This window comes from Carassius carassius, chromosome 34 (genome assembly GCF_963082965.1).
Source record: "Carassius carassius chromosome 34, fCarCar2.1, whole genome shotgun sequence".
NCBI lineage: Eukaryota > Metazoa > Chordata > Actinopteri > Cypriniformes > Cyprinidae > Carassius > Carassius carassius.
This window is the reverse complement of record NC_081788.1, coordinates 17,205,592-17,267,521: the sequence shown is the minus strand read 5'-3', so window position 1 is coordinate 17,267,521 and position 61,930 is coordinate 17,205,592. Positions and strand designations below refer to the sequence as shown.

Here is a 61,930-nt window from a genome sequence, read left to right as displayed (position 1 = left end):
ACATTCTCACAATTCAAAGTTTTTGTTAGTAGTGTGTGGCGAGTGGGGCAGTGCCGAGAGCCGTGGGAACGGGGTGAGGCCGGTGGAGTATTTGGAGATGAGCGACACCTGTTCGACCCACTGGTCTCGAGTCCCACGGCGGAGATGGAGGGATATAAAACTGGAGCGACGACAGTGACGGACGAGAGAGGACCAGGCCTGGGTTTTAGTTGTGTTTGGTTTTTATTTGTGCGCTGTTTTGTCTTTATTTTGTAATTAAAGTTTGATTTGATTGTCTGCCGGTTCCCGCCTCCTTCTTCCCGATGATTATGAAGTTTGTACGTTGTTACAGTGGTGATTTCACTCAATGTATTTAAAAAAAAACAGCAACCCTGCAGAGACTTCATAATTAAAAGAGTGTCTGCTTCAACCTTCGAACTTGTTGTTTTTCAAGTGTGCAAATGTTTGAAACGAGACTTTACGGTAAGAGTTATTAGTTTTTGCATTAGGTAACCAACAATGAACTTTCTATTATTATTATTATTTTTTAATTAATTAATGTAGTTTGTTTATTTATTCAGAATTGTTCATAGTACATCAACTAATGTTAATTTATACAATGATTTTGTGTATGATAGATTTGTGTTAGATATAAACATTAACCTAGATTAAGTATTCGCTAGTATTCGTAATAAAGAATTAGCAAATTGCATTAACTGTTATTAATGCATAGAATATTGTAAAATGTTGACACTTCAGTCATTAAAAAAATTGAACAGATTTGCCCCATGGATATGATTTTAAGGCACTTATTATTATTTTTTTACTACAAAATCCTGAAAAAAACTGAATCACACTTTGCACAAAACAATAGGCAACACAGCTGTTTTCAACATTGATAATAATAATATTTAATTTATCTTGACTAACGATAAACCAGCATAATAGAATGAGGAATCATATGACACTTCATTCAGCTTTGTAATCACCAGAATAAATTACATTTTAAAATATAATAATAATTGTAAAAATATATCACAATATTAATATTTTTACTGTATTCTTGATTAACTAAGACTTATCCTAAAAACAACCACAAACATGTACTTTCCCAAAACCTTTTGAATGGTAGTGTGTAAAAAAATACAGCGGCATTTATTACTCCATAATTAAATGTCTTGGGCTTTTTGTCATTACTAGTTAATATTTGGTTGATTTCTGAGACTGCATCCAAACTCAGAATTATGACCCAGACAGGCATGACTAAACATCTCATAATAGTTATGAGTGGGCTGACAGCAGATCCTCTTTTTTAATAAAGTGTATGTTAATATGCAGCTCAAGTTTGTAATGTAGAGCCCATCTGCAGAGCTGAACATGAAAATTAAAAAGGTTGCAGTTTTCAGCAGTGATGTGACTGTGACTATTGTTGGTTTAAACTCTAGAATACTGTCAGCCAATCTGTCCAGTAGTAACCACAGATGTCTACATACTAAGAATGCACATGAAGATAAGGACATGAGAAGTTTGAGAAAGTGTAATAGCATCGTTCAGCCACTGGAGAGCAATCATGACTCTTTCTCTGGTTAGGCTGTCAGTCTTCACTGCCGGGCATCTCTACCTTGAAGACAAAAGAGGGAGGAGAGATGAAAGGAGGTACAGAGAGAGAAAGAATAGAAGACTAGTGGGTGAAAGGAGTTCAAAGGATGAAGAAGTACTCTGTGTAAACGCTACAAGCAATACTGCTGTCTTTTAAAGAGGTGTGTGTATGACAGCCAGATGAATGAATGAGGTCAGGGGCGCCCATGGGAATTGAATGATTTTTTTGTAGTTGCCAGGGATAGGAGGAGAGAGAGGGAGAAAAGGTGGGTGGAGATGATAGAGGAGAGTGATACTGATGTATGTTGTTCTTGTTGACTGGTGTGGAACCCTACAGGAAATGGATTGGACAGGAAATAACAGTGTGAGGTGCGTGTGGTTTGTGATGTGTTGGGCAATGACACATGGAGAAGGATTGTTACTATCTGTAAGTGTCCCTCTAACAGCAATAATTTTTCGAAATCTCGAAAGGTCTGATATCAAGCGTATTCAGGGTGCAAAATTAACACTCACCAAGCACCATTCATTAGTATAAATTGGCTTTGCCCAGTAAATAAAAGGGGGCATCTTGCCAGCTGGTCGATAATTGTATAAGGAGGTGTTTAATCCAATTTAATCCCTGTTCATTATCAGTCTGAGCACAACTAACAGGCTTCCAGGAAATCTGAATTCAGTTCAGACATTCTGTTCACACTCGAACAGGATTAGTTGTGATACATATCATGGTCGAGTCGACTCGTGCCCTTGAGCTGTTGACTAAAGTGTGTTTAAAACATGGTTTATGTTGAATTCTAAGTGCTCTGAACCTCACTGATAGGAATGAGTCAAATCAAAGACTCCCATCTAAGAATGACTTTTCCCTCCGTGGAAAACGTTAAAGGCAGAATTTATTTGATCATTAATATTATTCAAATTTAAAATAATAAATATAATTTATTCCTGTAATGGTAAAGCAGAATTTTCAGCAGCCATTACTTCAGGCTTTAGTGTCACATGATGATTTGGTGCTCAAGAAACAAACTTTTAATATATAATTATATTGGCAAGTATTGCATATTTTTTGTTCTTACTCATATTATTGCCTTAGCACACAATACAGACTAAAGGTGATAAATTAGATCACCAATTTCACACACTTGTTTTTATATCCCTTCTTTAATCCCATCAAATATCAGCCGAGACTGCAGTGTTGCCAGAACAGTCTGTCTCACCTCAGAATCAAATTAAAACAAAACTGGAGTCTGTCAAGCTTCTAGTGGTTCCAAGTGAAGTCATCTCTCTGTGTGTGTGTGTGTGTGTGTGTGTGTGTGTGTGTGTGTGTGTGTGTGTGTGTGTGTGTTTGTGTTAGTGTGTTTCCCAACAACATGCTGGAAAAAAAAATCGTTCTCAAAGCCTTTGGGTTCCCTCTATCAAACTGAAGCTTAGAGATTGCGGCACCGTATTTGATGTAGATCTCTCAGTTGAAACTTTTGATAGTTTGACAAATTTAGACTAGAGATGAAATCATTTTTGATGGGTTGAGATCGGAGACTGCATAAATCTGTCATTTAAAACTGTGTCAGAACAACCTCATGTGATCTATCTTTAACCATCAAAAAAAAAAAGAAAACAAAATAAAAAAATGTGGAGGGTGGGGTTTGAAATAGCAGTAGGCTGTTTATGGAAATATTGTCTGCTTTATCAATCTGTGTCATACTTTGGCATAGTATTACGAACAGAGTTGCTTAAAATTAGTTTTAGATTGAGAGCAAGTTCTGCTGAGGAAACAGGAGTACGGATGATAGCACAGTCAGTAGTGTATTTCACACTCATCCAGGCTTGTGTATGTGTGCGTTAACAGATAAGAACCTAGTGCATCAGCTTCCTCTTTTCTTTCTGTTTCTCTCTAGCTTTTTCTGTACCTCTGCAGATAAAAAGTGGTTTGAATTACCTACTAACCATTTCCTTATTTTTAGACATGTCATGTTAACAGACCTTCCTCCAGAGAGGGCAATCTCCCTGGTCTTCTGTAGATAATGAGTCTCAAAATGTGAATGTTGTCCCCACAAGACCCCATAAAAAATGTAAAAGAAATTGCCGTTATGTGAAAAATATTAAGCAACAGGTGTGCTTCGGACCACCATGATATGCTTGTTGATGGTAATTTGTTTTTTTTGAGACCTGGGGAATTCATGATTCATTGTCACAGAGATATTGACAAAAATATGTTGTTGTTGTTTTTTATGCTACGTTGAAAAGTTTGGGGTCTTTAAAATGTATTTTTGAAAGAAGTCGCTTATGCATACGAAGGTGCCATTTATTTGATGAAAATTACAGTTATAACCATGATATTGTGTTATTTTAATTTGGCGCCATTGTAATATCAAGCAATAATTCTCTCTCTCTCTCTTTCTCTCTCTCTCTCTCTTCCCCTCCCTCCTTTCCTTCCTCCCTCCCTGTGTGTGTGTGTGTGTGTGTGTGTGTGTGTGTGTCTTAACTAGGCATGGGTCTGTCAGGTTCAGATCCAGCAGCTGGGTGAGAAACTAGCTGGATTGGAGTTTAAGCAGATCTAAATCCTGAGTAAAACGGCTAGATACCTCTCTCATCTGATGCTAATCCAATTTAATCCCAGTTCACTTTCACTCCAAGCACAATTAAAGTGGCTTCCAGTCGATCTGAATTCAGTCCAAACATTAAATTCACACTCGAACAGGATTAGTTCTGATTCATATCGAGAAAGACTCGGATGAGCTAAGCTGCCTGTGACTGAAGCGTGTTTAAAACATGGCTGCTCTATAAAGGCATTTATATCCTATGCTGGAACAAATGAACATGTTGCTCCTCTTTAGATGCAATTGGATCCAGTAAGATTTGTTCTCATTAATATAATAGGACATAATCTTTAGGGTCCTATTAAAGGCACATAGGCGGTTCTTTTTCATTAATTTACACCCTTTTTAAGAGCTGGCATAAGAAGCTTTTTTTTCAGTTTTCAGATGTTTTAATATATGCATGCTCTTATTGATGGTTTTATGTGTTGTTGATATTAATATCTTAATATTGAATTATATATTTATGTATAAATATGAATGTGTTTTTGACATTTTATTTTTTTTTAGGCAAAATGCTCATATGTGCTTCTCTTTTTTATGAGTAAATATTTCATGTTTATCATAATTTAATCATCTGTAATTTTTCATTTTAGTTCTCTATGATAGTTTAGCATGGGAAGTGCAGTTTCATATATGTATATAGTGTATATATCTACATGTAGAATCTGCTGTGTCTGTACTTTTTCTTTGAATGTATGGGGAAGGTGATAAAAGAGCAAGAAAATATTTATAGCTGCTTTAAAATAACAATTTTTCTTAAATGTCACCCCTCTCTGCCTATCTCTCTCTTGATTTCCCTCTTTTTTCACACTATTAATTTGTTCATTCCCCTGCCCTTTTCTCTTTTCCGTCCTCATTCCCTCTTTTTTATTCTCTCTATTTTTTTATTTGCTGATTTGGGTCACTGGCTGACTAAGAGACAACTCACAGCTGGCCTATAAACAGCCTTCCCCCTTTCAGCAGCATTAGCTCACTCTCTCTCTCTATCACACACACACACACACACACAGACACACAGTCTCCTCTCACTCCAGCATTCAGCGGCACAAATCTCTCAAATCGTTTGCCATCATTTGTTTACTAGGTCTTTTAAAACAAGCTTTATGAACTACGCTCTTATCCTCTGTGTGTTTATATCAAGAAATATTTGCTTTTTCCATGCTGTTTTGCCTTAGGCTTGAGTATATATGCACATCTGTACATAACTCAACACTGTTCATCTTTAAATAGTAAATTTGCACAATCATAATTCTATATTTTATTTCCACAGTTATTATTAATATTTAAATGTATTGTCTATTCCTAGGCTGTAGGCTGTGCATTTAAATGTGCCTCAATGTTTTCAATCTTATGTTTTAGGTTTGCAATACTGTTAAAATATTTTATTACTTTAATATTTTATCAAATGCAATTTTAGAAAATGTTGCATAATTTAATAATTACATAATTACAATATTTAAGAAATAATTCAAATATTTTAGCCTGAAATATAACATTTTAGACAATTTTATAAATATAAAATACATTTTAATCTATATTTTCATTTTAATCCATTATGACCTTTTCTTTTTGTATTTCCAAAAATATAGAAACATGTATTACTTTATAATTTTACAATAATTCAGTTCATCAACTAGTCTTAATCATCCAGCGGTGTTTGTGTGGTCATTTTTCAGCCCATTGCATTTATATTTCTTTGCTATGATTCACCATTCTGTCGGAATAGACAGCGAAGAGCAGACTGCTGTGTTTGTTTATGAAATGGGAGTGATGCATCAGTAATGCGATGATAACACGTTTTGAAGGGTGCGTGTGGGCACGGATGGACTAATTCCAACTTTTTGCATAGGCCTATTCCATGTTAACGAATGAGCAACAGAGAGTGTGGTCTGCTCTAAGAGTCATTCAGAAGTTAAATTACAAGAGCTCCATGTCGGAATCCAATAACCATGCGGCAGATAACGAACATACAGTGTTCATAATCCCATAATCCTCTAAAATTGCTAATGACATCACTATGCTCCCGTGCAACAGTGCGACGAGTTTTTGCACGATGTGGCTGGGCTTGCTAAACTTGCTTTGCCTTTATGGCCTGAAACTGGGTGTGGAAGCCACATTGAATATTCAGTTTCAGCTCACGTGCACATCATTTTAATTAATTCGTGCTCACCAGGCACAGATTTGAAGGGGTCTCATAACGCTCAGCACACTCCGCCCATTTGAAACCATATGACTTCAGTCGTATCTCAGGGGCTCTGTTTGTGTCTTGAGGAGGCGGTAGTATTTTGAGAGACAGATTAAAGTGTGTGTAGGTGTCAGAGAAATAGAATGCTTGAAATTTGTCTTTGTTGGTATACAAAGTGAGTGTGCATTATTAAAACTTAACTTCCTGCATTGTCGGTACATGCACCCATGCTTAGGTGTTTTAGGTAATGGCAAATAAAAAATGGCCTTCACAGTATGTGCTCGATTATCTGCCAGTCCCTCTCTCGCTTGTGAATATGTATTATTGCCTCCTGCCCGTTCAGGCCCAGCCGTGACAGATGCTCACTGGGCCGAGGCCACCTGCTGCTGAGGCCACAGGGGAGGGGTTAGCGGGGTGAGCTGAGAGGACAGCAGGGTTGTGCATATGGGGGGAGGGAGGGGTCCGCCGGATGCAAGCAATTACAGATTAACAGTGGTGGTGAGGCACAAACACAAACCCCTTTTCCTGATGGAAAGTACCCCCTACTTTTGCCGTTCCCATGGTAACTCTTAGAATAGCTATGGCTAGCTGACAGCTTACCTGAATGTGTATGTGGGTGCATGTGTGTTAGGGGCCCCCAGGTGTGCTCTGTGAAGTGTGCGCCCCGTTAATCCGCAGGCTGGATTTTTGGGGATTACAAATCAGACCATTAGAGCTCTCACACTCGCTTCTCTCTTGTCATCTCAAAACCTGCTCCCATAAAGACTGCATGGAATAGAGTATCTTTTTAGTCCTGTGAAGACAGGCATCTTATAATATATTATTATTATTATATAATAATTTTGTCCAACGCTATATTTAGTATGTCAATGTTGATGCAGGCGTGAATTAAACAAGATTTCACTTGAAGTCCATCAAAACTGAACATGGTTGTCATGGTTTTGGACCACAGAAATACATGTGACTGTTTTTTTTTTCACTCGCTTTGAATTCCATCTTCAAAATCCTCAGGTACCAGCACATGTGAGCCTGAAGCGATGGATCTCAGCTTTCAGCAGCACACCAACTGAGCCCAGGACATGAGTACTGTCTGTGGGTCTGAACAGATCAGGTGTTGTATGCTCATTTTAAAATGGTTCAGGGATTTTTTTGAAAAACATGTTAAATTAGGTCATGTTTTGGAGATCTACACATTGTTGCATTCACTTTAAGTAACTTGACTTCATTGTATTCACATTTGATCCAGTATTACTGGTATGGAGATCATTGTTTGTAAATTGTTTAATTTTAATTATTTTGACTTGTTGCATTCACATTTGATCCATTTATGCATTTGGCAGATGGTTAAAAGTGACTTATGCATACATTTCCTGGTAATGAGACACATGACCTTGGTGTTGCTAGAGACATGATCTGCTGTTTGAGCTACATGAATGCTCTAACATATAATTCCTAATAAAAATAGTCAATAAAAAGTCTTATCATCACCCGCCAGTGTACGTTTTGAGAAATGAGCGGAAATATAAGCCATATGAGCTTTCATAACTTGCAAGAATTTGAATTATGGATTCCACTTTATTTGGGGAATGATGTGTAACACTAAATATGATTGCTCTTCCCATGAGGCTGTTTGGCAAGCCGGTAAATCGCAGGAGGGCTGATCAGAGTTACCCGTCAGTCTATCAGTCAGGTTTCACAGAGGAAGCTCTCAGTTATGGGAATTCCCCTCCTCCTCACTTAATGTGATTTAGGGCTGCCATGACTGTGTGATATAATACCATCAAGCATCTAGACACACAGGCACACCCGCAGCACTAAAGACTAGACACGAATCTCATCCTCCACAGTCAATGAGGAAAATTTGCAAATCATCTTTTTCTGCTTAGACATCACTGGTAACTGCACACAGAAAGCAAAAGCCCTTTACCACAGTCAGCTCTGCTCAGCTCAGACTACAGCACGTGAACAGTAGGGCGCGAGGGCAGCTTCTCTTGAGAGAGAGCGCGCGCGCGCACGGTATAATTGATCCGTATGAAATTTTCAGCATCCGTGGATTCGTTGCAACCGTGTCAGTGGCAGGCAGACTATGCGAGACACAGATTGGAATGTTTTTTTTTTTTTTTACGCGCAAGTCTATTTCTGACTAAGCGTGGATTTCACATCCGCCATTCGGGGCTGTGACACGCTCCTCTGAAATTTACCCACATGCAGTGTGTAAAACAGGAGAAAAATCATAGTTTAAAAATGTCTCCATGTAAAAAAATGCATTGAAAATGAGACTGTGACTATACAGAGTAAGATAGCTGGCATGGGAAATAAATGTGATATGAATTAAATAAACTGAATAATAATAATAACAATAATAATAAATGAATGGCACCGACTTGTTACAGCTACTCACAGAACTACCATCCGCCCACAAACCCCCCACTGACCTTAATATACAGGGTTTTTTTTCGCACACCAAAGGTAAAAATGAGATTATGCTTGATATTTGTTGATTATATTTTTTGTAGTTAATGTAGAACAGAATAAAATAAACGGTAAAAACAAAAATAATAAAATAGTAAGGCTAAATAAAATAAATAAGTCTTAAAAGTTACCTTGCATATGCCGGGGAAATTATAATAGATTTAACTGCACATTGCATGCCATATTTCTGTAAAACAGGCCTACTAAAAAGGAAATAAAAAATATGAATGACTGTATGGTTTTATTCATGTTAGCCTACATTTTATGTTGTTTTGTTAATGTTTATTGCATTATGTTAGTTACATTTTTGTTATACGGATGCTGTTTTATTATAAGTTATTGCTCATGTAAAAGTCACTAATGATAGAATTTGATACTTCATAACACCTTTTGTTACAGGTGTTATTGAGGAAATCAGTGTAGACCTATATAGGCTATTGCTAAGATACAAAGCAATGCAGTACGGTATTAACATATCATTTGAATGAAATGTATGGATTTATGGAATATTTATTAAATATAAATTATCTTACATTTCCACGTTCTATATCTAATTAATGCTATTGCTTTCACTTTGATATTGATAGGTTGTCACATAGTAGCTAGGCTACCTGCGGTAGTCCAGCGGTGGACATGGCGTCATCTGAGTGAAGAAACGGCCATGCGCACGCTGGAACGAACCATTCCCGTCTCAGAGAGAGAGAGAGAGAGAGAGAGAGACTGAGTGAGAGAGGAGAGAAAGAAAAAGCGAGAGGGGGAGGAGTGAGGGTAGCACCGGGTTCGCTGTGAGCCATGTTGGATGTGAATGAGAGATGCTGCGCTCGTGCCGCTGCTAGCTGGAGCTCTACCAAACACCGAGAATAGATGCGAGCTTCCCGGGATCACCGAGCGACCGGGGAGCACGGCGGAAGGAGTCGGGCGGTGGTGGATGAGCTGGTCACTTAGCCTGCGTTTGGAGAGGGAAAGAGAGACACTTCGGTTCAGAGAGAGGGGAGAAAGGGGGGAGAGAGAGAAAGGATTTCACCAGACTAATGGCTGCACTGCTACTGGACTTGGGCTCGCTTTCGCCACTGTTGTTTCTCCTTCTCAGCTCTTTGTTCACTGTTATCCCGGGGAGGGCACCGGGGCTGTTCTGCCGCACCCTGTGCACCCACCGAGCCCCAGGAGACGCTCAAATCGCCAGCCTGCCCGACGGGACGGTAACGGGGGCTTTGACTGGGGGCGATTGGAAGATCCACCCTGCAGGAACGGTACAGTCTCGAGGACGGGAATCGCAATGCTTACGCTCCTGTGCAGTGGAACCCCCGTCAGATCCGTTGAGACCGGATTACCGGAATTCTAGTGCATGGAAATCAGAACCGGCGGCGCACACCGGACGCTGTCATCACCCGCCTCTTTGGAGTAACGGTGGCAGTGGAGAGAAGGGCGTTGTTTCTCGTGTTCTCGTCTCTTCGGTTCAGTACGGCAAAAAGAGTACTATACAAAGAACTAGAAGGCGCTCGCGGCCACAGTCGCGCCTCGACACTGACAGGATCATTGCACAAAGCGTGCTGGATAACTGTAGAACCGTGGACAGCAAATCCAGGCCTAACCACTGCCCCTGTCACCCAAAACGTGAGTTTGCCGCTGCCAAGACACCAACTTGGCCGTTATTTAAAGCCTATTCTTATTCTAATGTGGTATCGGACGCCAATGGATTGTATAAAGCGACAGCGGACCGTCCCCTTTCAGGCCCCCTGAATGTTATCGATCTCACCAGAGAGGGCTGGAATGGGTCAGACGTTAGGAATACCCGCGGGTGCTCAAAACCGAGTGCGTGGCAGCTCTCTCTAGGGCTTGGAAGCAAAGCAAGCAGCTGTCTCGAGTCACACCGGAACACAGGTTGTTCTGAAAGGCATCCAGACTGGCACAGCAGTAACTGGCACCGGTTTAACATCTCTCTGAGGCGTTACGCCGTTCGTGGAAGGCAAGCTTTGAGTTGTTATTCTTCAAATAACAACTCAAAAGTAGAGTTTGTGCATGCAAAGTCTGAACGGAATAGTCCACAAAAGTCTCCTTGTGCACTCAAACGGACTGATGCTCGGGATTTAACTGAGACTCGTTTTGATGACAGAAAGGCTTACTCTAATGAATCAACTGGAATCAGCACTGCTCAGTTGTACATCGGCGTTGTACAAAACACTGAGTCATCTGCTACTGGCTCTCCCAGGGGTCATAATGCATCACATATCTACCTCTTAGTCGAGCTAAACTTTCTTAAAAGTTTTCGTGGCTCACACATTCACACGCGTGCAGAGCGCGCGAGAGAAGTTTCAGCACCCACACAATGGACAGCGCCGGACTCAGCGCATGAGCTCGCTTACTCCAGTCAATATACTGAAAGTTTGTTGCTTATGAATTGGAATAGTAACAATAACAACTGCGACAAAAATCGTAATAATAACCATCACAACAACACCAGTCCTGGCGATCAAAATGCAAATGAAACCCAACATGATCCTGACAGCGAAGAGAGCGACTTAATAAGAGGGGAAAGCGCACGTTATCCTTGCTCCAGTGCACGTGCAGAGTGTGGCGACTATGACAGCTCAACCGCCGATGGGGGAGCCACGCGGCCGCAATTAAAATCCGGTAAACGGGTGTCATTACAAGATGAGGGTGTCAGTCAGCAAGAGGAGCAGCTGGAAGTCGCGACTGAGTGCGGTAGGAGGGAGGGACAGATAGAGGGCGGGATAAAAGGAGAGGGTAAGGAGGAGGGTGTAGAGGGAGAAAGAGAGAAAAGCATGGAGTGGGTGATTGCAGAAGACACAAAGGAAGAGGCAGTGTTAGAAGAGAAAAAAACACTAAGAGAAAAAGGTCAAGGCAATGGCACCTCTCAGTCAGACAGAGAGAGTGTTGAAAACAAAGAGGGAACCTGGACTGAAAAAAATGAGCTTAAACATGAAAGTGTAGATGGGGTGGAAAACACACAAAAAGATCAGTACACTGCAAAACAAAAAGCAAGAGAGAGTGATGAAGTTCAGAGAGAAGAGGAGCAAGAGTACAACGAAGAACAAACAGGTGTCCCTCCTGTTGGGCGCTCCCGTAGAGCTGCTAATAGGCACCCCCATTTCCCACAGTATAACTACCAGGTTCAGGTTGCTGAAAACCAGCCTCCTGGTACCTCAGTCATAACTATGACAGCTGTGGACCCTGATGCTGGTGAGGCAGGCAGACTCAGTTACAGCATGGCTGCTTTAATGAACAGCAGGTCCATGGATTACTTCCAAATCGACCCAATTACAGGCCTTCTCACCACCACCCACGTTCTGGATCGAGAACACATGGACCTGCACTACTTCAGAGTTACTGCCACTGACCATGGCTCACCACACCTTTCTGGAACAACTATGGTGACCATCACTGTGGCTGATCGTAATGATCACTCTCCCGTGTTTGAGCAAACAGAGTATCGCGAGACCATTCGAGAGAACGTGGAAGAGGGATATCCTATCCTGCAGCTGCGAGCAACAGATCTTGACTCACAAGCGAATGCTTACATACGCTACAGATTTATTGGAGAAAGTGCAGCAGTTGCACGTTCTGCGTTTGAGATTGAACCCCGATCAGGCTTGATCACAACACGAGGTATTGTTGACAGAGAAGCAAATGAACGTTATACATTGTTGGTGGAAGCAAGCGACCAAGGGAGAGAGCCAGGCCCACGGTCTGCTACTGTTAGTGTCCATATCACTGTGTTGGATGAGAACGACAATGTTCCACAGTTCAGTCAAAAGCGGTATGTGGTTGCAGTTAGAGAAGATGTCCGGCCACATTCTGAAATACTCAGAGTCAGTGCTTCGGACCAGGATAAAGATGGGAATGCTGCTGTGCACTACAGCATAATCAGTGGGAACAGCCGAGGGCAGTTTGCGATTGACAGTGTTACTGGAGAAATCCAGGTGGTTGCACCGCTGGACTTTGAGACTGAACGGGAGTACATGCTACGGCTGCGGGCTCAGGACAACGGCCGCCCACCTCTCTCCAACAACACTGGAATTGTAAGTGTGCAGGTTACTGATGTCAATGATAATCCACCAATCTTTGTATCCACACCTTTCCAGGCTACAGTGCTGGAGAGTGCTCCTATCGGTCACTCCATTCTCCACATACAAGCTATTGATACAGATAATGGTGACAATGCACGCCTGGAATACCGTTTAACAGGAACTGGCACGGATACACCATTTGTTATCAACGCTGCCACTGGTTGGGTCACGGTGAGCTCAGAACTTGACCGTGAATCAGTAGAGCACTACTTTTTTGGTGTTGAAGCGCGAGATTATGGTGCCCCACCTCTTTCCGCCACAGCTAGCGTTACGATCACAGTAATGGATGTTAATGATAACCGACCAGAATTTCTACAAAAAGAGTATTATGTCAGACTAAATGAAGATGCAGCTGTTGGAACAAGTGTGGTAAGCGTAACCGCAGTTGACCGTGATGTAAATAGTGCCGTCACATATCAAATCACTGGTGGAAACACACGTAACCGTTTTGCCATTAGCACAGCCAGTGGCGCAGGACTTATCTCACTAGCATTGCCTTTGGACTACAAACAGGAGCGCCGCTATGTGTTAACAGTCACTGCCTCTGACAGAACTCTCCACGACACCTGTCAGGTCCACATCAACATCACAGATGCCAACACACACCGTCCTGTATTCCAGAGCGCTCATTATTCAGTAAGTGTGAATGAGGACCGGCCTCCTGGCAGCACTGTGGTGGTCATAAGTGCCACAGATGATGATGTTGGAGAAAATGCCCGTATCAATTACTACTTAGAGGACAATATTCCACAATTCCGTATTGATCCTGCAAGTGGAGCAATCACACTTCAAGCAGAACTAGACTACGAAGACCAAATGACTTACACGCTTGCCATCACTGCTCGTGACAATGGAATCCCTCAGAAATCTGACACCACTTATGTGGAGGTCAATGTTAATGATGTAAATGACAACGCACCTCAGTTCCTGAGCCCCAGATATCAGGGTGGAGTCAGTGAGGATGCTCCACCTTTCACTAGTGTCCTGCAGATCTCTGCTACTGACCGTGATGCTCATGCCAATGGCCGTGTCCAGTATACGTTCCAGAATGGAGAGGACGGTGATGGTGATTTCACAATAGAACCAACCTCAGGAATAGTCCGGACAGTCAGGAGACTTGACCGTGAAAGTGTTCCCTTCTACGAGCTGACTGCATTTGCTGTGGATCGCGGTGTCCCACCTCAGCGTACACCTGTACACATTCAAGTCAGTGTCATGGATGTCAATGACAATGCTCCAGTCTTTCCTGCTGATGATTTTGAGGTTCTAGTGAAGGAGAATAGTGTCGTTGGGTCTGTCGTAGCTCAAATTACAGCGACTGATCCAGATGAGGGCCCAAACGCTCAGATTATGTATCAGATTGTGGAAGGAAACATTCCAGAAATCTTCCAAATGGACATTTTCTCAGGAGAACTCACTTCTTTAATTGACCTTGACTATGAAACACGGAACGAGTATGTTATCGTTGTCCAGGCCACATCAGCTCCGCTAGTCAGTCGTGCCACAGTGCGCATACGTCTAGTTGACCAGAATGATAATGGGCCCCAAATGCAAGACTTTCAAATCATCTTTAACAACTTTGTATCCAATCGATCCAACACCTTCCCAAGTGGGGTTATTGGACGAGTTCCAGCCCATGACCCAGATGTTTCGGATCATCTCTACTACACTATAGACCGTGGGAATGAGTTGCATCTGCTGCTGTTGAACCACACCAGTGGGGAGATCCGCCTCAGCCGGAAACTGGACAACAACCGACCACTGGTGGCCCCGATGCTCATCACCGTCACTGGTAAGAGCAAGAGGGGGAGGGAGGGAGGAAGAAATGGGGAAATGAGGCAAGGGCTATTAAGGTCATAAAGATGAAATCAAATCAGGTCAAATTGGTTTTGCTAACTCTTTTCTACAGTGCTCTATTGTGAAATATTGCTGAAGGCAATGTGTCAGTGTGGAAAGTCTATGTTAAAAGAAAAATAGAAAGAATAGAAGATATCTTCAGAGAAAGCTGACCCTTGACTTGCATTTTTCTCTGTAAAGACATTTAGCGATCAATGTAAATTACTTTATGCTGGAATGATTTCTACTGGCATTAGCAGGTGTTGTAACAGGAGTCTCATTCGTAACATGAGAGTGTGTAAGTGCTGAGGAGAGCATTGTTCGACCACAATAGCTGATGTTGTTGATGGCATTGCTGGTCAGTGTAGATAACTGTGGCTTTTAGAAGGTTACAAATGGTTATACAGTCAAGGTGACTAAAATGGTAAATTTAAGTGTGTAATGTGTAAGTTTTGTGCATATTTACCACTTAGAAAAAACCCTACTTGAACTATATTGCTGATTTTGTTAGGTGTTTTTACCTTATCTGGCAGTTATGTGCAGTTGTTTGTGTACGTATGTGTGTGTAAGGCATATAGGTTGGGGAGTTTATAAGACTGCAGTGTTAGACAGCTCAGTTACCTTCTGGTAAAATTCACTGCTCTGAGGAAAACACGTTTCAGTTTACATCCCCCTTTTGCTCTTCGATTCTCATTCATTTTTCTATTTCTCTCTCCATCTTTTTCTCTTACAGAACATATTTTTCTGTTGGGTTAAATAGTCAAAATATGTGTTTCTAAATAAGTGGAGTGGCTTTCTTCCACGTTGTACAATTTAATCAGAGTTTTGACGTCCCGAAGGAAATGGAAGGTTAAGTTGAAGGAATTTCCTAATAAATAATTCTTTTGTATTCCACTTCATACAGAGAAACAGCAGTTACAGTTTTCTAATGAGCACAGCTCATTGTCTGTAAGATGAGCTGACATAGTTTGAAACTCAGTGTCGCTTTTATCTTGTTATTTCCAAGCAAGGCAGATGTGCTTAAATTTATGTGATTAGTTTATTTTGCTATTCCCTTAATGATGTAATATACAAAATGCACATTTGAAGTGTAGCCAAAACCATATTGGTCTCAGAGAAAATGCATGCGTACCAAAATGAAAGTGTGTGTATGGTAAAAGTAGTTTAAAAGAGGATTACAGGCCTCTTATCTTGCATGCTAGCTCTCTCTCTCTCTCTCTCTCTCTCTCTCTCTCTCTCTCTTTCTCTCTGTGTGTGTTCTACTTTACTTTGATTGTAATAGGACGTCCTTAGGGGTAGCCTGGCTTTGAAAACAACAGAGCACAGTAAACAGATGTCAAACCAGTGCCCAAGATTTTGTGTGCGTGCTTGGTTAATCAGATGGTTTAATATTCGTTCATGCAGGCATCTACAATGTTTATGCCTACATCTGGGTCTGTTTGTGTCTTTATACACATGTGTTTGTGCATGTGAGTAAAAGCATTTAGTTGAGTGCCTTTTGGGCTAATGGGGGTAGTAGGGTGACCACCCGTCCTGCGTAGTGCGTGCGCGCACAGCGTTTGAAGCCCAATTTATGCGTCCCACAAATTGAGACTGTGTCACGCATAATCAATGCTTGCTCAAAACAAGTTGGTCGCTCTATATCTTCGAGTCCCAGGCAGCCAAACGAACATTACTTGACAGTTCAGCACGCTACTGTTGCCACACCCACCCCTCAGTTGAACTGACTCGTTGTCAACTTTTTCGTTGTTGTCTTGACAGCGCACGCACGTGCATACCAGACACACTGGGAAGGAACTTTTAGATGCATGCTTTCCAATTCGAAAAATGGAGAAAGTGAGGCACCGCTATCATCAATTAAAAAAAGAGAAGGTGTTTCCTGTTTCAAACTGTTTTTTTTTCATGCGCCTGCCTTTACTAACATGCAAGTTCACCATCCTTTCTCCCCCTTCTCGTTCCGTGAACCTCTGGAGTTGTGAGTTTAGACTTTTTTTTTTAACTGCTCCTGTAGTGTTGAGCAACTACAATTCATTTTAATCCTAGAATTTTATATTATAATTTATTTAAAGTGAATAAATTGTAATGAAAAATAAATAAAATAGCTAAAGTAAATCGTAAGTGGAAGTGCATCTGTCAATTCTGTCATGAGCATACATCAGCAATTACACATGTTTAGGGGAATAGGGCATTATTAATATACCATGTAAGGTGGTATATGCTAGAAATGGGTAAACCACTATCAGTGAGTGTGCCCATGGGGTGGGGGCACCGCCGCGCAAGGCAGTGTCCCACAATGTCCCTCAGAAACATACCCCTTGTCCCCCCTTGGGCTTATTAGCAGGTGGTCACCCTAGGGGGTAGAAATATATTTCCAGGTGACTAATTTCAGCTACGAAGGACAAAAATCTAAGCATTTCACAATTTTTGTGTGTGCGCAAAAACACACAAACGGAGGCCCTTGAGACCTGGGGTCTGTTTTGGTCATGCTAGATTTGTAATTTCAATGTTTAAAAGCGTGTCGAATTTGTGAGCATGTGCATGTATCAAGTTTGTTGTGTCTGGTAGTGAAACCTGAAAAACTTATACTGTAAGGGACCTCTGAGATCTATTTGTTTATTTCATGTTTTTGTGAGCTGGTAGAAGCTGTTTGCATGTTTCCCTGTGACCCCAGATAGAATTGCACCAAACACACATGCACAGTAACACTGTTTTTTTTCTAATGATTCTCCATGCAAGACAATACTAAAACGAAGTTCACTTTAGAGTGGGTAAGTGAGCTGGATTATAAAAGATTAAAAGGGTCTGAGAGAGGAATAGAGAGAGATACATTGAAGAAAGAAGAAAGGATGGGTTTTAAGGAATGTGTAGAGGAAGAAAAAGTTTGAGAAAGAGAAGATAAAACACTCAAGTGGAATAGGTTAATGGAGGGAGGTGAATGACAGATGAGTGATTGTACAGGAGGAATAAAAAGAGGAAAAACTCGCTGAGTTCAGGTCTTGGCTTTGAATGAAGATGAAAGAAATGTAACTGGCCTCTTTGAAACCTATTGTACAGGTTATAATGGTGTTTGTGCCTGTACTTATAAATCGTCTTCATAACTAGTACTTTGATCTTGTTTTCCAGTAAAATATTGAAACATCTTTATAAATGAGACAGTTGTACTTTAAGTTTAAATGTTAATAATATATTAGAAAATTGTATTTCATTTGTAATTGTGTTTTAATTTTCATTCCTTTTTTTTCTGGTTTCAAGCTTAAATTTCACAAAATCTTGATAGATTTATGCCCAAAACAAACACAAACATGTTGTCACTGGGGTTATAAAATAAACTTAATTCAAAATATATTCTTAATAATAGTCTTTATATCTTGACTTCTGTAATAAATACACTTGTTTTAAGGGTATTTAGATATATTTTATTGATAAACAGGACATTATGAATATGAAATATCATGAAAATAAAAACATTGTACACCTCTGTGGTCATAGTGTTATAAATAAGATGACATACTGTACATTAGCATTCAATTTTTTTTAAAGAATTTCCTTATGCTCAGCTGCATTTATGTGATCAAAAATTGTTTTTATTTTAATGTTTAATTTCCATATTTATTTCTGTGATGCAAATTTGAATTTTTTTATTAGCCATAACTCCAATCACATCCTTCTGAAATCATTCTAATATGCTGTTTTGATGCTCAAGAAAAATTTATATTAGTATCAATGTGAAAAACAATCTTTTGTAACGTTATAAATATCTTTATTGTTATCCTCATTTTTCATATTCCAGTCCTTCCACTGTCAGAAATCATAGACACAAATATTAAATGGCAACAACACACTCTCACACTGGTGATTTGACTTATCCTCTGTGGGAGCCTGAATGTTTTGATTTAATCAGCCTGGCTAATAATATTTTCCTGCTGTAAGCTACATTAATCATTTAAATAAATGTTTTGTTTAGGTTTATTTAGATGTTGAGTAACCATAGTGTGTTTACTCGTGCACTAGTTGTGACTGTTTACAGTAATTAAGATCATTTGTTTGCTGTTATTTGCTGTACATAATTGCTGTTATTTGTTAGGCCTCAGTGATTATTGGTATATGAAAAAAATGATATACAGCTTAGTGCTGATTTGCACCATTTGTTTTTAGTTTATTGGCTGTGTGATGTGTTAAACAGGGACTGTTTTTGAGAGGTTATTAAGGAATCACTGCCTTATAACGGCCTTATAACCCCCCCCCCCCCCCCCCCCCACACACACACACACGTCTCCTGTACCTCCCTTCCCCCCAAAACCACTTTTTCTATTCATCTCTTTCCCACAAACACACTTCCCCGGATCTCTTGTCTCCTTGATATTACCTTCATTTTTCCGGGCATCTATGTAAACACTCCTGCTTCCCTGCCTCCACCCTTCCTCCTCTAACCCCTATTGCTCTTTCCATTACACTCTCTTTCTCTCTCCACTCTCACTCTCTCTCTCACAGGGTGGCATTTCATCAAAGGAGGATATAATCTCCTTAGACATTGAGACATCCAGTGACATTAAAAACTTCAAGCCGCGCCTGTCATCCTCTTGTAGACGCTCACACTTTGTGCTTGATTTTATTTGTCCAGCTATTACAGCAAAACTTGAGTCAAACATTTCACTCCACCGTGTTTGGTGGGGTGAGCCGAGCAGGATGATTTAAAAGGGACAGTTCCCCTAAAAAGGAAATTCTGTCCTATTCACTCATTATTTAGTTAGCAAGTTGAACTTGAGAACTGCATAACACCAATTTGTGAATTAATTATTTAGACCAGTTTTGTGACCCAGACCAACTGATTGATTGAATAGATCTGATAAAAAGAAAATATATATATAATAAATTGGACATTACTGCTATTCTCTTAAACATAACCAGATCTATAGCAAATGTCAAGATTTTCAATGAAAAAGAGCTTAGTCATGCGTTTGGGGAAAGTTATTTCTGGAATTTAAAAAAAAAAAAAAATGCTACAGCCAAAACTCTTGATTAACGTTAATTTACTTTAAAAACTGTAAATATTTTAACGTCATATTCTGTGTAATTTTACTTTAAATATTTTTACATTAAATCTATTTGTTTTTGCAAGTAAAATATATGAATTACATTACTATTTATGGTGATAAAAAATAGAAAGAACATTCTCAGTATGTATTTAAATAGTTTTGTTTCTTCTCGTGTTTGTTATCAGTAATGTACTTTAGAGTATTTTGTGTTAAATTGGATGTTATTTAATTAATGCATTATTTTAGTGCTATGTGTTTTACACATGTGTTTTGTCTTTGTTTGTATGACTGTGCACCATCCAGACTGATCTCATGGCAATTCGTACATATTTTGTGAGGTGGCTTATTCGTATGAATTTATACAACCTCATTCATACAAATTCATACAATTTGTGCTAAATCGTACGTATTTTACTAGTTGAACAATTCGAATGAATTTGTACAAATGACCTACACCTAAGCCCGCCCATAAACCTACCCGTCACTGGGGTCTCGAAAAAACGTACAAAATACAAAGAATTAGCCACCTCGTAAAGTACGTACAAATTGGTCGTGAGATAGCATTGCACCATCTATACATTATTGTCCATGCATTTGGCTGATATTTGACAATGTCCTTGTTTTATGAACTGACCACTTACGATGAACATAATGTGGTTATCTATTTTACCTACTGTGTTATTATCGTGATTATTAGTACAGTTTCATTTAAAAAGCACATTTTGGTAAAGTATGTAAGCGATACATCATGAAATATTAAGTTATAAGCACGAATATACATTGTCACCATCATTTTTCAGTGAATGGATAAAAATGGCAGGTGTGGTTGAGTCTAAAAAAATGTCTTGTTTCTGTCTGTGTGTGCGAGAGACAAGTGGGGGATGGATGGTATATTTTATAAGAACTGCTTATCAGTAAGAAAGGCGTGACTTTTAAGGGGATGACATTATGATCTAATGTTTCTCTTTCTCCCCTCCCCCATTCATTTTATCTTCTGTGCTTTTATTCTTTCACATCCCTGACTCCTCCTTACCAGCCTCCAGCAGCCTCACTGCATCTCGCTCTCCTGCTCACTGTCTGCTGAATCATTTCCTCTTCTGTGTGTCATTTTCTTGCACTCAATTTAAATCGATTTTAGAGTGACTTGCTGCCAAGACTGTGTTCATGCACTTTATAGCCAAAACATTTTTAATGTATGCAGGAGAAAATCATTTTCGAAAATGGAAAGGCAAATGTGAAAATGTCATCAGTGTTGTAAAAACAGCATGGCTGAATAACATGATTCAGAATTGCTTGGACTGGTGTTAGTGGTACTGGAAAATCAAAGATCTTCAAACAGAAACAGAATTCCTGCATGCTTCAGTGATCACTTTATTAATGATGATTGTGCCATGGTGTGTATTTTTAAACTCAAAAAGCCCAAAAAGTGGTAAATGGTCCCAATTCAGAGCCAGTGGCTGGAATATTTATACCCAAACATATACACTCTTAAAAATAAAGGTGATTCAAAAGGTTCTTCAAGACATGCCATAGAAGAACCATTTTTGGTTCTATAAAGAACCATCTCTTTCTTACCTTTTTATAATCTGAAGAACCATCTTTCGCCAACAAAGAACCTTTTGTTAAACAGAAAGGTGCTTCAGATGTTAAAGGTTCTTTATGGAGCCATTTAGACAAAAAGGTTCTTGTATGGCATCTTGAAACACCTTTATTTTTAAGAGCGTATGAATGTATACAGCTGCATGTCAATAGGCTTGCCAAGAAGTTGTCTAGGTTATATTTTACACTAAAAAGGAAATCTTTTACCTTCTCAAAGGAAAAACAAGGCCGGTTTTTAGGCCATTCAGATTCTTATGATACAACATATTTTCCCCAGCTCAACAATGGCAACAATAAAGCTTTTTTTTTATGTAATTTATGCATCATAATAGTATTTGCCTTTAATTTATGCTAATTCAAAAATATTCTGTTGTAGCAAATAAAGCGTTTAAGAAAAACACTTTCAATTCTTTCATCATTTACTCACCCCTATGCCGTTCCAAACTTGTATCCATTCCTTTCTTCTGCTGAACACAAAAAGATATTTTGAAGAATCTTGGTAACCAAACAGTTTCGGTTTCCCTTGACTTCCATTATATTTTTTGTCCATACAATGGAAATCAATGGGAACTGAAAATGTTTGGTTACCAACGGTTTTCAAAATATCTTAATTTGTGTTCCACAGAAGAAAGAAAGTCATACAGTTTTGGAACGGCATGAAGGGGAGTAAATGACGACAGAATTTTCATTTTCGGATGGGCTATCTATTTAAAGTGCAGTTATATTAGCAAAGTTTTGATGACAAAAACAGTCCATTGCCCGCACTCAGTATATTGTAATAATGCGCAAAGCACCACCCTATTTTTATACAGTCTATGAGCACCACTCATAAAGAAGTCACTGTCAAACCAAGCAGTTTTCAGTTGGTCAATGCAGCGAATTTGTATGGAAAAACCCAAATCCGATTTAAAATCTGTGTGGGGAAATGTTTTGCTTATACTCAAATTTTAGATTTTTTTGATTGCATGGATTCCTATTGAAATGACTGAATTTTGCCTGAGAATTTTCACTGTACAATAGTAAATGTGAACATACCTTTACACTGGTAAGCATTTTATGAAAATCACCATTTAGTAAGAAAAAAAAATGCTCGGAATGCAAAAGTTCTGATCAATAGGTAGTGTGTTGGTTCACAACAACGTCATGAAAAAAGTTTTACAATCCACTTAGTTTTTTTTTTATACAAAACGTCTTCCTCCATCTTTTTATTTTGTGGTGAAATGTCACCTGGACATGTTTTCATTAGGTTCACCTACCCAATATCTGCTCAGTTACCGAAACCCTTGAATCTTTTCCTTTATCCCTCTGTCTTTTCAGCTCTAAATTTTCTGTGTGTATTTCTGAAGTTGTATGTACTGTATGCCTCTGTGTGTGTATGAGCATAAAGTATGTGTGCATTTGATGTACATACATGATTCACTCTGCAGCATGTTGCTAATTTCACAGTCAGTGAGCTGTAGATGATATCACAAGCTGTACTGACACCAAACCTGACTCAGTGGCATGTTGAGATGGACCTCTGAAGTAATACAACTCTCACTGCTAAACTAAAGCGATTTTGACAAACTTCTATTACACATACTTTGATACAAGACAAGGCTTGTTTTCAAGTTTATTATTGCTCTCAAACTCACTTCATCTTCCTTTGTCTCTGTCTGTTTCTCAGATGGCATTCACAGCGTCAGCGCTCAGTGTGTGTTGCGGGTTCTCATCATTACGGAGGAGATGCTCAGCAGCAGCATCACTGTGCGACTCCAGAACATGTCCCAGGAGCACTTCCTGTCCCCGCTGCTCACTCACTTCCTGGAAGGGGTGTCAGCAGTGCTTTCAGTCTCTCCTGAAGATGTGTTTGTGTTTAACGTGCAGCCGGATGCAGATGCAGGAAAGGTGCTCAACGTTAGTTTCTCCGCTGCATTGCCAGGAGGGCAGTTTTTCCCATCGGAGGCTCTGGAGGAGCAGCTGTACCTCAACAGACCTAGACTCAACGCACTCGCGCATATGGAGGTGAAACAGCTGCCTTGTAAAGATCATTCGAATATCGATTAGAAATTAAAAAATTGAAATGCAAAACTAAATGACCTTTTTTTTTGCATTTACAAATGGATTTGACTAAGCTGATAGAATAGGAGCATTGAACCAGCCAATGAACGTGCAGATGAATTTTAAGACATGGCCCTTTAAAACACAGCTTGGCTAAAGTTTTAAATGTGAACTAAATAAAAGTGGTCTTCTAGTCCTCCATAATTTTTTGTGGTGAGACCACACACAAATGTACAGACACACTCACACTTCTATAATGCTGTACCTTGTATTCCGGCAGGTCCTCCCTTTTGATGATAATGTGTGTTTACGTGAGCCATGTCAGAACTACATGAAGTGCATCAGCGTTCTCCGCTTCAACAGCTCTGCTCCCTTTATCGTCTCCCCATCCACACTGTTCCGGCCCATACATCCCATCACAGGACTGCGCTGCCGCTGCCCTGCCGGATTTACGGGAGATTACTGCGAGATTGAAATTAACCTGTGTTACTCAAACCCATGCATGAACGGAGGAGTGTGCGCTCGCAGAGAGGGAGGTTACACCTGCATCTGCCGAGAGGATTACACAGGTGAGAGGGTGATTATGTATTTTAGTAAGAGTGTGTTATTGTGTCTTTCTAGATGTTGTAAAGTCTTGCAAGGACTTGCAAAAGAACGTCTGGTGTACTTTGCAGTTTATTCTGGCTAAGAATTGGTTCACACTGCCAAGACAAACAGCAACATGTCAAATGTGTACTAAAGTTGGCTGTTGGATGTACAGTAGAATGATGAAAATAAAAGCGATCATGTTCATGCAGCCCAACAGGCAGCAACAGAGAGGTTGGCAGACTGATCCAACAAACCCAACAACCCTTGGCATTTGATGTTTCTTGTGTGGTTACACAGGAAAGCATAGAGTATCTTTCAAAGATTGCTAATGCTAGGAACTGGACTGGATATAGCAGGGTTCCTCAAATCTTGTCCTGGAGGGCCATTGCGCTACAGAGTTTAGCTCCAACCTTGATCAAACTCACCTACCTGTGATTTTCTAATGATCCTGAAGATGTTGATTAGAATGTTCAGGTGTGTTTGATCAGGCTTAGAGCTAAACTGTACAGGAAAGTGGATCTCGTGGGGAAGATTTGAGGATCCATGAATTATAGGCACAGATTCCCAATCCAATTAGATTCTAATTCACAAACTGTATTCCATTCCGAATTTGATTGGATTCATTTTTGATAACTTTTTGAAGGCTTCAGTTTTAATGTCAATTTTGTTTATGTATGAAAACAAAAAGGATATATATATATATATATATATATATATAGACTTTTTTAACCCCTTTTTATTCCTGTAAATTTACCTAAAATGCATAAAAAGACATACCCAAAGTAAATTGCATGCTGTTCTTTAACCTTTTGGAGTATGTGCATGGTTTTGGTCTCTTTTGAAAGGTGAAACTCTGAGGTCTGATCTGTTAAGGACACCTAGGACACCTTAGAGTGTAACTGTAAGTCTTTCTGGTATTGAATAATAGAACTTCCCAAACATTCTGCCTTTTTTGTAAACAGTTGCCTGCAGATGACTATATCTGGGAGCTATTAGCTAGAAAACACAATGGGATCACAGCATGAAGCCTTGTTGGCGGTCTGACAAAGACACTGATTGTTACTGCTGTGCTGATTGTATCTTAAAATGTTTTGCATAATTTAAATCAAAATTTAATCCCAATCATTCCACTCTCAGCTTTCCAAATGCAGTGTACTGTGGGTGGTACAGTGGAATGCTAACAAGATAACTATGTATAAAATTATAAAAAATTGAGTGGCATGTGTCAAAAGTTGCTTGGCTGCCCCCATGATGGCAATTTTTTTTTTACTTGATTGGCAAATGGATAAAGCAAAGCATTTGACAAAACAACAAAGAAAACCAATCAGCAAATGGACAAATGGCAGTTTAAACATTATTTATCAATTAATTTTTTATCTACTATTTAAAACATTGCATACACTATAATGATACTTATTGCATAAATAATAATACAAATTATAATAATTTATTATTATGTTTAAATGATCAATTTGATCGCTTATTTCTTAATTTCTAAATTATCCTTCCCAGTCCTCCATACAATTGGACTGCAAATACAGGTAAAATACATAGACTTCCCTATAAATAGACTTGCTAAAAAAATAAATAGTCATGGTGTGAGCAATCAATCTTGGGAATTTAAGACTCAGCATTGAAATCTATTAAAGCAATATCACGATAAATAGGAAAATCGATATTTCAACCCAGCCCTGGCCACGAGTGTCAGTGTTTACAAATCCAGCAACTAGTCATTTCAAAAAAGCACTTTATATTAAAATTATACAGCTGCTTGTCGATGGAACGATGCCAGTTTTCTGTGAAATATGCATCAGATGGCCAGTGAAAGAGCTGTGAGCAGTCTGTGGGCGCACCATCTGATGCTAAAAACCTGACAGTGGTGTCTGGTGGTAAAGAACAACCGCTAACCAGTTTGTTTTTCTGTGTATGAGCAACTCTTAGTAATACAAACGCTGTAGCATGAGAGAAATTGAAAGGGAAAAAGAAATCCAACGGAAGGAGGAATGCAGGGGCAGATGCAGGATCCCCTGAGGGCTGTACCATGTGTGGGATGGGGGTTGGGTAGAGAGGGTGGTTTAGCCCAAGAGGAGAAGAATAGCTTTGATGAATTAAACATCATTTGAACGAAGGGGAGAGAATACATTACCAAATAATCTGAGGGGATGGAGTGGATAGGTACAGGGGAGGAGAGCGAAACGGGTAGGAAAGAGAGGGGAAGAAAGAAGGAGAAGTGCTTTTAATAGTAAGTCAGGAAGTGTACAGCTGGAGAAAAGAGAGAGAGAGCAAACACCTGACATAAATATAAAAGGACAATAGTATCAAGAGACTAAAGATAGGCAGAGAGGGTTTTAAAGCCTTTCCCTGCTGGATTTGAAGTGATTTAGAGTCAGTGTGTGATGTGTGTTTGTGTATTGGAGAGCATGTGTTTAACTAAAAGCTCAACTTTTGTCCAAGTAGAGAAAACTGCGCTTGAATGCTTTTGGTGTATACAGTATGTAGGTGAATATCTCTGTGTGCCATCACTTGTATTTTGTTGTGGATATGTGAACACAGTTCTATTTTTCTCGGTTTGTTCTTGGACTTTAGGATGAGTACTTTATACCTTATTGAACACAGAGAGAGTGTTTGTATTTTTGAGTTTGAACACGTTATGTTTATGTTCAAGTTGTTTGTGTGTGTTTTTCTGGCAGTTCTGGTTGAGGAGTTTACAGAAATTGCTTTAGGTCTCTGATTGTGTGTCAGTAAGGGCTCTGTGAGCAGGAGCAGTCAGTGTGAAATGTTTTCTCAGAATTGCTTGTGTTCATGTCAGACAGTCCATGTGGTTTAACTAGAGCCGGGGGCATTCACTTTGAAAAGGGATTATAAGACATGTTAAATAATAAAACACTCTAAAAGCTGTTTAATTCAATTCAAATGATACATCTTGCAATATCAGAACACTGTTATACAGTCAACACCACTACTGTCAAGAAACTATGTAATTATGCAGAATATAAATACATTCTGATTTTCTTATTCTTATTCTTAGATAAAAAGTTTGTCAAGAGAATTATTCAGTTTCTAGGGAATGTTGGATTGCTGCTAGCAGTGTTCACTTAGACAGCACATTTTCATTTAGTTTTAATTTAGACTTAAATGTCATTTAGTTTCAGTCATATTTTAGACATTTCAATTATTTTAGTTTAGTTTTAGTTCTCATTAAGGTATTAGTTGACTAAGTCTAATGGGTTTAGTTAAATTGTAATGAAGTAATATCTGTCCTTAGCTCAAGGGAACGTTTGTCAGATTTAATGCTTCTTTAGAATTCAGTAAATTAATTTATCTTTAGTTATTTTAGCCATTAGTTATTCCTTATGAAGAACTTTCTTCCTGTTTAAAAAAAGTATGATTTAAGTTAGTCAGAAAAAATCAGTTCAGTTGGTATTCAGAGGCCTGTGACCTGCTTATATATTTTTATTTTTTTGACTTTAGCAGCTTATTTTATATGGCTTTTGAATATTCAGTTTGGAATGTGTGCTAAAATCCTTTTCCCTTTGCGGGTGATATGTTTGTAAGCTATGATGAATATGCTAATACCTCTTGTTGAATATGCAAGTAGCCAGTAGGATAAAGTTCCATGTGTCTTGAGGGTTTTGGTGTGTGTGTGTGTGTGTGTGTGTGTGTGTATGTCTGTAGCTGGTTTGCAGTGAGCAGGTACTGGTTTTTTTGAGCAGTTATCTTGTAAACATTAGGGGTTTTTATTGTTTTTTTTTTTTTTTGCCTTTGGTATGTTTCTATCCATTTGTGTGTCCTCAGACATTTTGCTGTATGTGTGTGCATTTCTGTGGTGGGTCAAAGTTTGAAGTGCTTTTAAAGGCAGTATTTTCACACTCCCATTAAAGGGAGACGGAGATGTCTACATGTGTGTCTGTGCCAGAGGTCTGTACATGCATGCACATTAATGTGCTTTATTTAACCGTTGCCAGAGGCTCACCAACACAATGCTGAAACATTACAGTGCCAGAATCTGGTTCACATTTGGCTCTGCATCATAAAGCCTAAGGGCAGGATCTGCTGATGCTTCAAAACCCAAACAACAAGCTGCATTATGTAGTGTGCATGTGTGTTTGTGTGTCTGTTATGGGTCCATTGGGACATTGCCGTCTACATGTTTTTAAAGAACTTCTACACATCGCTAACAAAGTATGTGTGTGCGTAAGATAGACCCCTGCTGATAAGTCAATGGAAGAATTTATAGGAATTATATCCAAATGTGTCTTACAGACTGATAAAATAGTCACAATCATTAATGTTCAGCTCTTAATATTCTACATAATGCTGTGTGAAATGATTCTTGTATCAAGTAAAAATAGAACTTTGAAAAAAATGGTTATGGGATTTGGTCCTATTCATTCCATATTCCCAGCATGCACTAGGCTAGGGCATGAATACTTATTAGGTTGCATTTTAGAATGTTTGCCAGTTTGATTTAAATTCTTGTTGATGGTTTTGTCACATTTAGTAACTTATACTTTTCAACCTTTAAAATAATTTGATTGCGGTCTGAATAAAATAATATCTGACTGTGAGCTTGCAAACTAAATGATTTAAGAAGTATAAGATCAGAAGATTCCATAGATTTCAGTTTAATGCCAACTTTAACAATGTTATTATTTAATGAGTTTTTTATTTTTATTCTTTTGTAGTTTTCTTTAAAAAGACATAATTACAGTTAAACATTTAAATGGAGTAAGATTGAACTGAATAAGTGTGTGTCAACGGGTGCATGTGTGTGTATTTTATATTTCCTGTTTTCTTTGTCTGTCTCAGGCGAGCGTTGTGAGTTTGACCGGCGTGGTGGCCAGTGTGTGGCAGGCATTTGTCATAACGGCGGTACATGTCGTGAGCTCTCCGGAGGAGGATTCAGGTGTGAGTGTCCTGCAGGAGGTTATGAGAAGCCGTATTGCTCTGTCACCACCAGATCCTTTCCGCCAAAATCATTCATGATGTTCAGGGGGCTCCGTCAGCGATTCCACCTCTCCATCTCTCTCTCGTGAGTACACACATGGACATTTTTCAGATAGGAGAAATTATTTTAAAATAGCAATAGCATAAAACCTTACCACTCTTTCTCACACTTTTAAATATGATATATATGTAAATATAAATCTTATTTTCTCCTTCGTGATCTGTTTCTTATATTCTCTTCTCTCGCTTTCATACGCTCTCATAAGAAAAGCTCTTTAGCACTATCTCTCTCTTCTTTCACCCTGTTTAGTTTTGTTTCCTTCCCCTTGTGAGTGCTATTTCTGGTCATGTCTTTGATGCGATTGGTCAGGGTTTGGCTGCTGGGGCACAGAGGTAATATAACGGTTGTTTGTTGTAGTCTCCAGAGTGGCTAAAACATAGCTATTTTATTTATTAACATGGTCAAATGTCAACACATCCAGAAAGGGCACAACCTTCTCTCATCTCCCTAGACACGCCAGAATATGAAATCCTTCTCCTTCTCTCTGTTAAAATCTCGCCTCTCTGCACCGAAAGATAACCATTGTGCTACAGTGTGCAATTTAGAGACTGACCATGTTCTATAAAAAACTCTCTTGAATCTAAAAGTCTTTGCTCAGTAGAGCATAAACAAGGGCCATCTCTCTCACTTGTCAGTGTTTTGTCTTGACCAAACTAAAAGATGTTAAAAGTGTAAAGATATGTAAACCTGTTAGCTCTCCAGAGAGGACGTGCCAGCTATATATTTATGTAGCAAAAAGAAAAATTATTATTCTGACTTTCAATAACTTTCTCTGCAGGAATGTGAAGTAAACATATAAGAACCCACCAATATTACTATAAATGTGCATACTTTTTTACTTTGAAAGATTTAATGGATATTGTTTGCTAAACCACTGCCATGAAAACTTCCTGTGTTGTCTAGATATCGAGTGGGATTACTTTAGAGATCATTTTATGCTGAGTGTACTCTTCTCAGTTTTGCGGACATCACATTATATACTCTAAATGGACCTATACTAAGTCATTCCAGAACTTTGATGAGCATTGAATGTGTTTTGTAGGTTTGCCACATTGGAAAGTAATGGTTTGCTCTTCTACAACGGTCGGTTTAATGAGAAGCATGACTTCCTTGCTTTGGAGATACTTGATGGACAAATGGTTCTTAAATACTCCACAGGTAAAAACAAAAACAAAGGGTGGGGGAGGGATTGGTGTGTTCAGAGAGTTCAAATAAATTCTGGACCATATATGGGATTATAATATAATATGAAATGGGTAATTTTGATATGGTGTGACTTGCACAGGTGAGTCGTCTACTCAGGTGAGTCCATACCTGCCTGGTGGAGTGAGTGACGGCAACTGGCACACCGTTCACATCCACTACTACAACAAGGTGAGAAGCTCCTCTGAAGAAGTTTGCCTCCTAAATTGTTAACTATTCCTCTGATATTATAGACTTGTTAATTATTCCTCTATAAACTATAGCTCCTAGATACTTAAGGAGTTTTTTGTTAGTTGTTATTGTGTATTCAGTATGTGTCATCTTGCTTATGAGGACTCGTTTGTGCTTGTATCTAGCCAAAGCGTAGTGTGAGCGGTGATGTTCAGGGTCCGTCTGATGAGAAGGTGGCTGTCTTGAGTGTAGATGACTGTGACACAGCCGTTTCTCTGAGGTTTGGTGCTCAACTTGGCAACTACAGCTGTGCCGCACAGGGAAGACAGACCAGCAGCAAAAAGTGAGTGCACACACCAAAAAAGTGTTGGTTTTGCTCAGAAGAACACACATGTATCATCTTTCTCATTCTCTCCTGTATTTTTTTTTTTACTCACAGGTCTTTGGATCTGACTGGCCCGTTGTTTTTGGGTGGAGTTCCTAACCTGCCTGAGAATTTCCCGTTTAGTACAAGAGAATTTATTGGCTGCATGAAAGACCTGCATATTGATAACAGACCAGTGGACATGGCAGGATTCATCGCTAATAATGGCACTTTACCTGGTGTGTGTGATTGTTTACAGTGTGATGATAGTGACGTTCTGTATTTGTGATTAACTCTCATGATGTCAACACACACTACCGTTTAAAAGTTTGAAGTAAGAATTTTTGGTTTGATAGAAATTAATCAAGTCATTAATCAAAAGTAACACTGTAAAAAAAAATAGAATGATTAATCATGTTTCACTGAAACCTGGAGTAATGGCAGCTGAAAATTCAGCTTTGCCATCACATTAATAAATTACATATAAAAACATTTAAATCTTAAATGCTAAAGATAGTTCACAGTTTTACTATTTTTACAGTATCAAATAAATGGTGAACATTTTGAGTGGTATTGTAGAACTTTGTGGGCATTTGTGGTTATTTTGCCTTATTATTACACTGATTGTGATGTTTCTGTGATTGGCTGCAGCAGCTGTGAGGTAATGCTCTGTGTCTGTATTAGGTTGCAGTGCCAAACTGCCTTTCTGTAAATCAAACCCATGCCAGAATGGCGGCACATGTAGGGAGAGCTGGGAAACGTACTCCTGTGATTGTCCTGTTGGATTTGGAGGAAAGGACTGCAGCTTAGGTGAGACCCACATAAATATACAAAACACATAAATACATCAAATATTTCTCTGTTGATCTTTAAGTGAATATTAAATCAGAATGCCAGTAATGATTGTGGTGTTGTAATGGATCTTTCACAGTGATGTCACACCCTCATCGTTTCCTTGGAAACAGTGCGCTGTGGTGGGACCTGAAGAATGAAGTCACCATCACTACACCCTGGTACATGGGGCTGGTGTTCCGCACCAGATCAAAAGAGGGAGTTCTCCTGCAGGCTCAAGCTGGACAATACACCAACTTGATCTTTCAGGTACACACACTGACAAACACACTGAGTGACATGTAACATACAGTAATGCACACAGAAAGGAAAAGAAAACTACTAGAAAAAGTTCAGCTCTGTCATATTTGTTGTCTGTTTAATCTGATTACTGATAAAAATGATTTCAAATTGACATTTTGAATTATTAGACGTTCTTTCATGTACTGATTTATTTATTAGTTAGTTTTCTGGAGCCAGTCAGGTAAAATGTTTGGCCACCATAGCAAAATTAATAATAATTATTATAAAATTAATAATAATAACTAATAATTAATTAAGTTCTACATTTAAGTTTACTTTAACATAGAATTTAAATTTGATTTAAATGTATTTACATTTTAATTTTTTTAATTTACATTTTATTTAATTTAAAGTCAAGATTTACTGTAAAATTGCCATAACGGTTTTTTTATATTAGAAAATCTAATCGGTGGAAAAACTGGGCTTGTTTGCCTTCAGATATTCCAAGAAGTGTCTGAAATCATTAAGAGCTGGATGAAAGGAAAACATGTTCTGTTTTGGAGTCGGAAACAAACATTTTCAGCACAGTGTTAATTACATAAAGCTAGCTTGACTTCCTATAGCATTTTGAAGTAGACAATCATGCACCAAACTCCAAAGGTTCCAGATGATTAGATGATCAAGTATAGCTCAGATATCCTATGCCAACAATAAATGAATTTGAGTAATAGTTAATTATTATAAACCCTGATTTGTATGTGTGTGATTCCAGGTGGTTTCGGGTCAGTTGGTGTTTTCTGTGGCACGGGGTTCGACTCAGCCAGTCAGGTTGAGACTGGATCAGGTTCAGGTGTGTGATGGACGCTGGCATGACCTACAGCTCGAGCTCCGTGATGTCAGGAGTGACAGAGAGACTCGATACATTGCTACAGTCCGACTGGACTTTGGACTGTATCAGGTACAGACAAACACTCTCACATAAGTGGTCCTTTAACCCCTATTATGTCGCTGACTGACTGTTATAATCACAGCACAGGTCTAGTGATTAAACACTATGGACTAATATAACATCACCTTCTCTACATCTCTTTCTCTACCTCTATTCAAATCTCTCTCTGTAACAGGGAACAGTCATCGTTGGGAATGAGATTAATGGTGTAAAGGTGAAGCACCTGCATGTGGGAGGAGTTTTAGGGTCAGGAGAAGTGCAAAATGGGATACGTGGCTGCATTCAGGTGCTTCTTTGTAACCTTCAGTCATTTTTGCATTCTCTTTTTATAAAACCTGTTATGATCTCAACTGTGCTCACCACAATTTTCAATGTATGAATTATTAGTAGTTATGAATTCCTAATGGTGTCATTAGATTTTAACAAGCAGCCAATTAGTTGAATAATTAACGAGAACTTAGAGAACAGACATAATATAAAAGTTCCTTCAAATGTGCAGTCAGCAAAATGTTTGCCAAGTAAATTATCTTTTATATTTTTATCATAATTTACATTTAATTTATTAGAAAAAAATTACATTAATTTTATTATTATTAATTTTTAATAATATTGTAATTTTAATTGTATTATAATTCATTCATTTTGATCAAATTTATTTATCATTGATTGGGATGCTTACTTATATCTGTGTGCTTTATCTTCTGTTATGTGTCCTCAGGGGGTTCGTCTGGGGGTGCGTCCTGATTCCCCTGCATTGCCCCGCCCTTCCAGAACCATCAAGGCTGAGACTGGCTGTAATGTTGGCAGCCTGTGTAACTCCTCCCCTTGTCCCGCCCGTAGCCAATGCACCGATGAATGGGATCGCCACTCCTGTGTTTGTGAACCAGGTAAGATGTGGATTATGATCACTGGATACAAAATGGACAGAATTAAAATGTTTAATTTACATACAATAAGGGTCCAAAAGTTAAAGACCAGTAATGATGATCTATCTTCTAATTTAATGTCATTTTTAATTAAAATTTATATATTTATTGAAAAGTTGAACTGAACATTTTAGTATTAGGTGTTTCTCTTTTGATTAATTGACAGGAGCACTCGAGCTGCATGAACTTTACAAGTTACTCATAACTTCAAGCACAAATTTCTACTTTCTCCTTTCTTTTTTAAAAACATTCAGTATACTAAAATGTTACTTATTTCTAAATTGGTTATTGAATCCCACATGTATTTTTAAGTGTGGTGTCAGACGTCTGTACAGTATATATGTGTATTTATAATCAACAGTCTGACAGTTCACCCAAACAGAGTACATGATATACATTTACAAGTGCTTGTGTTAATAAGAGCTCCCATCACATCTAAATGAAGATACAGACTCGTTCACTTCATTATCATGCTGTTACAGTTGCATCAGCTCAGTGTTATTAATACTGTGCAAAAAGAGAAATCAAAGACTCCCCTCATAAACTCTGAATTAATTTCTCAGACCTCCGCATGGTAGAGTAAACCCACATGTACAACATCTCTCTCTCTCTCTCTCTCTCTCTCTCTCCCTCACACCCAGAGTGCTAAGAGTGCCTAAATTTGAGAAGAGAAATATCTCTCCCCTTCTTGTTGTTTGTTAGATTCGCATGCATAATTTAACAGTTTTAATAAGTCTCAGTACTGTAGCCTGCTAGTTCTAAGTGTGTTGAATAAAGTTGCTTTTTTCTGAGGACTTTATGGTAATCTTGTAGTGACTTCTGTACCATTCAAAGCAGTGGAAGGCTTCATCAGAAGAGCAGAGTATTGTATTCCTTCATTGCATTTCTGATTAGTGAGCTTTTTTCATTCATCTTAATAGGTTTTGCACACACTTTTGCACAGTAGTTCAAACATCTCCCTGCTAAAAGAGCGAGAGTGAGAAAGGGGGTTAATTTGTTTTTTGGTTAATCATCATACTGTACATGTGGAGGCTTTTCTATATGACTCTAGTTAAGGAGAGATCAAGGCTATGCTGTTTTGTTGGTTGTTTTGAATAGAGAGTGGCATACTTTCAGTTCCTTAAATTCAGTAAATATGTATGTGAGGTGTGTGATGTTTTTCCCATCAATTATATTTTCAGTTATGATTTTAATTGGGGCGTGTGTATTTTTTCCTTTATTTTCTAGAATGAATTCCATTTTAACATACATTTTTAATGCATACTTTTTTCCCTGAGATCCATGTTAGTTATGTTTTATTTAGCCTTTTGACGCTTTAAACAGGCAGTTTTTTTTACGCCACTTGAAATTAATAACAAATGGAGGATTTGCTGTCATATCCAATATACAAGTTCACAAAACTGTTCACAGTTCGCATGGAAACATGTCATTCAGAGTGTCAAGACTGAATTCATGTGATCGGTCATAAAGTTGTATTATTATTATTATTCTTTTTTTTTAAGTCACAGAAAACTAGATTTTCAAGATAGAATGAAACTTTTAAAGTCTTTCTGACTGCTCCCAGTACACTCCCTCTATCTGCCATTGGTCGGTCAAACAGATAGCCCCGCCCCAAACACATCATTGGTTGAGCCAGCTCTGAGATAGCAGTCACAGTGTTTATACTTTTCAGTGAAATAAACCTATTAATGCCTGAGAAAGTACTTTAACATGAAAAAAATAAAAATTGTGTCTTACCATTTACATTTTTCATATACAGGATTCTATGGTAAAAGCTGTATGGATGCATGTCAGCTGAACCCATGTGAAAATCAAGCAAAGTGTCACAGGAAGCCCAGCTCCTCACATGGATATATTTGTGACTGTGAGGACAATCACTACGGACAGTACTGTCAACACAGGTACACCTTCACACACACCACTTGTATGCACAATAACATGAGCACAAATGCACACGCACATCACTACTGAATCATTACATGCACATTTTTGTAAATATTGTTTTTGTCCTGCTCAGTAGCAATATCTAAACATACTTGGAAGAAGATAAATTTTGGAAAATGTATTTATATATTTCCCCCTTGTTTTAATCAGATATCTATTCTAATTCGAATATGGTGCAAATATGGTGCAAAAAAAGTATTTTTATCTTACACAATTTAGTTTTTCAAGAAAAAATCAATTGTGCAGTTTTTGTTGGGAAACAAGACAAAAATACAGAAAAAAGGGATTTCCGCTGAATACCTAATTTGTCCTGTATCCCAGTTACTCTTATTCCGACAATAATCTCTAATAAGTTGACAAGCAAATGTACCAGTGTGATAATCAGTGAGAGATGGACAAAGACTTTGGATGCATTCAGATTTACAGCTGAATTTGTGTGCATGTGTGAGAGTTTTCTGTCACACTAATCCAATGTTCAAGCTTATTCGAAAGGCTGGATGTGTATGGCGAATAAGTTTGTGTTCATGTTAATCATGCATTTGTTCTGCTTAGCTGCATGTGTGCATGTGTTTAAGGTTTGCTGGCTTTGAACGGATGAAAGTAGACTTAAGTTTACAGACAGACTGTGACTCATGTGACCCTAATTCAACCCCTACCTCAAACACACACACGCTCAGCCAAATCCTTTACAAGAGCGGCAATCTCATCTGCTCCCTTTTATCTGTTGGCTCCATCTATCTCTCTATGTCGCGCTGTCTCGCTCTCTATGTCAAATCTGCCCTAGATACATAGGTATTTGATCAAATCTAACTGTGTGTGTGTGTGTGTGTGTGTTTAGGGTCGAGCATCAATGTCCTCGGGGTTGGTGGGGCAGTCCGACATGTGGGCCCTGTCACTGTGAAGCCAGTAAAGGCTTTGACACCGACTGCAATAAGACCACTGGACACTGCCACTGCAAGGTACACACACATTGTTATACTGTGTGTTAAATGAATAGGTCATCCAAAAAGTAATAATAAAAAAAAAGATCACAGATTCATATTATATGTTACCGTTTAAAAGTGTGGAATTGGGAAGATTTTGAAAAACATCTCTTATGCTCACCAAGGCTGCATTTAGTTGACCAAAGGATTTTATATTTTATTTATATTGCATATTTTGAAATTTAATTGATTTCTGTCATGGCAAATCTGAATTTTTGAAAGCCTTTACTTCAGTCTTCAGTGTTACATGATCCATGAGAAATCACTCTTAATATGCTGACTTGGAACTCAGAAATGTGTTATAATTTTCAGTGTTGAATCAGTATTTGGTGTGAGCTGTGGCAATGTAAGAAAAGATGTCTACAAGCTTAGATACCTAAACCCTCTTAGAAGGTTCCTGTAATATAAGACAAGACAAGCACAAGTCTACTCTATACATTCCATAGGAACACCGCCATACTGTCTCAGTATCAGCAGTCACAGTAAAAGCTGTTCCAACAACCAGCAGCTTCATAAACTTGCTGAGTGTTATGCTCCTCAGAGAAAACTTCATGTTCTTGACCTTCTCAAAGGTTTGGGGAGTAAAAAACGAGTTTCTCAAGAAAAGCCTGTGGTGAATCTAAAATGCATTTTTAAACACACATTTTACATTTAATAGGCACATTTCCAGCTTTACTTTATTTGATGTTTTATTTTTAAAGAACATACTAATAGATAGTATATAGAGTACAGAAATAAAAAGGGGAAATGAGTGAGAAAAGTAATTGGAAATGTTGCATTACAGATGCAAACCTGAAATGCCTACCCAAGCATCACATCTTTAAATTGGGATCATCATTTGGACAACTACAGCTATAAAAATGGCTTTTTTTAGTTTTTTTTTTAGGTTCCAATCCCAAAGGAAAACATGAACACACAAAATCTAATCAGGCTTTTGAAAAATATGAAGGAATTTTGTTTATTATTTTAGCTATGTTACAATCACTATGCTTTGTGATTTTTATCAGTTTGTTTTGTAAATGCATAAGTTATGGATGTTTTTGTGCGTGTCAGGAGTTTCATTACCGACAGCGGGGCAGTGACATCTGCCTGCCATGTGACTGCTACCCAGTGGGCTCCTTCTCAAGGTCATGTGACCCTGAGAGCGGCCAGTGCCAGTGCCAACCCGGCGTGATTGGCAGAAAGTGTAACATGTGTGACAATCCATTTGCTGAGGTCACACAAACAGGCTGTGAAGGTAAAAACCATACCCATCCATCCAACCATTAATCCCTTGTTCATTCCATATTTGTTAATCATTTCTTCACCCGCTTTTCTTAGTAATCTATGATGGTTGTCCAAAGACCATAACATCAGCAATCTGGTGGCCCAGAACAAAATTCAACCTGCCTGCTGCTGTCCCCTGTCCCAAAGGATCAGTAGGTGCGTGTGTATATTCACATCTGTGTCTTTCGTGTGTCTTTTATAAAGTCTATCTTATGCATTAGTTCATCTCTTTTTTCAAAGGAACTGCGATTCGGCACTGTGATGGAGAGAGAGGATGGCTGGACCCTGATCTGTACAACTGCACCTCTCCTCCTTTTGTGGAGCTAAACACAGCCGTGAGAAACTATATCTGCACATTTACTATCTATTTACTGTGATGAGGCCTCTTTCATACAAATTCTTTATTTTTTATTTTTTTGTTTATTTTGCAGAATAGTTTTCTGGGTTACTAACTACATTGAAGATTTTGTAGGGATTTATGGATATTAAAATTCTATATAATTGGGAATAATTATTTTCATGGCTGATAATTTACTGCATAAAATTTATATTAATATTATTCAAATAAAATTCAAATGAGCCATTTTTAAATGAATTTAGATACTATAACATTAAATGTGCTGTATGAAAAAAAAATACATATATACATTTTAATTTAAGATTACTTTTAACTTATTAAATTATTCATGTTTTTTAAAAGATTTATTTTAATTGTGTATGGCATGTTATTATAGCAAAGCTAATTTAATTATAAAAAAATAAGTAAAAATAAAATGGGAAATAGCCATGCACAATTTCTATTATTCAGTATTAACCAAAACATTTTTTTAAATCCAATATCATCCCTGATATTCATTTTAAGAGAGCCCATAAATTATGAAGTGATTCTTTGGATATGGCCTTTGAGAATTATCACATAACTCATGAAATACTTTTGAAATACAGAATGTGTGAAACAGGTCTAAGAGCCATAATTTTCACACAGTCATGCACACATTATTGGAGCAGCTTGTCTATATTACATAAACATTTTTTTTAATGTGTGTGTGTGTGTGTGTGTGTGTGTAGCTGGAGGCGTTAGAGAGAAATGAGACAGAACTCAACACCATCATTGAGAAAAAACTGGCCCATCAGCTTCGTGATGTCACAGAGGCAACAACCCGTCTCTATGGAAATGACCTCCAGATAGCAGAGCGGCTGCTGTCGCGCCTCCTGACATTTGAGAGCCTCCAGTCAGGCTTTGGTTTGACGGCCACTCAGGATGCACATTTCAATGAGGTGTGCATTACCTTAGGGAACCGATGAATAGCTGGAAATTTGACATTCCAATTTTATTGAGACTAGTTGATTAACTTCTTACTTTGTTCTGTCTCCATCTGCAGAATGTGTTGCGAGGCTGTAGTGTTTTGTTGAGTCCAGGCAGTGCTGAGTTGTGGAGGGGTCAAAGTGCAGGTCAGACTGGAGCGGCAGGATTGGCCGATCTGTTGGAGCAGTACGCCCGCATACTCGCCCAGAACATGAAACAGACCTACCTCAATCCTGTGGCACTTGTCGCCCCAAACATCGGTCAGCATCGATACACAACAAACACATGCAAAAAAAGTACTTACTTTTATTCAGCAACGACACATGAAATAGATTTTTACATTATTATTCTTCAAAAAAAAAAAAATACATTTAAAATAAATGCTGTTCTTTGAACTTGGTTCATCAAAGAAAGTATAGATCATAAAAGGAAGTGTTACTTATGCACCAAACACCACTTTGATGGGCATAATACTTAATTATATTTAATTATAATATATTACTTATAATGTATTTTTTTATAATGTGTAGCACATTAAGTTGCTTCAGTCCAGTAAATGTTAATTTTGTATGTGGCAAGCATAGCACTTCCACTCTGAAAAAAAGTAAACATTGGAAATAATCTGTCATGTGCAGTGTGAGGTGAGGCTGAGAAAGATCAATGTGAGACTAACACCTTCAAGTGTGCACCTATGGCAGAAAAAGTGCAGCACTACAGAGAGCAGATCTATTAAAAGAATCCTGCAGTTTACGCAGTGTGTGTGTTTGTATTTTACAGTCATGACTCTGGATCGTGTTGACAACCACACACACGTGCGGCGACGATTTCCACGGTATCACGGTACTCTGTTCCGAGGTCAAGCACTTTGGGATGCTCACACACATGTTGTGCTGCCCCCTACTGCACTGGTGCCACAGCGCAAGTTCTGTAAGTCTCACATATACACATTCTTTAAGCCCACTTACAAGGCTTAAAAGCATTGAGCGATAAATCTGTGTTTAGTTTCAGCTCCATCTCCTGCTGGCCCTGTGAACCTGTTGGCCAATCAGACATTACAAGCAACAACAGCGCGGCGTTCTCTATCACTGCAAGAGGCACCGGTCTCCATTGTCATCCTCTTCATTTATCGAAGCCTAGGGGCCGCACTTCCCCCTAAATACCACACAGACCGCCGCGGTGTCAGGTTAGAAGGTGTTTAACTAAAGATAAATAACACATGGATCTCTAACAATTCAATCTTTCTAACAATGCTTGCACCTCTCTGCAGGTTACCCAGACACCCTGTGTTGAACTCGCCTGTTGTGAGTGTTTCTGTGTATAATAACCAGACATTCGTGGAGGGTTTTCTGGACACTCCGGTCCTGCTGGAGTTTCTTCTTTTGGAGACCAGCAACCGTAGCAAACCGCTGTGTGTGCAGTGGAATCACAGCAGCTCGTAAGTGTGTGTGCGCAGTCTTTATTTAATCAATTTCATGTCTCAAGGACAAACAAGACCTCTTTTAAAGCACCATCGGTTGACCAAACCAATACATTACACTGCTGGTCAGGTATTATAGTGTTAGGGGAGGGGCCATGCTCTGTGGTTGCAGTGTGTCATCAAGACATGATTTCAGGCACGCCCAAAAAAATCCTGAACACAGAAATGGTGAAAAACTGTTTAATGGTCTCCGCAAACTAAACTCCACAATTCAGTACTACATAGTTCAAAGTCTTTGTAACGTGTTTTCAAAAAATTTCTAACATTTATAATGTGTTTAGAAACAATTTTGTGAATTGCCTTTTCATGGACTTTAATACTCAATTGGTGGTCAATTATTAATAATGGTTCTTATTATTTAAACTCTGTTAAACAGTTAATAAAACTGCTAAATATTTTCATAGAAACTGTGATACCTTTTTCAGTTATTCTTTGACGTATAGAAAGAATTTTAAAAAGCATTTATTTGAAATAGAATTCTCTACTGTCACTTTTGATTTTTTTTTTTCTCCCGTACCGAAAAAAAATATTGATAATCTATCATGGTTTCCACAAAATATTAAGCAGCACAAAAAAATCAGTTTTCAACGCTTATAATAATAAAAAATGTTTCTTGAGCACTAAATATTATATTATAATATACAGCATATTACAAGATATAAGGAAATTCAGCTTTGTCGTCACAGGAATCCATTATATTTTAAAATGTATTAAATCAGTAAAAATATTTCACAATAGTACTGTTTTGCAGTTATTATGTTTTTTTTTTTATCAGCTTTGGTGAGCTTGTTTGACTTCATTCAAAAACATAAAAAAAAATCTTATAGACCCCAAACCTTTGAAAGGCAGTCTTATTGTATACTTATTGTAAGGATTAACTGGAATGTGTGTGTTCAGTGTATCCGCAGGAGGCTGCTGGACTGTGAGGGACTGTAGTGTGGTGTACAGGAACACGTCACATGTTCGCTGTCAGTGCCACAGACTGGGAACCTTTGGAGTCCTTATGGACAGCTCACAGAGAGAGGTAATGTACACACGCACACACACACACACACACACACACACACACACACACACACACACACAGAACAAAGAATGATCAAGGCCACATAATTTGAAAATCTTCACATTAGGTTTTTCAAGAACATAATGCTACATAGCAGCAGGATGTTCCATAGTGACACCTCCTTCAGCATAAGCACCGTTGCTGATATCTTTTCCCTTCTCTCTCTCTCTCTCTCTCTCTCTCTCTGATTGCTAAGCAGCAGTTAGAGGGTGACCTGGAGACCCTCGCCATAGTAACGTACTCCTCGCTCTCAGTTTCCATGGCGGCGTTGTTGCTAACAGTTGTGGTTTTATCGAGCCTGAGGGGACTGAAATCAAACACACGCAGCATTCATTCCAACATGGCTGCCGCTACTCTACTCTCTCACCTCACATACCTGCTGGGCATCAACCAGACGGAACAACAGGTCAGAGAAGAGAGATGTCTGTGTGTGTCTGAATCTATATGTGGGTTAGTGAGACAGACAAAGAAAGTTTGGGTGGGCTCGAAGACAAAAACATTTCAACAAAAAAATCATACAAAAAAATAAAAAAAGTCTCCTTTGTGCTGAATAATGTGCATTGTTATTTGTAGATACATACATATATATATATATATAGGCTTTCTATTTTAAAGAATTGCTATTCTTTTGAACTTATTTTTTAAGAATCCTAAAGGAAAATGTATCATGGCTTCCAAAAAAATATTAAGCAGCACAACCGTTAATAATCAACACTGATAATAATACATTTTTCTTGAGCAGTAAATAAACATAATAGAATGATTTCCAAAAGACCATGTGACACTGAAGATTGGAGTAACGATGCTGAATATTCAGCTTTGCCATCACAGGAATAAATTACATTTTAAGTCAGATCAAAATAGAAAACCCTTATTTCACATTGTAATAATATGTCACAATATTATGTTGATAAAATACAATGTTGATTCAAACAATATAAATCACACATTTGTAAAAATTAAAAATATATAATATATTTTCTATTTAAATATATAATAATATTAAATATAAAAAGCAAACATTACTTATATGTGGTAAAAAAAAATACATCATATGATATATTCATAATTGTTCTTTGTTTTAAAATATGAGGATACAAGAACTCTGGGACCCTTTTGGTCAAGGTCCGTTATAGCTTTTTATTTAATTAAACACTTTTCTTGACACAGATGCTCCCTCGGTGTTTCTCTCATCCTCAGTCTGACACTCACACATTTGTTCTCTTTCTAACGCAGGTTAACACCATTTTTAACTTTATTCTTTTTATTCTCAGGAGTGCAAACCACTCGCACTAAAAGCCTATTACAGCTGAGTACATTCATTTCAACAGCTGTACTGGGATGTGAGTGTGTATGTGATAGAGTATGTGTTCATTCATAATTCATCTTCTCTCTCAAACATTGACTTTGCTTGCGTGTATTGATTTTGGAGCTCACATTCTCTTTTTTTGGACATGTGCTGCAGAGAGCATTCAGGAAATTATGGAAATGAAATCAGGAAATGGTTTGAGCTGGCACCACAACTTAATAAGTCAGAACATAATTGAAAACCACTAGGCCACAGTGTGTCACTTTTATTAGGCCAAGGACACAATACAAAGAAAGAGCTGAGACCCTTGCTACATAATGTATAAAAAAATTGTGTTGAATTTTTAACATAAGATTTAGGACTTTAAGAAATTGTTTAGTATCATATCATAGGTATTTGCATACTTAGTCATATAATTATACACTACATTTTAACTTCAATGTAGGTTAAACATTTAGCTGACCTTTAGCTTTTAAATTTTAGATTTGGTTGATATAATATTCTTTTAGGTGGGATAAGTATATTATTTAAAACTTGTTTTTCTAAATGCATATCCATGCAATATGCTGTTTTAGTCTTTTCTCTTGTCTAATTGGTTCATTCTGTCTGATTCTCTCTGATTGGTACAGTTCCTGTGCACAGTGGTTGCAATTCTGCTGCATTACTTCTTTATGTCGTCATTTGCGTGGCTCTTTGTGGAAGCTCTTCATATTTACCGAATGCAAACAGAAGCAAGAAATGTCAACTATGGAGCCATGAGATTCTACTATGCTATTGGCTGGGGAGTCCCTGCTATTATTACAGGTGTGTGTACAACCACCCACCCACACACACACACATATGTGGGCTTTCATGTAGATATGCTCTGTGACATGTATGTGTGCTGCAGGCCTGGCAGTCGGATTGGATCCAGAGGGGTATGGTAACCCAGATTTCTGCTGGATCTCCATGTACGATAAGCTCATGTGGAGCTTTGCAGGACCAGTTAGTGTCGTCATACTGGTATTGTGCTCTTCAGTGTGTTTATGTGTTGTTTGCACCATTTAAAGAATTGTTATGCAGTATGCCTTTGTAATTCTCTTTCTGTGTTTTGGATGTACTGTATTTAGTACTGTAATGATCATCTACATTGGCAACTCTCTCTGTTTTACAGATGAATGGTGGGATGTTTTTGATGGTTCTGCGTATGACGTGTAACCCCACTCAGAAGGAGACAAAGAAGCTGCCTGTGATGTGAGTACAACATGCATGTGTTCAGGAACATTCAATATGGAAAATATTGGGGGGAACTCATAAACCTTATCATCACGAATATCATTTTTGTTATCTCCAAAAATTTTTAATTCTATCATCATTTACTCACCTTGTTTACTCAGTTGTTCCAAACCTGTACGGATTTTTGCTAAAAACAAAAGAAGATATTTTAAAATGAGCATTTTTTCTTCACAACCCAAACAATTTTTTTATATTATGTTATTATAATATTTTCATTAAATTATTATATTATATTATATTATATAATATTATATTTATTTTCCAACAATTGTAAAAGTTATACTGGTTATAATGGTGCCTCTTTCCTGCATGTTTTTTTTACATGCAATTCATAATTTTCTAATTTTCAGCACAGAATTTATGGCTTTTCGTCTCTTTATTCTATTTTTCTCTCTCTATCTCTCAGTTCCACTATCCGCAGTGCCTTCCTCCTGTTATTATTGAGTACATGTGTTTGGTTGTTTGGTCTTATGGCTGTTAATAACAGTGTCCTGGCGTTCTACTACCTGTTCATTGTCCTCTGTTGCATACAGGTAAGTGTGTGCTGGCTCTTACACATACTCTTTTTTTGTGTTTGTGTGGATGAGTTTGTCATTGTCATTTTTGTATTTTTTACACTGTACACTTTAATAGTTGTGCACCTACTCTCCTGTCTCAGGGATTGGCTGTACTGTTGGTTTTTACTCTCCTGAACTCTGAGGTGCAGGAGGCCTGGAAACTGGCCTGTCTGGGCAAGAAAAGCCCCAGTGAAGAACCTCCCAGACCTCCACAGATTACTGTTAGTGAACACAAACATACATATTAACATATGACCCCCACTTCATGCACAGCCACATACACATCTTTAACACAAACCCATATTTGACTTCATGGAGTGAAAATAAGCATGTGGATCTGTAACCTGCTGTATGTGTACAGGGCCAAAACCCATACAACAGCGCCTCCCTGCTGGAGCAGAGCGGATTACACCGGATCACACTCGGAGCTTCAACAGTCTCTTCAGTCAGCAGTGCAAGGTCTGTACTTGAGATTCAAAATTCTTTAAATAATCTATACTTCAAAGTAAAAATGAAAATGTGTGTTCAAAAAATGAAATAAAATATTGCTTTGTGTTATTACTACATTAAAATGGGTTAAAAATATGTTTATTGCTAATTTGTATAATTCATGTAAAGATTTGTAGATGTAAACTATACACTATACACACAAATTCTAATATTGATAACATACTAACTTGATATATCAAGTGTAGATTATATCACTTTCTTTCTTTCTTTTTTTTTACATTGTATATAATTTGTATGCTGAACGGTGAAAACAGATGTATACATTTCTAGGCATTTTGCTTGCCTACCTACAGTACTGTATGTATCTGTATGTAGCAAACTGGGAGCCTGAAACTTGGCGTATATTTTTTTTCTCAGGGAGAATCTCTTGGCACGGCAGACTCTAGAGCACACTCTTGGTCACACAGGGGCCACTGACCTGGACGTGGCAATGTTTCACCGCAACGGAGGTACACTAACACACAATAACCTACATGCATGTACGTATTCACACTTGCACACACTCCTTAGCTGCTTGCTAGTCATTCTTTACTTGTAATATTCTAGTGTTTGTGACCATGTCTTGTCAGAATTGGTGTCATTTAGTTTACCTATTCATTCTGACCGTCTGTCAGGTGAGGACTCAGACTCAGATTCTGATCTCTCACTGGAAGAGGAGCGGAGTTTGTCCATCCCATCATCAGAGAGCGAGGACAACGTGCGCCTGCGTGGACGCATCCAGCGACGCTTCAAACGGACTGGTCACAGCGAACGTTTACTCACAGAGCCTACCCACAACAGTGGAAAAGGTACCAATATTATTATAGCAGTTGTATCTGTCATTAGTATTGAAGCCAAAGGAGTGTAGAAACTTTAGTGTATAAACCCAACTGTTAGTGTATGGAACTGTTTATGTGTCAGATCTGGATGGCAATGACCTGCTCTCCTATTGGCCAGCGCTGGAAGGCTGCGAGGCACACTCACTGCAAAAATGGGGCTCAGAGCGCCGACTAGGGGGTGACTACAGCAAGGATGCAGCTAATAACAACCAACCAGATGCAGCGCTGACCAGTGGAGATGAGAATGGACTCACACACAGACACCGCAAGGGTGAGGCACATTTTCATTCAAAATCTTTCCTAATATTGACCAAAACGGTACATTGTAATATTTAATTGTCCATACTTCTCTTTTCCTATTTAGATTAAATCTGTTGCTACTTAAAGTTAAACTTTAACTAAAACATTCAAAATAAATGAAGCTACATAGGGTATTATAGTAAAACTACAACTAAAACCATTAAAAAATCATTGCTTAAAATAAACATTAACTGAAAAAAAATATTTTCATTTAGTTTAACTTTATGTACTAAAATAACTAAAACTGCAATAAATATTAACAAAATTATATTGACATATTTAAAATAACAAATAAAAGAAACGCATTAATAAATTACTAAAACTAAAAAAAGTAATCAAAATAACAACAGAAATAAAATTAAAAATTAAAACTAATTCAAAATATTAATTAAAAATACAGTATAACAGTATCTACTGCAATAACACTGACCTTTATTAAGCCGGCTTATTTTTAGTTTAAGATTCACTTTCCATCATCTGACAATTACATTGTAATGTTTTGTTGTCTAAATTCACAACAACTGATTTTAGCTCTTAGTGTTTTATAGTATTTTTAATTAATGTAGATATAAAATAATTTTCATTCATTTTTTTTAAGAAAATATTTTAAAAATAAAATAGTAATAAAATATTATTACTTATGTTAATTATATCAGTTATATCCGTTACATGAAAATAGTTATAGGCTTATTGTTATTAGCCAGAGTTTTAATATCCATGCATAGAAAGCCATATTAAACCCCTCTCCATCAATTTCTCAGGAATCCTGAAGAATCGTCTGGGACGTCCTCCTGCTCTGCAGGGCCTGTCTGCCATGGGTCGTGCTCCCAGCGAGATGTCTTGGTACAGGACCTCCACATTGGGTCACCGAGGTGTCCCAGCTGCCTCCTACGGTCGTATGTACTCTGGAACTGGCTCACTGTCCCAACCAGCGTCCCGATACTCTTCCCGCGAACAGCTGGATTCGCTTGCGCGACGCCAGTGTTCCCGTGACAACCTCGACCTGTTGCCGAGAAGACGCGAGCTTGGTGCCGAACCCCTGGGTGGGTCCAGAGAGAGACTGGGGCCTGTTCACAGCATCCATGCCTCCAGGGAGGATCTGGTGGGCAGGGGCGTTATGATGGGTTTAATGGGGGCAGAGGGTTCATTAAGTGGTTCAAGAACTCAGCTTAACACTCTAACAAGGCAACAGGCCTCTCGGGAACACCTCGGAGGGGCTCTTATGAGCAGTCGGTCCCGGGACCAGTTGGAATCTAACGGTGGAGCACAGCCCTGCAGGGAGTGGCTGAGAACCCTGCCACCTCGACAGCTCTCACACCCTGAGCCACACCCACCCTCTTCACCCCCTCCGCCAATCACAGAGGAACCCCAGGAAACCCTGCCCTCTCGCCGTGGTCGCCTAGACTCCGCCCCCCCATGTAGGTACCCTCCATCTACAGCTGCACCGGGAGCTCCATCCAGTCGCCCACCCTCTAGTGAACACCTGGACATCCTCTCCTCCATACTCGCCTCCTTCAACTCCTCTGTCTTAACCCCGCCCCCTAACCCTGTCTCTGCCTCGGCAGGCCCCTCCCCTTCCCCGCCTCCTCTCTCTGCAACCTCTCAGAGCGTCTCTGAAGTATCACCTGACTCTGAGTAAGTCCAGCCCATGTTTTGTCTCCTTTTGTATTCCTTATTTGTTTCATGTTCATCCTTGGTTCTGGTCAGTTACAAAATGTCAAAGCTGCTCTTTTCCATACAGAAAAATGCAAGGTGATCAGCTGCAAATTTTCTGCAGCAACAATAATGATACTTTTTAGCTTTTTAATTTTCAATGAAAATTGCTATTAAATATATAGGTTATAGTGATTTTATATCATTATGTTATGCTTGCATTTTTATATTGTTTACTTTATATAATTTTTCAGTACTTTCAATCAAATATAATGCAAATATAAACAATAAATAATATATAATAAACAATATAAATATAAATATAAATATATATAAAAATATGTCTCACCTAGAGCACTAAGTGAGCTAAGACTGGCGCCCCTTCAAAAAATGATGAACAGGATGACATTATAGACAATTTTCCTGTTTTATTTTCTTTTTTCTCTCTCTTTTTAGAGTTAACAGAAGTGATGGGCAATCTTGATGATTCCTTCACTGTCCCATTATGGACCTCTGCAGATGGGCTGAAGAATCACAGGACATAGCCAACCGGAGCAAGGAGCAATCCGGACTCCTACTTCACCATGGGAAGTGCATTAGAACTGAGAGTGAAGTTGTTGATCAAGGGCTGGAGATATCACCCTCCTGAGAACAGACAGGAAATCAGACCAGACAAGGTGATGAATTCTATGATTTTCATTTAGCCAAACTACAAACCTCAGATTTCAGGCCAACAGCTGAGAAGACTGGTCAAAGACACACAGAGAGAGAGAGAGAGAGAGAGAGAGAGAGAGAAATTGTACAGAACATTTTTATACTTTTTGTATCTTTTTCATCAAAGATCAAAGAAGAAAAATCTCTAGTGATGTTTTTGAAGATTGTGTGGATATGTGTTTAAGTGGGTAGGATCGACTAAAACATTTTCAAACCCATTCCAAGCCAAAACAGTCCCAAACATTTCCACTCCAATCTTTCCATTCGGACGTGTTTATGCAACAAGCCACGTCCACTGATAGACCGGAGAGAGTCTATGAAGAAAAGGATTGGTCCGCGTAAATGCAAAAAAATATTGGCCCAAACATAGGATTGGTGGGAATCTCCAGAGACAGTGATTGTTATTGTAAAGAATTATGAAACAGGAGATATGTTTGGACCGTAATGATTGTCAATCAATGGATTGGAGGATTTTAGGTTAGTCTAAACAGATTTCAACAAACTCCAACAAACTCATGCTTGTATCAGATGCCAGGTCAGGTTTCTGGAATATTTTTTGGCCAAACTGCTCTGAAATAATATTGAAGCGTGTGTTGAAGTTTGTAGAAGCTGTGTGAAGATTTGTGTAACTAGCCTACGAGCATATTCAAGCCTTTGTAGCATAATTAAGACCCCTCTCATATCAAGGTTTATCATAAGTCAAACATTGCTTTAGGAAATGTTACTCAAAGACTCCAAATCAGCTGTTCAGGAGAAAATATTTAATCCACCTTTTAATTATTTTCTAACAAAGAGAGCATATCTAAATATCAGTCATTATTGTCTCTGTGGAGTATTGAATAATCTTAGTGCTTCAGAGGAAGAAACATTGTAAAATGAGCTAAATTCAGTCATTAAGGTAACCTCATCTCAAAATATCAAGGGACATCATGCTTCATCATATGACTTTATCTCTTCAGTCATTTACAGTATTATGAGTTTTGCCAAAAAAAAGTGCCCTATTTCACCCCTTTAATACCTCTTACCTGTCATAAAGTGCTTCAGTACATTTTCTATTCATTGTTTTATATTTTATTCAATACTGCATAACATTTATCTTGTACAGAAATGGAATTAATTTTATTTTCTTTATTGATATTTTTTGAATTTCATTTCTCTACCATAATCGTTGCCGGAATGTTTCTGGAGAAGAGTGTATGGGAGTTTTTTTTTCTTTTCTAAGAGTGTCATTTCATCGGTTTCAAATGTTTCATGTGTGAAACTTTTGTACATGTACCGTCTGATATGTCCCCCTTCTCTTCTGTTGCATTCTGGAAAAGAAATGTCCTCTGTCCATCAGAGAGTGAGATAGAGAGAGTTGTGGAAGACAATGATTGGGTGGGAGAGAGAAAGGGGAATGTATAATGGCTCAACATGTTTATTGTGGGACATGTTGTATCCCTTTTACTTATGGGGGTTTTCAGAAAAAAAAATCTGCTACCAATGGGAGATGAAAGTGAGAACCGTTGGGCATCAATAAAAGAGTTATTGCTACCACGCTTTTGTGTGTTATATATATATATATATATATATATATATATATATATATATATATATATATATATATATATATATATATATTCAAGACAAACACTTCTGGTTAAAAATTTTTTACTTGTTCATCACAAGTCTTTCTAAATTTCAGTCAAATCAAATGAAATCACATCTAAATGTACATTTTTAATCTGCTTTAAAAATCTGCTTTTACAGTGGAAGGTTCTCACTAGTTTAATTCAGTCTAACATTCTGTTTCACTGGTTTACACACTCAGTTTCCAGTCAACTGTAGTAACATTCCTTAAAAAGACAGTCCATATAAAAATTAAATCATTATTATTCACTCCCCCTTATGTTGTTCCAAACCTCTACGACTTTATTTCTTGCAACATAATGGTTTAGAAAAATCATTAGGGTATGAACATGATGATCTTTAAGATTTTTCATATTTTGAAAAAGAACAGAGGGCTCTGTTCCCAAACACTGTATATTAAGACAAGTAAATTAACAACAATGAACTAAATTCAACCACTCCATGTTTAGTAAGTCAATTTAAGAGAAGAACTTATTTACCTGAAAAAACATGCATAGTATGAATGAGCTACAGTGAACTGAATCCAAAGGTTGGTCCTGAAGACACTGTCCTAAAACAGTCAGATGAGTTGGATCCAAGGATAGATTATGGACTGGCAATGACCCCTGAAATGTTTTCCATACATTGTGTACTCTTTCTAATTAATTAATTAATCTACATACAGTCATTTGTAATGTAATGTTTGATGCTATTTACATTGTAATGGAAATGGCATCAAATGGGGGCCTTGGAGAACCTTGATCAATCCTTGGTTTGACCCACACACATTAAATTAAAATGCTATACAGTAACATTAAAAATCTCATCAAGCACAAGTATCAGGACTAAATATCTCCTCACTGCTCAATTCACCGCTCATGGTGTGAGGGTTTTGGGCAACTAGATTGACTTGTTTGATCATTGCACTCCAATTTCTAATTTCCCATTTGGAATACTTCCATAGCATAAGATTTTCAGTGGTTTTGGTTATATGATATCACTCAGTGCAGTGCATGATAAACATTCCCCCCTTTTTTTAAAGAAGATTAAATTCATAAACAGGTCAATGTAATTAAATTTACATTATTATAAAATCTTAAATGCTTGTAAAAAATGGTAAATGAACTTTTATGTTGATAATTTTGCTCATGTAAAAAAAATGCTAGTATTGCATAGCACTCTGCAAACTGGATGCTAGAAGGCTTCTTTGTTAACTATAGCAATGCTAACATTAGCATTACCATTTGATTCTTTAGTGAAAGTGACATGAAGTATGGAGTCCCATACTTCCTATATACCATATATATTAATATATCATAATCTAAATCTGTCGGACAAGTGAGCGCCTTTAAAGGGACGGTTCATCCAAAAAATGAAAACTTTGTATTTACTTCTCCTTATGTCGCTCCAAACATATATGACTTGGTTTCTTCTGCAGAACACAAAAGAAGTTATTTGGACAAATATTTCAGCTGTTTTCCATACAATGAGAGTCAGTGGGGTTAAAAACAACACTTGACCCATTTACTACTCCTATTGCATGAACAAAATAAACACAGGCATTTTTCTAAATATCTTCTTTTGTGTTCCTCAGAAGAAAGTAAGTCACACAGTTTAGATCGATATTAGTGTTAGTAAATTATGAATTTTTATTTTCAGATCGCACTGAACTATCGCACTTTTGACTGAATGGAACGCATCATCAGTGTTGAGAGAGAGTATGAAAGGAAATTAGATTTTTTTTATCGGCTATTGGAACAAAGCCTGCTTGAGTGAATTCCCCCTCCATATGATGCACATGGTACATTCCTAAACACCACTTAAGTTTAGTCCACAATAAAAAATATATTGTTTTATAAATAAACAGCATTGCTAGAATAAAACATGACATTCAAAAAGAAAGCAAACATATCAAAGACATCATAAACATTTGAGTTTACGTCTGTAGATGTTCGTTATCCTCGCTGTCACTACTGGAAGGTGGATGATCTGTGCCGATCTTCCGTAGTTTGGCTTGATAATATCTCCTTTTGGCCCGTGCCGCCTTCTCTTTCTGTCTCACTGCTTTCCTCTTCTCCTCCCACACACACTGCTGCAACAGTAACAGACTTATCGTCTGCTGATGCTCCAGCTCAAACAGTTCCTGTCGACGTGTCTCCCATTTTGAGTTTGAGGTATAAGAGTCCATTGGCGGTAATGAATTCTCAACTGCTCCTCCAGCAGGATCATGTGGCACTGCAGGCTCTCTGTGTGGGGTATCAAAGTTTGCACCCCTAGTCCTTGATCCCAGCCCTGAGGTGCTTCCTGCATGGGTTGGGTAGATGAGAGATGAATGGCTGGACCTGGAAGAGACTGAATGTGAGTGGAGAGGAGAGGAGGCAGTGCCAGGAGGAATCCCGGAGTTAACAGGTGGGTGAGTTGGTGAGACCAACGCAAGTTCAATGGCTAAATTCTCCTTCCTGTCTACTTCCTGTAAAGGGAAGATTAAGAGCATCGTAAATGCTGTACATTTATGTAATAAGGCTCAAAAAGACATGTTATATTGAGAATATGCATGCATTGTACATGCAGTAAACACTTGAAATGTGCATTGCAACACCAGTGAAATGTTATGTGTCTAGTGTATGGAATATTATATAATTACCCTTTCAAATGATATATTTATATAATATATATGTAATGATTTATGTACAGCATATACCAACTTTATAATTAACAGCGAAATTAATTATATGTTTTATGGAAAGGAGCTATAATAAATGTGTCTTACGCTCACAAAGAAAGACTGCACTTATTTGATTAAAAGTACAGGAAAAATAACACTATTGTGAAATATTATAACAAATGTAATTTATTCCTGTGATGCCAAGCTGAATTTTCAACAGCCATTATTTCAGCCTTCAGTGTCACATGATCCTTCAGAAATCTTTTCAATAAAAATTTCGTATTATTATCAATGCTAGAAACAGTTGTGTTGGTTAATTTTTTTTTTAACTGTCATACCTCTTTTTAGGATTCTTTGATGAATGATTAAAATTTTAATAACACATTTTCACCAGCATTGCACATTAACCACATTTCCTGTCTTTACTGCATGTAAGTTGTTGACCTGCAACACTTTACATTACAATGTAAAGGTGTGAGCAAGAACACTTTCCATGCCATTAGAGAGTCATATTTTTTTAATTAAATCTGCAACATAAAAGAAAACGTTTAGCTTAAGAGGTACTTTCAAAATCCTTTCAAGGCTGATTTTAGTCTTACATCATTTTGACTGTGGTCAGCATCTTCATGCACATTCCCATTAGTGCCTGAAAGCCCCATCACTACAAGAAAGAGAAAGACTCAATTAATCTCCTTCCTCATATAATTACAGAGCTGACAGCTGGGAAGAGTGGTAGTATTTCATCCTGTAATAGAGAAGATACATGACTATTAATTACCTGCTCCAGGTGAGCCACCCCTAACCGAGCTATAGCTGCCATCTCCGTCTACCTCCTCCAGACAGGAGATCAGGTTTGGTACCAGAGCAATCACTTCTCTCTGCACCTGACAAGAACCACACACAACCAAATTGTGTTGCTAGAATTTTCCAAAGCATATAACTGAAACGTAAGAAAGACTTCAATTTACCTGCGTGAGGGCAGACACAGGAAGCCCAGCTGCCTGCTGTACCTGTCGCCTCTGCAGTGCTACACGACATTCCACCTTCAGACGTTTCCAAAGTGTCTTCAGAGAGACGATGCTGCTGGGTGGTCGACTAGGGAACGCCGCATTGAAGGCCTGAGCCAGTGCTGCCCATACAGCATTCCGGTGTACAGTAGTGTTGGTGTCTTTCCGAAAGTCCTGAACTGTGTCCACCACCGCATGGATTCTCCGAAGCAAGAAAAGCTTCTGCTCCAGAGTGAAGTTTGGCATGCGGTACGTTATGGTGGTCAGCATGAGTGTATTTGTGTGACTGAGTAAGAAGGCTTATACTGAGGTACTATGTGTTACTTCATTAATAGTAATTCAAATCTACAAAGTATAGCACTATCTTTATTTTCAACAGAACAGTCTAGTTTCAAAACATGGTCTAGTTTTACATGGTAATATTTGCAGTATCACCGTGTCAGTTTTTGAGTTTTGCACTCCAGCATTACAGGAAGATGAGGTTGGTTTGGTCCAGTTATGTGTAGTACACTTCCAGAGTTTCAGATGCAGTGATATGTTAAACTCTGGACGCAGGTAAAGCGCTTCATCTTCAGTGTTCAGCGGAAATGCATCTGGGGTCCACCTAATGCGCAAGGGGTCACCTGGCACACATGTGTAGTTTGTAATTCAGCAAACAGAATGCAAAATGAAAATAATTTATTTAACCAAAATCTTCGGTTGTCTCCAAATGTTTTCACAATCAACCCACCGATCGGTTCTCGACTCATTTAGTTTGTTTCGAGAACGAATCGTTTCCGGATTCGTGAACTAGTTGATGGGAAGTTCGGATAATTTTACCGACTCGGACTTTTGAGTCTCGTTCAGCAAAATGAACGAATCTTTTTCGAGTCATTTCGTCCATTTTAACAAAATGTAATTAAAATATTACGTGTTACTTCCCCAACACATCTAGTAACGTACTTACGCAAACGTTGATCACACTACAAACAATACAAAACTAAAATGCTATAAGACACAGAAAAGATTAATAAATTTTTTACCTGGGTCTTCAGTCTGTGATTAGCTCACCTCATCTCTTTTCTGACAAGTCTTCGGGTTCCAGTCATTCCTTAATCACTTGACAGCCCCATACGCTGAAACCACTGCAGTTTAAGCTGGAAAGAGAATTGATTAGTTCATAGTTCGTGCCTTCGGGTCAAGTCGTTCCTTAATCACGTGACAGAGCCATACGCTATTTCTGACATTTAATTCACTGTGTTTTTGTTACTGTTTCTTCAGGATCTGTGGTGTTTTATTATTTTATAAATAAATAAAACCCTGTTATAAATTAAATATTAATTTGTACTGTCTATCAGTAAATAAACAATAGGCTTTATAATTATATAATAATCCAAGCCTACAATACAAAGTATTTATACCCTAGTTTGTTCATTTTTAATCCAATTTTGAGTTTGCTGGTATAATAATTGCTATAGGCAAACTTGACATTTTGGTCTAATGTATGTACAAGAAGATTGCTCAAAAAGGAAATAATGACATAAATTAAAAGCAAATAACATTTTGAATCCTAAACAAGTAACACAGTTCTATAGTCTAATCTGAAGGGTGAACTCAAAAGACAAATCATACAACAAGGTCATTTTTGAAGATTAGAATCCACTGTAAAAACAAACAAACAGAAAAAATCTCTTCGTTATTAAAATGATTTCGCCATCATATGGACAAAATTTTAAGCATAACCAATAATTATAATAAAAAATAATAAGTAATATGCACCCATTTGTAAGGAAGGTTGTAAATTAACTAATTACTCTAGCCAACGTTGTCACGTCATGTGACAGAAGAACGAACAACCCGAAGACCCGAACTATGAACTAATCAATTCTCTTTCCAGTTTAGACTGCATTGGTTTAACGTATGGGGCTGTCACGTGATTAAGGAACGAGTCAAAAACCCGATAGACCCGAACTATGAACTAATCAATTCTCTTTCCGGTTTAGACTGCATTGGTTTAACGTATAGGGCTGTCACATGATTAAGGTACGAGTCAAAACCCAGATAGACCCAAACTATGAACTAATCAATTCCCAATCTGGCTTCTTAAATAAAAGGCATATCTCAAATAATATAAGGCTAATTTTAGACTTGCTGGATTACTCTAATTTATGTATGGATAAAGGATTTATTCTTTTCTTAGACTTTTATAAAGCCTTACGCACTTTGGAATATGCTTTTATTTTTAGGTCATTAAAAACATTTGGGTTTGGAGAGTTCTTCTGTAAAGCTATAGAAACAATGTATACGAATGCAAACAGTTCTATTAAACTTAAAGGAGGTTCATCTTCTAGATTTGATTTAAAACGTGGTGTCAGACAAGGCTGTCCCATTTCCCCTTACTTTTTTCTATTTTGTGTTCAGCTAATGAATATTTATATTAGATAAAGCCACTTAAAAGGTATATCTGTAGCTTGTAGAGATATTATCATATGCCAACTAGCAGATGACACTGCACTCTTCTTGAAAAATCATTATCAGGTCCCATTTGTTCTTGAAGTTATAGAGGCCTTTTCTAAAGCCTCTGGCCTTTGTTTAAACATTAATAAATGTGAATTGTTATCTATTAAAGACAGTGACTTACAACAAATTGCTAATATTCCAGTGAAGGATTCTGTAACACTTGGGGATTGTTATCACAAAAGATCAGAAATCTAGGTGTAAGATTAATTTTGAATCTATTCTTCAGAAGACTAAGGCAAAACTGAATCACTGGCTTTTAAGGGATTTATCCCTAAAAGTTAGAGTTTTGTTGATTAAAGCAGAGGGATTGTCAAGATTAGTTTATGCAGCCACTTCACTTAGTGTCTCTAAGGAAATGTGTAAAGATGTTGATACTGCTTTGTTTAATTTTCTGTGGAGAAATAAAACACATTACATTAGAAAATCTACAATAATGAATACATACTGTATGAATCAGGAGGATTGCACTTTCTTGATTTCTGTACTCTAAATAATACCTTTAAAAATAACTGGATCAGACATTTCACTCTAAATCCAAATTCTTTGTGGAATTTTATACCTATTTTTTATTTTTTTTTTTCAAAATTAGGGGGTCTTAGATTTCTCTTGATTTGCAGTTACAAAATTGATAAAATTCCTTTAAGCTTATCCTGCTTTCATAAACAAATGTTGCTGGCTTGGTCTTTATTATATAAGCATAACTTTTCTCCCCATAGGTACCTTATTTGGAACAATTACAATATATTATATAAAAATAAATCTTTATTTTTTGAAAATTGGTTTTTAGCAGACATAATAAAAGTCAGTCAATTATTAAATCAAGAAGGCATGTTTACTCACTTATTTTTTAGCTCACTGAGTTTTTAGCTGTCCATGGAATTCCAGTAACACCAAAGGAGTTTTCTATTGTCATGGGTGCAATTCCCACAGGAGTTTTGGCATTATTCAGAGCTAATACTCAAAACAATATTACACGCCCCTCTACATTTGATTTATTTGATACTCATATTGTTTTGACCCTAGAACTATGAATGTTAACAAAACTGTTCGTTCCTTACTTCAAAAAGATATTGTTTCTTCCCCTAACTGTATATTTTATTGGAACAGACATGGAAGGGCATTTGGACCTTACCAAACCATTGGTGAACAAAGTCAAGGAAGTATCTTTTAAAATTTGACATAGATATAACCCAGTAAATAATTTTCTTGTTAAATTTAAAAATGATATTGATTTGAATTGTTCTTTTTGTAATATGAGTACTGAAACTTTTACTAAAATCCCTTCAAATAAAACAAAATAATATTACATTATAAATTTAATTTAAATTTTTGCGAAATTCCATATTCACAAGTGTAAGTACAGTAAAAACCAATCCTTTATTTTTGGTTCTTGAAAAAGAAATTCGAATTTATGTGAAGACGATTTTTTATTCACACAATAAGAAAGCAATTAAGACAGTTTCCATTAGTAAATCCTTTAATATATTTATGTAAAGTTGCACCCCCCGGCTGTGTATTTTGAATGCTTATTTTTTCTTTATATTCTGTTTGTGTTTTATGTTTTCATGTGTATTATTGTTGCTGTAACTGTACTTTGACTTTGTTTTTTGAAGTTTATTAAAAAAATAAAATAAAAAAAGAACTAATCAATTCTCAAGACTGTAGCGACTGACCTATAGAATATTGCGCATGCGCGACTGAACGAATCACCGAGACGACTCGTTCTTCCCGAGTCACATTAAAGATTCGTTCAAAATGAACAATTCGTTCAAGAACGACACATCAACCGGTTCATTGCAGAGTGGTGAGACTCGACAATTCATTCAGGAATGGCATCGCTATTAAACGCAAGACTGAACAAAGAGGAAACAAGTCTTCAAATCACCGATTCGCCAAATAATTCAGGTGCAGGTGGAACAGGCTGCATTCTGTTATTATTACTTTTATTAAGGATCCGCTGGTCTCGTTAGCCACAGCGCTAAACCCGAGCATCGCACTACAGAAGTGAACCTGAGCTGCGATTTAAGACTACAGCTCTCACTGTTCTTAATAAATCTCTAACGCATTTACACAACACCTTATGACAAACGGATATTATATTATTTAGATTGACCCTACTTACATGCAATCATCATTCTGACGATTTTATCCCGAAAATATTACACTTTGTCCCCACCCCCTGGGTTTAAGCGGTCCGTAAGAAATTTAAACAACAGACTGGAGACACATGCGCAAAATGACGCTCCGGGCGTATGAAAGGCAGTTCAGTGGTTTGTGTATTGCATATGATTTGTATACCATTCTCATGAGATCCACCCAGGCATCAGGCAAAATGCACAAATCTACGTGTTTTAACAGAAGCGCAGAACTCGTTTCATCCAATTGACCGCGAGCGTGGTGCGGTCTGCGCAGTATTATTGAGCAGCGCGATTGGACTCCGAGCGATGTCAACGAGGAAGCTATGGAATTACATTTGTTTCAATAATAATGAACGAAACTTTATAAAACTGAACGTAACTTTTTCAGAAACTATCAAAAATATGTCATTACAAAAGAAGAAAAAAAAACAATGAAAACGAGCTTAACACAAGCTTACTTCAAGCTGCCTTGAAGGACAAGAGGAGGAGGAAGACGATGCCGCTCCGTGTCTCTCCTGAGAGCTCATCTTTACTGAGACGATCGAAGGCCAAATATTATTTATATATTTAGTAACACAAGGCACGACGTATTGCATAGCTACAAATCACCGCGAGAGCTTTTTTTTTCTTTTTCTATTTTTAATGCAGAGAACAAAAACATACAAAGGTATAAAAACATACATTACATAATATCCACCAAAAAAACAAAAAAAAACATAAAGAATAAAAAGAGGGCCAAAATCTAAACAAAATTAAACAAGGAGATCAAAGGACAGAGCAAATCTAACAGTCCTTTTAGCTTTCTTATTAGACACTGAGATTACATTCATATAGTTTTCCATTTCTTTAAGGAAAACAGATAAGACAGAGAATTTGCATTTGTGAATGTGAAATTTGTTTAGGAATTTCGTTATTTTCGTTTGTGGGGTCAGAGTCATAATACCCAAATATAATATTTTTCATACTGAGAAGCCTGGCAAAATCTTACACTTGACAAACACACCAATATCATCCCAAAGTTTCTATGACCAAAATAAGTGTACAGTTTCTTCAGAACTCGAACAAAAAGAGCATGTAAGATCAATGTCATATTTAAATCTTTGTAATAATAATAATAATAATTCATTACATTTATATAGCACTTTTCTAGGCACTCAAAGTGCTTACATAGACAGGGGGTATCTCCTCATCCACCACCAGTGTGCAGCATCCACCTGGATGATGCGACGGCAGCCATAGTGCGCCAGAACGCCAGAACATTAAAATTAATGTCTTTCGCTTTGTCTGTGAAAAAGAATTTTTTTGCGGTAGAGACCAGATTTAATCAGCGCGAGAGCTTTCCAATATGCACGCCACTGGGTGGCGTTTGTACTTCCCGGTCAGAGAGCACCTGTCCATCAAAAGCTCACTATCCAATCATAGTAGATCACTGTTAAACCCGCCCCCACGAGAGGTTTGTGTCAAAACACCAGACGAAAAACTGAGAAACGTAAGCGAAATCTGTGGCAATGAATTTAGAATCCATGATTAGCGAAAAAGAAACTTTGAAAAACATAAACAAAGAATGAAGCATATTTGAAGAGCATGTTAGATTTGTGCGACTGAGTTCATTTTTTTCATTTTCATAGTGTTTTTCTTCTTTTGTAATGGCATATTTTTGATAGTTTCTGAAAAAGTTACTTTCAGTTTTATAAAGTTTCGTTCATTATTATTGAAACAAATGTAATTCCATAGGAAGCGAGCACACATACAGTACATGGAGCAAAACACATGCTGGAACTGGAATTAAAGAAAATACATCACTTTTCCATTTCACCTCTTCGTAAAATAAAGACACGATCTCTACAGGGGACGGGGAAGTCAAAGTGTACTTGATAGGGTTGTTGTTACGATGAGAAACTTGCAGAATCAGACGGATTATCCCTTCTAGAAAATTAATTGTATGGTAGCTGTGTCCTGTTGACAGATGACTTATTATTTTAATAAATGGGTAGATCCTGACAATGGAGAATTTTTATTGTCTCAGAAAATGTATTAATCAACTGTCATGTTCCAAAACAGAACGAGTTTAAAATTAATTTTTCATCAGGGTGAGGTTAGTATTGAGCTAAATGATACAGTCAAAGGTGTTTGTTTACATGAAAGCCTATTTATTAAATAATCCACATCAGTGATCAGGGATTTTTTTTCTTTAGGTCAACTGAACCACTTTGACATTTTTTTTTTTTAAGTTAATATTAAAGTTATTTAATCCTACGTTCATGGTTCTCTGATGTTAGGTAAGTCGACATGCAGATAAACATAAAATGTCATATTTTTTTAGTCAATGTTTTGCTATGATTAGTTTTATTCATATATATATATAAATCCCCCACACTACATCACAAAATATTTTAATACAATATTTTATATATAAAAATGTAATTATCATTTATCATTTTTTCTTCTAGTTTATAATGTAGTTTCATCCCACAGAAATAAGAATGTTTCATGTTTGCATGGCATTAGATATATTTATTTATTTGAATGGTGTGCACTGCTAATAGAGATTAAAAGTTAAATGTGGACACAACTACTTTTTAAAGCATCCATGTGAAAAACAATCCTGGAAAGTGTCTTGAGGATTTGGGGATAAAAATCAGATGATCAGAATTTTTAATGGGATATATTGTCTTTTTTTCTTATTGCAGCAGAATTGAAAGGAAAAAAAGAAAATAATTAGGAGGAGAAGAATGCAGTGGACTGAAAACATATTTTCTTATAGATATTATTATACCATGTCACATTAAAATAGCAAGCTTTATTTTGTTCTCCTGCTGTTTGAAAATAGAAAATGAAAGAAAATATACAGCTAATTCAGTCAAACTGACGGATAAGAATTATTTGTTGCACAACAGTTATTTGGTTTGTTTCAGTCTTTTTGAGTGGAACTTACCCACAGTAGGTTTGTTAGGAAAAAGGTGGAAAATACATTCCATTGCAAACAATGTATTGATCAATCAGTCCATCAAATCAATGCATTGAATTTAGTTTAATTTACTTGATAATAGTAAATAATGCTGTGATGTTTTTGTTGTGGTCCAGAAGTCTTCAGCCTGCCATTCGGAGCGCTTGAGATGGCGACTCC

At 37.7% G+C, this 61,930-nt stretch overlaps 2 protein-coding genes and 1 pseudogene across 4 annotated transcripts; 2 read left to right on the top strand and 1 right to left on the bottom strand.

Moving 5' to 3' along the window:
- Positions 1 to 9,591: 9,591 nt before the first annotated feature.
- Positions 9,592 to 50,420, top strand: LOC132114531 (cadherin EGF LAG seven-pass G-type receptor 3-like). Of its 3 annotated transcripts, none has more exons than XM_059522690.1 (36): positions 9,592 to 14,706; positions 23,052 to 23,389; positions 23,706 to 23,994; positions 28,823 to 29,045; positions 30,064 to 30,179; positions 30,307 to 30,395; positions 30,581 to 30,738; positions 30,835 to 30,998; positions 31,444 to 31,569; positions 31,691 to 31,860; positions 32,606 to 32,791; positions 32,958 to 33,068; positions 33,501 to 33,669; positions 35,468 to 35,609; positions 36,491 to 36,611; positions 37,689 to 37,872; positions 37,956 to 38,057; positions 38,142 to 38,236; positions 38,970 to 39,179; positions 39,284 to 39,467; positions 39,985 to 40,134; positions 40,210 to 40,390; positions 40,475 to 40,642; positions 41,582 to 41,708; positions 41,950 to 42,156; positions 43,689 to 43,863; positions 43,949 to 44,061; positions 44,213 to 44,292; positions 44,741 to 44,867; positions 44,993 to 45,112; positions 45,253 to 45,350; positions 45,759 to 45,880; positions 46,016 to 46,189; positions 46,302 to 46,490; positions 47,281 to 48,154; positions 48,629 to 50,420. In XM_059522690.1, exons 1-36 carry the CDS (start codon positions 9,858 to 9,860, stop codon positions 48,654 to 48,656), a joined length of 10,959 nt encoding a protein of 3,652 aa, XP_059378673.1. In that variant the 5' UTR covers positions 9,592 to 9,857; the 3' UTR covers positions 48,657 to 50,420. The 3 variants fall into 3 exon arrangements, with proteins under 3 accessions (XP_059378673.1, XP_059378674.1, XP_059378675.1); XM_059522691.1 differs by having other exon boundaries at positions 9,593 to 14,706; positions 45,759 to 45,850; XM_059522692.1 differs by having other exon boundaries at positions 9,593 to 14,706; positions 46,338 to 46,490.
- A 1,839-nt stretch (positions 50,421 to 52,259) lies between these two features.
- Positions 52,260 to 54,445, bottom strand: LOC132115181 (fibrinogen silencer-binding protein-like). The gene is made up of 4 exons (XM_059523577.1): positions 54,128 to 54,445; positions 53,938 to 54,043; positions 53,759 to 53,820; positions 52,260 to 52,964 (listed from the first exon to the last, which is right to left on the bottom strand). The coding sequence occupies exons 1-4, from the start codon at positions 54,434 to 54,436 to the stop codon at positions 52,431 to 52,433; spliced, it is 1,011 nt and encodes a 336-aa protein (XP_059379560.1). The 5' UTR covers positions 54,437 to 54,445; the 3' UTR covers positions 52,260 to 52,430.
- Positions 54,446 to 61,919: 7,474 nt separating this feature from the next.
- Positions 61,920 to 61,930, top strand: part of LOC132114937 (WD repeat-containing protein 6-like) — a 4,238-nt pseudogene continuing 4,227 nt past the window's right edge.

Bases quoted from the DNA above. Each gene is read 5' to 3' on its own strand.
- LOC132115181 (XM_059523577.1), bottom strand. From the start codon at position 54,436: ATGCTGACCACCATAACGTACCGCATGCCAAACTTCACTCTGGAGCAG. The intron at 54,044-54,127 runs GTAAATTGAAGT...GGTTCTTGTCAG, and splicing joins CTGTGTCTGCCCTCACGCAG to GTGCAGAGAGAAGTGATTGC. The intron at 52,965-53,758 runs GTAAGACTAAAA...TTCCCTTTACAG, and splicing joins CTGACCACAGTCAAAATGAT to GAAGTAGACAGGAAGGAGAA.
- LOC132114531 (XM_059522690.1), top strand. From the start codon at position 9,858: ATGGCTGCACTGCTACTGGACTTGGGCTCGCTTTCGCCACTGTTGTTT. The intron at 44,062-44,212 runs GTATTGTGCTCT...TCTGTTTTACAG, and splicing joins CAGTTAGTGTCGTCATACTG to ATGAATGGTGGGATGTTTTT. The intron at 44,293-44,740 runs GTGAGTACAACA...TCTATCTCTCAG, and splicing joins ACAAAGAAGCTGCCTGTGAT to TTCCACTATCCGCAGTGCCT.